The following is a 72,089-nucleotide window of genomic DNA, read 5'->3' as shown; positions in this document are numbered from 1 at the left end:
AGGAAACTGCTGTTTCCTACCTAAACGGTGTTTAATCTTCTACTTCTGTGGAAGCGGTGATCTAAATGACTCACAGTGCAATCAAATATGGTGTTCTGTGAAGAACGATAGTTCTGTCGTTTGTAAACAGCAAGAAGGGTCAGTACTGTGTCTGAAACCATATATGACCGTTCACCTCCCCAAGTGAAAAGCTATTCAAATTGGAAATTAAGGAGGATTAGGTTAAGTGTACTATTGTTGTTGTGGTTTTCAGTCCTGAGACTGGTTTGATGCACCTCTCCATGCTACTCTATCCTGTGCAGACTTCTTCATCTCCCAGTACCTACTGCAACCTACATCCTTCTGAATCTGCTTGGTGTATTCATCTCTTGGTCTCCCTCTACGATTTTTACCCTCCACGCTGCCCTCCAATACTACCCATCTAATCTTCTGCATTCTTCTGTAGCACCACATTTCGAAAGCTTCTATTCTCTTCTTGTCTAAACTATTTATCGTCCATGTTTCACTTTCATACATGGCTACACTCCATACAAATACTTTCAGAAACGACTTCCTGACACTTAAATCTATACTCGATTTAACAAATTTCTCTTCTGCAGAGACGCTTTCCTTCCCATTGCCAGTCTACATTTTATATCCTCTCTACTTCGACCATCATCAGTTATTTTGCTCCCCAAATAGCAAAACACCTTTACTACTTTGAGTGTCTCATTTCCTAATCTAATTCCCTCAGCAGCACCCAACTTAATTCGACTACATTCCATTATCCTCGTTATGCTTTTGTTGACGTTCATCTTATATTCTACCTTCAAGACACCATCCGTTCCGTTCAACTGCTCTTCCAAGTCCTTTGCTGTCTCTGACAGAATTACAATGTCATCGGCGAACCTCAAAGTTTTTATTTCTTCTCCATGGATTTTAATAACTACTTCGAATTTTTCTGTTGTTCCCTTCACTGCCTGCTCAATATACAGGTTGAATAACATCGGGGAGAGGCTACAACCCTGTCTCACTCCCTTCCCAACCACTGCTTCCCTTTCATGCCCCTCAGCTCTTATAACTGCCATTTGGTTTCTATACAAATTGTAAATAGCCTTTCGCTCTCTATATTTTACCCCTGCCACCTTCAGAATTTGAAAGAGAGTATTCCAGTCAACATTGTCAAAAGCTTTTTCTAAGTCTACAAATGCTAGAAACGTAGGTTTGCTTTTCCTTAATCTATCTTCTAAGATAAGTCGTAGGGTCAGTATTGCCTCACGTGTTCCAATATTTCTACGGAATCCAAACTGATCTTCCCCAAGGTCGGCTTCTACTAGTTTTTCCATTCGTCTGTAAAGAATTCGCGTAAACATTTTGCAGCCGTGACTTATTAAACTGATAGTTCGGTAATTTTCACATCTGTCAACACCTGCTTTCTTTGGGATTGGGATTATTACATTCTTCTTGAAGTCTGAGGGTATTTCGCCTGTCTCATACATCTTGCTGACCAAATGGTAGAGTTTTGTCAGGACCGGCTCTCCGAAAGCCGCCAGTAGTTCTAATGGAATGTTGTATACTCCCGGGGCCTTGTTTCGACTCAGGTCTTTCAGTGCTCTGTCGAACTCTTCACGCAGCCACTTTAATTATCCTGTAGGCAGTATCTATCTTACCCCTAGTGGGATAAGCCTCTACATCCTTACATTTATCTTCTAGCCATCCCTGCTTAGCCATTTTGCACTTCCTGTCGATCTCATTTTTGAAACGTTTGTATTCTTTTTGGCTGCTTCATTTACTGCGTATTTATATTTTCTATTTTCATCAATTAAATTCAATATTTCTTCTGTTACCCAAGGATTTCTACTAGCCCTCGTCTTATTACCTACTTGATTCTGTGCTGCCTTCACTACTTCATCCCTCAAAGTTAACCATTCTTCTTCTACTGTATTTCTTTCCCCCGTTCCTGCCATTTGTTTCCTTATGCTCTCCCTGAAACTCTGTACAACCTCTGGTTTAGTCAGTTTATCCAGGTCCCATCTCCTTAAATTCCCACCTTTTTGCAGTTTCTTCAGTTTTAATCTACAGTTCATAACCAATATATTGTGGTCAGAGTCCACATCTGCCCCTGGAAAGTCTTACAATTTAAAACCTGGTTCCTAAATCTCTGGTTTACCATTATATAATCTATCGGATACCTTTTCGTATCTCCGGGGTTCAGCCATGTATATAACCTTCTTTCATGATTCTTGAACCAAGTGTTAGCTGTGATTAAGTCATGCTCTGCACAAAATTCTACCAGGTGGCTTCCTCTTTCATTTCTGACCCCCAATCCATATTCACCTACTACGTTTCCATCTCTCCCTTTCCCCCATGACTATTAAATTTTCGTCTCCCTTCACTATCTGAATAATTTCTTTTATTTGATCACACATTTCTTCAATTTCTTCGTCATATGCAGAGCTAGTTGGCATATAAACTTGTACTACTGTAGTTGGCGTTGGCTTCGTGTCTATCTTGGCCACAATAATGCGTTCACTATGCTGTTCGTAGTAAATTACCCGCATTCCTATTTTTTTATTCATTACTAAACCTACTCCTACATTACCCCTATTTGACTTTGTATTTACAACCCTGTATTCGCCTGACCAAAAGTCTTGTTCCTCCTGCCACCGAACTTCACTAATTCCCACTATATCTAACTTTAACCTATCCATTTCCCTTTTTAAATTTTCTAACCTACCTGCCCGGTTAAGGGATCTGACATTCCACGCTCCGATCCGTAGAACGCCAGTTTCCTTTCTCCTGATAACGGTGTCCTCTTGACTAGTCCCCGCCCGGAGATCTGAATGGGGGACTATTTTTTAAAAAATGGTTCAAATAGCTCTGAGCACTATGGGACTCAACTGCTGAGGTCATTAGTCCCCTAGAACGTAGAACTACTTAAACCTAACTAACCTAAGGACATCACACACATCCATGCCCGAGGCAGGATTCGAACCTGCGACCGTAGCGGTCGCGCGGTTCCAGACTGTAGCGCCTAGAACCGCTCGGCCACTCCGGCCGGTGGGGACTATTTTACCTCCGTAATATTTTACCCAAGAGGACTCCATCCTCATTAACCATACAGTAAAGCTACATGTCCTCGGGAAAAATTACGGCTGTAGTTTCTCCTTGCTTTCAACCGTTCGCAGTACCAGCACAGCAAGGCCGTTTTGGTTAGTGTAATAAGGCCAGATCAGTCAATCATCCAGACTGTTGCCCCTGCAACTACTGAAAAGGCTGCTGCCCCTCTTCAGGAACCATGCGTTTGTCTGGCCTCTCAACAGATACCCCTCCGTTGTGGTTGCACCTACGGTACGGCTATCTGTATCGCTGAGGCACGCAAGCCTCCCCACCAACGGCAAGGTCCATGGTTCATGAGGGGGTAAGTGTAGTACTATGTATGCAATACTACGAGGGTCACTCCAAAAGAAATGCACATTTTTTTTTAAATCCATCTTTTATTCTACATGTTTGAAAGTTTTACAGTGTGTAGATACATCCTTTAGGAGGAATCTTTTCATTTCTCCACATAATTTCCATCCCTCTCAACTGTCCTACGCCATTTTTGAACCAGTGCCTGCATACCCGCACGGTAAAATTCTGGACCAACCTGTTGGAGCCACTGTTTGGCAGCGTGCCCAAGGGAGTCGTCATCTTCAAACCTTGTTCCACGAAGAGAGTCTTTGAGTTTCCAAAAGAGATGATAGTCACATGGAGCCAGGTCAGCACTGTAAGGCGGGTGTTTCAGTGTTGTCCGTTCGAGTTTTGTGATCGCTTCCATGGTTTTTTGACTGTCCTGTGGCAGTGCATTGTCGTGCAAAGGCAAAACATCCTGCTTTTGCCTGTCGAGCTTGAAGTTTCTTCAGTGTCGTCACATATGCATCAGAATTTATAGTGGTTCCACTTGGCATGATGTCCACAAGCAACAGTCCTTCGGAATCGAAAAACACCGTAGCCATAACTTTTCCAACAGAAGGTGTGGTTTTGAATGTTTTTTTCTTGGGTGAATTTGCATGATGCCACTCCATTGATTGCCTCTTCGTCTCTGGTGAAAAATGATGGGGCCATGTTTCATCACCTGTCACTATTATTCCAAGAAATTCATCTCCACCATTCTCGTACTCTTCCAAAAGTTCGCTGCATACCGTTTTCCTTGTTTGTTTGTGAGGCACTGTCAACATCCTGGGAACCCACCTGGCACAAACCTTTTTTATAACGCCAACACTTTCAGTATTCTGCAGACACTCCCTTCCCCTATCCCAACGTAGCATGACAATTCGTTCACTGGGATGATGCGTCTGTCAGCAGTCACCAATTCGTTAACTCTCTGCACATTGTCTGGAGTGTGTGCAGTACGAGGCCTGCTGCTGTGAGGACAATCCTCAATATTTCTGTGCCCGCTTTAATTACGTAACCTGATTACCGGCCGACTACCTGTGCTGCGATCGACAACAGCATCTCCATACAACTTTTTAAACCTCTTGTGGATGTTTCCCACTGTCTCGTTTTCACAGCACAAGAATTCTATGACAGTACGTTGCTTCTGACGAACGTCAAATGTAGCAGCCATCTTGAAGACATGCTGTGGCGACGCCACTCACGGGAACAGGTTGAACTAAGCTTGAAAAAGAAGCGGGAAGGATGTATCTACACACTGTAAACTTTCACACATGCAAAGTGAAAACTGTATTTTTACAAAAATAGTGTGCATTTCTTTTGAAGTGACCCTCGTAATAGAAGTCGTTCAGTTGTGAAAAGCTTGATAACAGCTACAAATGAGGAAATATCTAACTCTCCGTTCCACTTCACAGCGTGCGCAGTGACCTAAACTCGGATTTTTGTCTTTCATCACACGACTTTACGGTTAGTGGTTTGAAACCTTAACACGGCACAGATAGGGGGCGCGCGCGGTCTGCGTGTGTCTACGGTCTACGATGGCCGGAACGAGCTGACGTCACGCGTGTCGGCGCCGTCAGAGCCACCTGGAGGGTCGCGGCGGTACTCGGCGCCGCTAATGAGATGCACGCACCTGCCGCTGCGGACTAATTGCGCCACAGATTCGGGGCGCAGGCCGCACAGTGCCGGAGCACTGCAGCCCCTAATGACCAGGCGGGCGACGACACGGCGCAGCTCGTTACGCGGCGGGCCGCCACCCAGGCCGTGGGGCGCAGCACCCTCCGTGGCTGCACTCTTAGGTCGCGTCGAGGGATTACCGCTCAGCTCGTCTCAGAAGGAATTACGAGTGAGTGAGGGACACCGCCGAGAACTCTCGTCGTAAAGAGTCTTCACAGTGCTTCTTTGTAGCATCAACTTTCTGACAAGGGCCCTCTCGCGGCTGCATTAATTACTCTGGTACTGAACACAGCAACTTCGATGGAGTCCCTCGGGATTTTTGGCTCTATCTCTCTCTCTCTCTCTCTCTCTCTCTGTCTCTCTCTCTCTCTCTCACACACACACACACTTTCACAGACAGACGGACAAAAGAATGCGTACAAGATGGTTCAGGTTTCACATCGTGTCAACAAAATCTCTATATTACAAGCTTCAGATGGACAAGGACTATTCCGATACTTACTGTATGTGTTTTAGGTTGAACATAGAATATCTAAAACTTGATGACATAACAAGAAACTGGTCTACAGTAGTCTGCTCTGAACCACTAACGAACCTGGTTCTGCAGAGTGCAAAGGGAAACTGTAAGATACATAAAGTGTTCATTAGCACATGCATGTCTCCGAATGTGTGGGCTTAGAGATGGATGGACTGGTCAAAAATAAGTTTTGTACTACACCACTGGCCATTAAAATTGCCACACCAAGAGGAAATGCAGATGGTAAACGGGTATTCATTGCACAAATATATCATACTAGAACTGACATGTGATTACATTTTCACACAATTTGGGTACATAGATCCTGAGAAATCAGTACGCAGAACAACCACCTCTGGCCGTAATAACGGCCTTGATACGCCAGGGCATTGAGTCGAACAGAGCTTGGATGGCGTGTACAGGTACAGCTGCCCATGCAGCTTCAACACGATACCACAGTTCATCAAGAGTAGTGACTGGCGTATTGTGAAAAGGCAGTTGCTCGGCCGCCATGGACCAGACGCTTTCAATTGGTGAGAGATCTGGAGAATGTGCTGGCCAGGGCAGCAGCCGAACATTTTCTGTATCCAGAAAGGCCCGTACAGGACCTGCAAGATGCGGTTGTGCATTATCCTACTGAAATGTAGGGTTTCGCAGGGATCGAATGAAGGGTAGAGCCACGGGTCGTAACACATCTGAAATGTAACGTCCACTGTTCAAAGTTCCGTCAGTGCGAACAAGAGGTGACCGAGGCGTGTAATCAATGGCACCCCATACCATCACGCCGGGTGATACGCCAGTATGGCGATGACGAATACACCCTTCCAATGTGCGTTCACCGTGATCTCATCAAACACGGATGCGACCATCATGATACTGTAAACAGAACATGGATTCATCCGAAAAAATAAGGTTTTGCCATTCGTGCACCCAGGTTGGTCGTTGAGTACACCATCGCAGCCGCTCCTGTCGGTGATGCAGCGTCAAGGGTAATAGCAGCTATGGTCTCCGAGCTAATAGTCCATGCTGCTGCAAACGTCGTCGAACTATTCGTGCAGATGGTTGTTGTCTTGCAAACGTCCCTATCTGTTGACTCAGGGATCGAGACGTGGCTGCACGATCCGTTACAGCCATGCGGATGAGATGCCTGTCATCTCGACTGCTAGTGATACGAGGCCGTTGCGATCCTGCACGGCGTTCCGTATTACCCTCCTGAACCCACCGATTCCATATTCTGCTAACAGTCAGTGGATCTCGACCAACGGGAGCAGCAGTGTCGCGATACGATAAACTGCAATCGCAATAGGCTACAATCCGACCTTTATCAAAGTCTGAAACGTGATGGTAGGCATTTCTCCTCTTTAAAAAAAAATGTTTCAAATGGCTCTGAGCACTATGGGACTTAACTTCTGAGGTTATCAGTCCCCTAGAACTTAGAACTACTTAAACCTAACTAACCTAAGGACATCACACACATCCATGCCTGAGGCAGGATTCGAACCTGCGACCGTAGCAGTCGCGCGGTTCCAGACTGTAGCCTCTAGAACCGCTCGGCCACTCCGGCCGGCTCTCCTCCTTACACGAGGCATCACAACAACGTTTCACCAGACAACGCCGGTTAACTGCTGCTTGTGTATGTGGAATAGTTTGCAAACTTACGTCATGTCAGCACGGTGTAGGTGTCACCACCGGCGTCAACCTTGTGTGAATGCTCTGAAAAGGTAATCATTTGCTTATCACAGCATCTTCTTCCTGTCGGTTAAATTTCGCGTCTGTGTCACGTCTTCTTCGTGGTGAAGCAATTTTAATGGCCAGTATTGTATATGCATACCCGGATAAATTTATCGGGCAGGACATTATGACTACATACCTAATAGCCGGTATGTCCATCTTTGACACGTATAACAGTGGCGAAGCATCATGGCATAGAAGCAATGAGGCCTTGGTAAGTCGCTGGAGGGAGTTGGAACCACATCTACACACATAAGTCACCTAATTCCCGTAAATTCCGGGGTAAGGGGCGATGAACTCTGACGCCACGTTAAATCAGGTCCCAGATCTATCTGATCGGGCTCGGATTTGGCTAGTTGGGTGGTCAGCAGATTATCTGTAACTCGGCACTGTGTTCCGCATCCCACTCCATCACATTCCTGGCCTTGTGACATGGAACATTATCTTGTTGAGAAACGCGACTGCCGTCGGGAAACATGGTCATCATGAAGGGGTGCACGTGGTCTGCAACCAGTGTATGATACTCCTTGGCCGTCATGATGCATTGCACGAGCTCCAGTGGACACATGGATGCCCACGTGAATGTTTCGCAGAGCATAATGGAGCTTCCGCCAACTTGTCTCTGTCCTGCGTGTGTCCAGGAGCTGTTCCCCTGGAAGATGACTGATTCGCGCTCTCCAGCATGATTAAGTAGGTATTGGGATTCATCAGACCATGCAAAGCTGTGCCACTGCGCCAACGTCCAGCGCTGATGGACGCCTGCCCATTTCTCTCGTAGTTGCCAATGTCATGACGTTAACATTGGTATATGCATGGGTCGTCGGTTGCGGAGTCCCTTCATTGGAAGTGTTCGGTGCGCTTTGCGATCAGGCACACTTGTACTCTTCCCGGCATTAAAGTCTGATGTTAGTTCTGCCGCAGCGTCGCCTGTCCTGTTTTACCAGTCTGCTCAGCCTATGACTTACGACATCTGTAATGAGGAGTGGTCGCCCAGCCACACAACCGCTGGACATGGTTTCACCTTGGTGTCCGAAATGCATGGGCCATCACAAACTGCCTTCGCTCTTACTCAGGCATATTGAGCGCCTTTCCCATTCTACACACGGACAACAGACTCACTGATATCACATACACTGTGCATGTAACTGAGTAGTAATCATTCCCAACCAGGTGATGTTGCTATCTCCTGGACGGGTTTATATCGATAGTGGGTCGGTAGTCACTGTGTTGTGGCTGATCAGTGTAGGTTAAAGGCCAACAGGGACTGAAATAATAAGGCATATGAAACTGAAGAGGAGCATTACTGTGAAATAAAACAGAATATTATCCAAGCCAAAGCAGCTCGCTCGAAAGTGCACATCTTGCTGCACATGCTAGCACATCAGTGAATTCAAAGTCGCTGGGATACAAAAGTATAACGTAGCATCATGACATGTTCCTGTCCTCCTCTGCGTTCTCTCCCGAAGTTAGTTAAGACGTTTTTTGTCAGGTCATTCCCACTCTCCAAAGGCCTTCTTTTTGTATTGTTGACTGTAGGAGGAGCATTACAGCGATGACGTACAGAAAGTATCAACTAGTTCCAAGCATTCTCTGTCTCGTTCATGTTAGCAAATATCATAGGCAATTCCGTTCATCTGTTTGCTGCCCTGGTTGGGAGGCGTCCACAAGATCGCAGTGCACTCGCGCATTATTATCTTGAAAGGTGAGCCCATCACCAAAATGTTGAATCCACAACTCAACAATAGGTCGGAAGATCTGTCCCAATACTGTACAGCCCTCACACTACCCTTGAAGAGATATGGAAGGCATCCAACACCCATACGTGACAATATATATCAGTTGGACACTCAGTACGCTTATTCTATAAATACACTGCTTGATATACTTAGCCAATGCAGCAGTTCACCACTGCACTCAGTCGATGGCCAATGGTATTACCGAATCCAGAATACTTTGGCAGTGTTGTATCAAGGGATCTACCTGACAGTTTTTGAGCGTGTGCTTAGCAACATTGCCAACCCTGGTGGGTATAAATAGTTCAAATGGACAACCGCTGTGGAGTAGGTTACTGTTGTGTGACGAAGGAGTCAATCATGCACACCCGACACACTCTGGAGCTGCCGTCTCTGTTACTCTATGATACTGCCTCTCTTTGGAGTCTGACCTCAACACCAAAAGGCTGAGGGACCTGAGACCATCCTAGCTCCTAACAGCTGGGCACTGCCGTTGCCAGGTGTCACCAGCATGACATCTAGGGTGAGATATACATCTTCGATGTCTATGCTTTCATCACTCACCACACCTGGGCAGGCTTCCCACTCATATTGCTAGCAGTATAGCAGTGCTTGATCACTGCACAAGCAGCAAAGCAGCTGCACCAGTACCATGGATACCTCACGTCCCAAGGTTACTCTGCTTCTGATACACACTGAGCTTGGAGGCCACATGATAACGATTTGGCTGCCAAGAAATGAGAGCTTGGTCGCCATTCCAGCCTGTGGACATGAGCTCAAGATGGCTGTTGTAACCTGGACCAAAATAAATAAATAAACTGACAGGAAGCTGATCGGGACTTGATTTTGCCCTCGCCTACCCAGTAGAGAAACCAGAATCCTTATACCAACCAAAACTTGACTGATCCATCTCCTTGCACAATGCATCAGAACACATGGCTGATATGTCCAGTGTATACTAACCACCTCCACATATCAATTAGGATTATCAGAATCCTGCACTCTTTGCTGAGTAGAAGATGATGCCACTGATCACGGTACTTTTGCAATTGTTATCCTGTCCAAATTCTTCTTTCACGATGGTGTAGGGAGGGGGGAGGAGGATGCTGGAGTTTGTAATGGACGCCAAGAGAGTATTTTCTCATATGAAGATAGCTGAGTGCTGTATGGATCGACGCAGTACTCCAAACAAGGAATGCCCTGTTCTACACCAATCGTCAGCTAGTTCTGTTCACTGTGGGTCACCACTACAAAGCCAATTTTTAGTAATTTGTATCTCACAGTAACAGTTGAATGTTCTGTGAAAGTCACTGTCGTGGGTATGTGACCATTGTTGCCATAAAGTGACAATATGGCCACAGTCTAAGTTTGAAATGACCCATAGAGGCATGTTTACAGACTAGACTAAGGCATTTGATTATTTTGGTCACAGAATATTATGGTAGACGTTGGACCAGTATGGAATAAGAGGAACAGCTCACAATTGGTCCCTGTCACACTTTCACAACAAACAGGAGAAGATGATTCTCGGAAGTAATGAGAATGAATCTGACATATCGTCTAATTAGGACACAGTTAAGTAGGGGTGCCACAGGGATCAGTGCTGAGGCCACTAATGGATTTCATGTATATAAATGATATGCCCTCTAATATGAGAAGTCATTCTGAAACAATCCTGTTTGCTGATGACAGTAGAACGTAGGCAGTGCATTAAATAGTGTAGTCTGAACCACCAAAACGATCATGTATGACAATGGTGGGCAGTGGGCATACCCATATATGGCGAGAGATTGGAACAGATTATTGCACTAAGGAACATTGTTGAACAATATTGTTTTCATGGTCCAAGTATTAGGTGTGCAGAGGTATAATGCTGCATGGCCATACTGATCATCGAATCTTTGAACACAGTACATTAACCAGCCAATGTTACTCGTACACTGTACTCCTTACCCATCGGGACAATGTACTCCTTTCTCACATACGTGCTTTCCAGGATGCATTCCGCTGTAATTTCATTTTCATGGATGACAATGCGCGACCACATCGAACAGTGCAGTTGTAATAGCTCTTGGACCGACAGGATACTGATGAAATGTAGTGACCTGCATCTCCCCCGACTTAAATCCATCGAGCAGGTGTGGGATGAATTGGGGAGACATATTGAAGCACTTCCACATGAACCAACGACCATCACTCAATTGTCAGCTGTGCAGTGCAGGAAACACAAGAACTGCTATCAGCCTTGTGTCCAACTTTTGAGTGTGGTGCAGTGCATGCATCGCCATCTGTGGTGATCACACACCTTGCTAAGAACTGTGTCCCACCTCGTGTAATCTCGAGAGGATGATCTTAAATCATGGTGACTTCAGTGTAATTATTGCCTTTGAATAAAAGTGTAGCCGGCCGCAGTGGCCGTGCGGTTAAAGGCGCTGCAGTCTGGAACCGCAAGACCGCTACGGTCGCAGGTTCGAATCCTGCCTCGGGCATGGATGTTTGTGATGTCCTTAGGTTAGTTAGGTTTAACTAGTTCTAAGTTCTAGGGGACTAATGACCTCAGCAGTTGAGTCCCATAGTGCTCAGAGCCATTTGAACCAATTTTTTGAATAAAAGTGTAACATCCGTTGGTCTCATTTACGTATTTCTTTTAGTTACCTTTTGTGCTATACTCCAGCAGTTCTCTCATCGAGCTACGTTATTTGGGGCTGTGTAAAAGTTACATTCGTTCTTAAGTTTTGCCCACCTGTATATACACTGCTCTCATTTTTCCTGCATGGGCTCTCTTCCTTTCCTCTGTTCATTTTGTTCCTGCCTTCTTCAGAGCTTTGCTCTCTGACTTAACTTCCCATATCACTCTCTCTCTCTCTCTCTCTCTGTGTCTCTTTCTCTCTCTATCTCTCTCTCTCTCTCTCTCTCTCTCTCTCTCTCTCTCTCTATATATATATATATATATATACATATATATATATATATATATATATGCGTCAACCACTTGATGAGAATAAACACTAGTGATAGCAAGTGGTATGTGTGCAAACTTTGGTAGAAAGTTCTTCAAACATTACAGGGATACAATGAGATGTCTCTGTAGTTGCAACCCACCTCCTTCACGATGGGTGAAACATCATCGAGACTAATTAACTTTTCATAACTGGGATTCACAGTCATGTGAAATTTCTTGAAATACATCATGTTTACGCCAGTAACTGTTAAACTTTTAATTTCCACTATTGCAATTTCGGCCTTAGGCCATTATCAAGTGCACATGTTTTGGCTTTAAGCTTGTATAAATTAAACATGGCTTAAAGCCAAAACATGTGCACTTGATAATGGCCTAAGGCCGAAATTGCTGTAGTGGAAATAAAAAGTTAAATAGTCACTGGCGTAAGTATGATGTCTTTCAAGATCATCGAGACTGTCAGCAGTGAATTTAACCAGAATGAGATTTTCACTCTGCAGCGGAGTGTTTCATATCAGCGCACACTCCGTTGCAGAGAGAAAATCTCATTGCTGTGGCTAAGCCATGTCTCCGCAATATCCTATCTTTCAGGAGTGCTAGTTCTGCAAGGTTCGCAGGAGGGCTTCTATAATGTTTGGAAGGTAGGAGACGAGATACTGACAGAATTAAAGCTGTGAGGACGGGGCGTGAGTCGTGCTTGGGTAGCTCAGATGGTAGAGCACTTGTCAGCGATAGGCGAAGGTCCCGAGTTCGAGTCTCGGTCCGGCACACAGTTTTAATCTGCCAGGAAGTTTCAGTGAATTTAACGGCTGCAAGAATTATACGTTTGACACTAATACTGGTAGTTATCAAATGTCTTTCCGTGCCATAGCTTCTCACCACCACTCCCAACTTCAGGGTGGTAGAGGTACACTACCACCACAGACTTCTTTTTTTTACAAATAATTGTATAAATAATGGTAAAAATGAGTGCTCTATGGATAAAACATGGTTGAAATTATGCAATTTGTTCGTAAATTTTGCTTCTCTCTCATGTCCTTTTCATTCCATCTCCGACATCTTTGAGATAGTCGGTTAGGAGCACTGTGGTGCTTCTTTCCACACAGTAAGTGAAGTATGTACCAAGTATTCATGAAAAGGGTCCAGTGGTTTAGGAGGTGGTGTCTAATGTACAACTATTTTTATAAATATTTAGAAAAATATTACACCCACTAAGGTGCAATACACTCATTATTACGAATAAACTATGTGTATACTGTAATCATAAATACAGGACATGAGAGTTCATTGTAAATTGTAGAACACACCAAGAGAATGGTCTGGATAGTTCAGGATCCAACAATCTCGTCAATAATCAGTAGAATTGCAATCCAAATGGTAGTCCAGTTCAAATCAAATAATCAGACAGGTCAGAAAGTACGGTGTAATTGAGGTGGAGACTCTGGGTACAGCGCGATTCGAAGTGTCTTGCAGTATTGACGTTAGTGGCCAGGTCCATAGGAGGACTGCTAGCGCCTGTAAGTGGCGTGTCGATAGCTGGCACCGCAGGGTGTCGACCTCGCTGTCAGATACCAGATGTATGACAGTAAAAACCTCTTAATTTTGGTTACGGATTACCTAATTTCGAATCATTGATACTCTCAACACAAAATAGTAATAAAAACAATAAATTTAGTTATGAGCAGCTTTAAATAAACAGGCAGTAATAGAGAATAGAAAAGATAAAGGACAAAAAAAATGACATGTGGTGACGTGCTTGCAGTTAGTCGAAATCCGCACATCTTCTTTCTGAAGAGACCTGACTAGCTAGCTGTTATTCAGGTATATGGTAGCCGCAATTAAAGAATTATTATATGTTTCACTTTAAATATCATATGCCGGCTGATCAAAAAGTCAGTATAAATTTGAAAACTGAATAAATCACGGAATAATGTAGATAGAGTGGTACAAATTGACACACATGCTTGGAATGACATGGGGTTTTATTAGAACCAAAAAAATACAAAAGTTCAAAAATGTCCGACAGATGGCGCTTCATCTGATCAGAACTGCAATAATTACCATAACAAAGTAAGACAAAGCAAAGATGATGTTCTTTACAGGAAATTCTCAATATGTCCACCATCTTTCCTCAACAATAGCTGTAGTCGAGGAATAATGTTGTGAACCGCACTGTAAAGCATGTCCGGAGTTATGGCGAGCCATTGGCGTCGGATGTTGTCTTTCAGAATCCCTAGAGATGTCGGTCGATCACGATACACTTGCGACTTCAGGTAACCGCAAAGCCAATAATCGCACGGACTGATGAGGTCTGGGGACCTGGGAGGCCAAGCATGGCGAAAGTGGCGGCTGAGAACACGATCATCACCAAACGACGCGCCCAAGAGATCTTTCACGCGTCTAGCAACATGGGGAGGAGCTCCATCCTGCATAAACATCGTACATTCCAGAAGGTGTTTATCAGCCAGGCTGGGGATGATGCGATTCTGTAACATATCGGCGTACGTCTCACCCGTCACGGTAGCAGTTACAAAACCAGAATCACGCATTTCCTCGAAGAGTAAAGACTCGATAACGGTATATGTGGTAAATCCAACCCATACCGTTACTTTCTCATCGTGCAATGGAGTTTTCACGACAGTTCTAGGATTTTCGGTAGCCCAAATTCTGCAGTTGTGGGCGTTGACGGGTCCTCGGAGCGTGAAATGAGTTTCGTCGATCCACAACACGTTACTCAACCAATCGTCATCTTTCGCTATCTTTAGAAACGCCCACACCGCAAATGCCCTCCGCTTCACTAAATCGCCAGGCAACAGTTCATGATGCCGATGGATTTTGTATGGATAGCATCGGAGGGTACGAATGGCTCTGAGTACTATGGGACTTAACAGCTGTGGTCATCAGTCCTCTAGAACTTAGAACTACTTAAACCTAACTAACCTAAGGACATCACACACATCCATGCCCGAGGCAGGATTCGAGCCTGCGACCGTAGCAGTCGCATGGTTCCGGACTGCGCGCCTAGAACCGCGAGACCACTGTGGCCGGCTCGGAGGGTACGCCTAAGTTCCTACCAAACAGTAGTGTATGGAATGCCAGTGCGACGTGCGACTGCACGAGCGCTGACTTCCCCGTGCATAGACGAACCCGCTACAGTCTCCATTTCTTCCTGAACTGTCTCAGCAGCATTACACCTTGTCCTCGGTCGGCCACTACGGGGTCTATCGTCTAAACAACGCGTGGCTTCGGATTTCGAAATCATTCTCGCCACAGCTGCATTTGTCAACGGACCTTTACCCGTTCGAATCCCCTTCCTATGGCGAAAGGATCGTAAAGCTGAACTACGACATTCCCCATTCTGATAATACAGCTTCACTAAAAGCGCCTTTTCAGGTAATGTCAACATGCTGCGACTGCTGGCGCATCTGATTCTCTCTTTTTTTTCTTTTTTTTTTCTTTATTGATTTTCAATTCCCCCCGAAGGGGGCGGGCTGGCAGCTGCTTAGTACGTTGCTCTACAGCCTACAGACTTTTTTAAAAATGGAAGAAGAAAAGAAACAAGAAAAACAGGCGATAAAACGGGACTTAAAGTGTAAAATGGTGGAAAAATGCGGAAAGTTAAAACAGAAAGCAAAGGGGTTGGCAATGTTAATAAAGTACACAGGAATCAGATAAGTAACATAGTAGACACACAATTAAAAAAAAAACTTGGCGACAGTCTCGTTTCTGTTAGCAAGAGATAAAAAATCACACCCAGCGACAGTATGATGGCCGTTCGCAACACTTCCCAAAAGACACAACACAGAACACTCACTGTAAAACACTGCACGAAAATGGCGGGACAAAGATGACACTCCCGAGCCAAAGGCAGATGGGGGGGGGGGGGGCCCGGAGGAGGGGGGAAAACAAGGAGGGGGGAGAGGAAAAACGAAAGGGGGGGACCAAGGAGGGAGAGGACTCATAAGGGGGGGGGGGAGAGGGGCAGGGCAAACGCAGAGGAGGGAAATGCAAAAGGACTCGGGGGAGAGAAGGAGGCAGAGAGAGGGGAGGTGGGGAAAAAAGAGGATGGAAGAGGGGGAGAGGGAGCCCAGGAAAAGGACAGAGGAAAGGAGGGGGAGTGAGGATCAGAGTTGATAGGAGGGATAAATGGAGGGAGAGAGGGCATCATCCGAGAGGGGGAGTTGATGATTCTCTCTCTCATTACAGCTCCTTTTGTACACGATTGTCATGCACAGTCACTGACGTATTGTTGTCCAGCGCCATCTGTCGGACAGGACATTTTGTGAACTTTGTTTTTTTTCGGTTCTAATGAAACCCCATGTCATTCCAAGCATGTGTGTCTATTTTTACCTCTCTATCTACATTATTCCGTGACTTATTAAGTTTTCAAATTTATACTGACTTTTTGATCACCCGGTAACATAGCTAGTACAGCCCCATTGTTCACATTAACTGATGGTTACAATGCTTCATGCATTTCAAAGCATCAAGTATAGTTCTTGTTATTACTGATGGCTATAATTCGTGTATTAATGTGGTCATCTGAACCTTCCCGTTGTTATAAAGGGAAATGGTATGACTGCGGCGTGGACGGCTGTGGACCTCTCCATTAGTGATTACAACGTCCCAGCAGACACAGGCGGGCCGTTTCCGCTGGCTGTGCCTTTGCGGACGCTGTGACTGACAATTTAATTACGTCACCACCGGACGAAAATACGCTCCGACACAGCGCTTCGGTACACGCATTCTTCTTTTTTGTAGCGACAGTTGTCACTTCCAGGGGACGCCTGGGTGTCCTGACAAAGGGCGGTAATTTCGATGCCAGAGGACCAAATGTGCAGCGCAGTGGGGATCCGCTTCTCTATCAACGGGCTCTCGCTGCGCGCGTGGAACAGCCCATTCGGACAGTGTTAGAGCAAGGCGGAAAGTCGCAGATGTCGTGTTGCCAGCAATAGATGATTTTTATTGCGGTGGTACACATTCGCAATGAAACACGTATAGTGTCTATGATTTACGGAACAGTGGTCTCAATAAAGCCTTATAAATTATTCATATAGTCTTTATTTTATTCGCTTCCGATTTGGTGAAACGTCACAACTTAGTTACTGAATCTGCTCTTTCGCCTTCAACTGTTAATAGGTGTGGGCGTGTAAACGCATTATACGGAGTCGGCCTTCGCAGATTTGTAATTCGCTCGATGAATATTTGAGTAATAGAACCCAATACGTTAGTTTGGACAGAGAATGTCCTACATAAAGTGAAGTAACATCGGATGTGGACTAAAGAAGCGCCGGCCTGGGTGGCCGAGCGGTTCTAGGCACTACAGTCTGGAACCGCGCGATCGCTACGGTCGCAGGTTCGAATCCTGCCTCGGGCATGGATGTGTGTGATTTCATTAAGGTAGTTAGTTTTAAGTAGTTCTAAGTTCTAGGGAACTGTTGACCTCAGACCCATTTGAACCATTTTTGACTAAAGAGGCAAAATAAGACCTGTTATGTTCTCAACAACATAAACAATTTGGAAGATACGATCAGCAATCGCATGATGATGCTACGACCCTTGGACGATCATTAGAAAATACAGACTCAAGAATTTCCTCTTGGTGTAATACGTGTCAATCTTTAGGGTGTCCACAAACTCTGCCACCTCACGTATTTAGAAATAAACAAACTGAAAAATGTAATTGGCCAGGGATTCTTCTATATCGAGCTCGCACAATGGGCAGGAATACATAATCCATAAACGGCAACGAGCACCACTTTCAACACAAAGTTAGGATTTTTGAATAGTACATACATACAAAACTAGAGGTACAGTTAGTAACTGGTTTCACCGCTCTAAACCTAATGTATTCTGAAATATCAGATTTTAAGGGCTGCCAACGGCATCGTGGATTCTGGCATAATGCTCAGGGCAAGCCTTCATTGTCCTGAACCATGCTGCCAGGGGCTCACGCAATGGGCAGGAATGCACAAGCAATAAAAGTAAACATGCGATTTTTTTTTTTACGGGAATGAAATCTAGAGGTACAATTTAGTGATAAAACGTCGTTCTACTGTGTAAACACACTTATTAGTCTCATATAACCCACAGAATCTTCAAGTCTATGCATGGCATTCAGCACGGAAACCGCACTCACAAATAACCGGTAACGTCAAGTCCGATGTACCTACGTCACTTCTACAGATGTTCGAAGTACCCACCGTTTGTGTCAGTACACTTGTGGAGACGGTGAACAAGTGAACGATGCGTTGATTGTAGAGTTTCCACTGATATCGCCGCATACGCAGCGACAATACATTGTTGAATATCCTGTGGCGTACTTGGGGGTTCGTGGTATGCACACCCTTTTACTGCACCTCAGAGAAAGAAGTCTAACTGCGTCATATCGGGGGACCAGGCTAGCCAGCTCACAGAACCTCCCCTTCCTATCCACCTATTTGAAAACACTGCATCCGCAGCTTCTCTGGAAACACGTGCATAGTGCATGGGGCATCCATTATGCTGCAAGCACTTTGATAGACTCTTTTCCAATCCCACGTGCCCGCATCTCGTGGTCGTGCGGTAGCGTTCTCGCTTCCCACGCCCGGGTTCCCGGGTTCGTTTCCCGGCGGGGTCAGAGATTTTCTCTGCCTCGTGATGGCTGGGTGTTGTGTGATGTCCTTAGGTTAGTTAGGTTTAAGTAGTTCTAAGTTCTAGGGGACTTATGACCACAGCAGTTGAGTCCCATAGTGCTCAGAGCCATTTGAACCATTTGAACCAATCCCACGTCCTCCGTGAGAAGGGCTAGTGTGTCTTACGGAAATCCTGCATATCGTCGTCTGATTAACGTTCTCTGATAAAAGTAGAGGCCTGCAGTTCGGGTAGCAATGATGCCACACCAAACGTTCACATCGAACTAGCCGAGTGTATTGGCCGAGCGGTTTGAGGCGCCCTGTCACGGATTGTGCGGTCCCTCCCGCTGGAGATTCGAGTCATCCCTAGGGCATGAGTGTGTGCGCTGTTCTTAGCGTAAGTTAGTTTAAGGCAGTTTAAGTAGTGTGTAAGTCTAGGGACCGATGACCTCAGCAGTTTGGTCCCTTAGGAATTCATACACAGGTTGACAATAAGGGCTGGCCACTGTGGCCGAGCGGTTCTAGGCGCTTCAGTCCGGAACCGCGCTGCTGCTACGCTCGCAGGTTCGAGTCCTGCCTCGGGCATGGATGTGTGTGATATCCTTAGGTTAGTTAGGTTTAAGTAGTTCTAAGTCTAGGGGACTGATGACCTCAGATGTTAAGTCCCATAGTGCTAAGAGCCATTTGAACCATTTGAATTTGAACTCTGGACTCTACAGCCATTGGTGCCCGAAACCGGTGGCAAGAAGGGGTGCTCGACAGCTATTGTCACCGTGTAACACCTGCTAACGTACGTTGTGCCAAATGTGACCGTAACATACAATAAGTGTTACCCCCTTGGAGGAATTTTGAAATGTTTGACCGTGAGTTAACCTAATGGACTACGACAATTAATAGAAAGCTGAAAGACTTCACCTTAGGAACTAATGAAAGTAGTGAAAGTTTTTAGTGAATGAAATAATAAACGGTCACAGGCCTGATTAGGGATAATAATTTGGAACATTAATCTCAAAGAATTTTAATATAATTTAGCAAAAGTGGGTTTCATTCTTGCTCTCTTGGTAGACTGCAATGAGCACACACAAATACCAGACGAACTGACCAGTGGTAAGCAGTAGTCATCGGTCGCATAAACTGGCAATCACAGATAATTAGCACTTTATTCCTGTTGATAACAATCACCACATCAACCATTAACCAATTCAGCACCAAAAGGTTATCAAAGACATCACGAGGCTAAATGAACAAGAGTCCTCGTTTAATTAACACACACACACCACAAACGCAGGTAAATCACACTGTACAAACACTTTTTTACTCTCTTTCATGTAGAGAACTACTTCAGTAACTACTTTAGAAAAACAATCTTTAGTTTAACTTTCTCTAATAGAGAAGAATATAGTGCGGACCCATGAACAGCCACTTCCTCTATAAGCAAACTATGCACACATTTAGCTGGCCGTTGTGGCCGGGCGGTTCTAGGCGCTTCAGTCTGGAACCGCGCGACCGCTACGGTCACAGGTTCGAATCCTGCCTCGGGCATGGATGTGTGTGGTGTCCATAGGTTAGTTAGGTTTAAGTAGTTCTACGTTCTAGGAGACTGATGACCTCAGATGTTAAGTCCCATAGTGCTCAGAGCCATTTGAACCCATTTGCACCCATTTCATAAGCGATTTGTATCACACTAATACTGGTTTCTAACCCCATTTGAAATTCCTCATCTTTCAATGCCATATAGCAATTTACACTAATAATATTCCCGAATGAGGTCCCGAGTTCGAGTCTCGGTCGGGCACACAGTTTTAATCTGCCAGGAAGTTTCAATAATAATATTCTTAATTAACTTCAGAAATAAGTTCAAGGTAAAGTTAAGTTTCAAGTACGTTCAAAATTGTCTGCCTCTTTCATTACTTGTGAAGCAAGTGATTTTAACTAACAACATTTATGCTCTTTAGCACCAAAACTTTGGCGCATACAAAGTAGAAACAATTCAAAGCAAAATAAGGTTTTTTATAAGTTCCAAATTATGTGCCTCTCTCTTAACATGTGAAATAAGTAATTTAACTAGCAACATTTATATGCTTTAACACTAAAACTTAGGCACATTCAAATAGAAACATCGTTATTGGTTCTTCATAAACAGGATACTGGGTTTCTAGCACGTTCAGGATAGGACCCTGCATGGTTTCACGAGCAGGACAGTTTCAAAGTTCAAACACAAGTTTTTATCATTGAAGTTATTATTGAAAAACACTCACACACAAGCATTCTGGTTCGTACTGGTATACGTATCTGATTTCCAAATTTGGTGAAGCTGTGGCGCAATAGTGGTGGCAAGCACGTGTCGGCTATATGGTCTCACCTCTGGCGGTTTAATGCCATATTCATATCATCTTGGTGCCGTATTAGTCATTTTAGAGCCATTTCAAAATGCGAGTGCACCATTACACAGCCGAAATCACATCTGAGGCCAATTTAATATAGATCGACTTCTGTATGCCTCACTTGGCACCCACAGTGTTGACTGTACAACTGCTGGCCATTGACTGCCTAATGTGGTCTCTTTCTTGCCGCCGAGATTGACCGCCAGATCCACCTTTTCCCATGCGCCAAACCCCTTCCGTAGCGGAAGTGATTCAAAAATTATTTTTAAATATCTTTTAATTTTTTTTAATGTTTCATATCTTACACATATCAACTTTCCTTTCACAACTCAATGAACTTAATCGGTAAAGAACAACTACTTCATAGGTACGTACACTTAATTCAATTGTATAAACTACTTACAATCGATACTAGTGTTACAACCTGAGAGTATAAACTTTATATTCATGCTGAGGTTACTGCAAGTTTTGTTAAATTTTTCCACAATGAGAAGTATTAATTTGACTTTTTTGCTGATTAATTCTGTTGCTCTAAACCAGGATTTTATCCATCGATCTGATTGTCTTCCATTTCAGATTTTTTGATTTTAAGTGACAACCTAACATTATTGGAGTACTAATAAAAAATAAAAAATTAAAAAAAAAACAAATGCCGTCCGGTGTGGCTGAGCGGTTCTAGGCGCTTCAGTCCGGAACCGCGCGACCACTACGGTCGCAGGTTCGAATCCTGCCTCGGGCATGGATGTGTGTTATGTCCTTAGGTTAGTTAGGTTTAAGTAGTTCTACGTTCTAGGGGACTGATGACCTCAGATGTTAAGTCCCATAGTGCTCAGAGCCATTTTTGAAAAAATAAATGCAGACACCAGCTTTATGTCAGTTTCAATGGCTTCAATTTTATTTGAGTTTGACATTAACTTCTCAAGAAAGTTTTTTTATGAGACGAGAGCAATTTCTCTTATGGTTCAAATGGCTCTGAGCAATGTGGCACTCAACATCTGAGGTCATCAGTCCCCTAGAATTTAAAACTAGTTAAACCTAACCAACCTAAGAACACCACACACATCCATGCCCGAGGCAGGATTCGAACCAGCGGTCGTAGCGGCCGCGCGGTTCCAGACCGAAGAGCCTAAAACCGCTCGGCCACACCGGCAGGCTTATTTCTCTTAAATTTGTTTCTCAGTTTCTGCACGTAACTGTGGATTTTCTGTTGAAGATACCCTTAGTCGGAATCGAAACTTGATGAAAGTAAAATTTTGTTGTAGCTGGTTGGCTGTTTTACACTTATCACTTTCTTGTACTGTTGCTGCCTCCAAGTCATATTTGAAAGTGTAAGGAATAATATATCTCTCACGATTAACTCGTTGAATAATCTGGAATTAAATCGTAAAACGTCCGCCTGCTTTGCCGGATGGTAACGTGCTTGCCTCCCACGCAGTGGTCTTGGGTTCGATTCCTGACCGTGTTGGCGATTTTCTCGGCTCGTGGGCTGGGTGTTGTGTGGTCTCGAGCATCATTTCATCCTCATCATCGGCACGCGAGTCGCCCAATGTCGCGTCGGCTGAAGTTAAGACTAGCTCTCGGCAGCCGAACTTCCCCGGTAGGGGCCCCCCGGTCAGCAATGCTATACGATCATTTCATTTCAAATCATAAAAATCATTTCATTCCAGAATGTTAAATCAAAATGTTGTCTTTCATTTCATATTAATAAAACAGATGTGTGCGAGTACACTTAGGTTGTAGTGGTGATACATACTTGCTATTTTGTTATCGTTCTTCCTTAAAACACTGAGTGGAGAACATTGAGTCGTTTAAGCTACAATTATTTTTGTATAAATCCAGTCAAATTTAGCTCTCACTGCAAAATGGTTTATCATACTAATTGTATCAACTATATGACAAGTAGCAATTTTGGAACATTGTGTAACGCCCCAAGGACAGAAAACCATAATTAAGAAACTTTGTGGAAACTGAAAGTAGGGAAGTGAGTCATTTGTTAGTGACGGCTACTATTGACGATAAAATCTACACTGGTAATGTTTTGATTCGCACCTGTATTATTCAAATACAGAGAATAGCATACAAAAAGCGGAGATAAAAAGAGAGGATTATCACAGATTCTTTACCAAACATCTATAGATCTATAGAATAAATTCGAAATCATTTGAACGACGATTAAATCCAAGAAGGTAATTCAGTCAAAGATAACATTTATCATGGAAGAGAGTTGTAGCCGCATCGAAAAGGAAATTCCATGCGACTACAATGCAACTCGAATATAGAAATTTTCAGTTAGGTAGTTACTCTTCAGTCTCTCTAGAGTACTTTTGCGATAGTTGTCTGGACGCAAACGCTATTAGATTGTTTCACTTTTGAAAGTTGGATAATTCTTGAGGTAGAGACTGAAGTATTTCTCAGTCATTCGGCTGATTAAAGTTAATCTTTACCGTTCTCAATGCGACGGTATAGTAAGACGAGTATTAGACTACGATTGAGTGATATTGGTTTATCGGACTTAGCCTTCGTACTCATGAACAGTTACAAACCTTGAGAGCAATGGATCAACGACAGGTACCGGCGGAGTTCGAGTCCTCCCTCGGGCATGGGTGTGTGTGTTTGTCCTTAGGATAATTTAGGTTAAGTAGTAGCGTATAAGCTTAGGGACTGGTGACCTTAGCAGTTAAGTCCCTTAAGATTTCACACACATTTGAACATTTTTTTGATCAACGACAGGAAAACAATTTGTAGTCTTGAGTAGGACACAATAAAACGAAGACACGAAGAAAGACAAGTACGCCCATTAGTCAAAAGTTGTCGTCAGCGTCACGATTAATGAATTGAACAGAAGTTAATATTGAATGACATATCGGTGTGCGTGTGTTGTAGGGACAAACAATTAATTACAGAAATAACAATAAAATTTGAGTCAAAGGTAAATGTTATGTGTCGCCTAACTCTTTAAACATTTTAAGTGACTAAGTGAGTACATGAATAATGGACAATGAAGAGTGATTAGTTTAAACCAGTATTACGGCGTATTAAAAAAAATTACTCCAACATAAGTTATCTCTGGAGTTACGTCGGACCGTTGTTAATAACTTGACGCAGTAACGGCATAGCAACGGAATAGCAGACAGCAAATTTTCATCCTCGCTATGTATGATGTGAAAAACGACCGTAATGATGAAATCAAGAATCATGATTTTATTTCATCACGGAACTAACCGGGCATAAAAATAAACGATTGCAGTTTACCAGTTCGCACAAGCTGAGAGTACTGTTGCGGTCATATAACAGAATATTTCTAAGCCACGCGAGGAGTTATGTTCTTACGAGAGTTACAGGTGCTCAAAAATAGTTCAAATGGCTCTGAGCACTATGGGACTTAACATCTATGGTCATCAGTCCCCTAGAACTTAGAACTACTTAAACCTAACGACATTACACAACACCCAGCCATCACGAGGCAGAGAAAATCCCTGACCCCGCTGGGAATCGAACCCGGGAACCCGGGCGTGGGAAGCGAGAATGCTACCGCACGACCACGAGATGCGGGCAGTTGCAGGTGCTGTTCCACGTCACGCCGACGGCGAAGAACATCGCTACGAGTCGCGTCCCTTCCCTGCGGGTGAAGGACGGAACGGGACGTCACAATTCCCCCTCTTGGGAAAATTTCTGCACATGCTCACGTCTTCAGCCTAAGACCCATTCGTGTTCCCATGATAAACAAGTGACATCGATAATTACAAATGTTGTGAATATGGAGGAGCATCGAGATTTGACCGCGGAGCAATCGAACATATCGCCTGGTCGGGTGAATAACGTTTATTGTCACACCTGGTCAAAGACCGTGTCCGAATAATCTATACCGAGGCCAACGGATGCTATGAACGGCTGCCTCGGACGTAGGCCGTTGGGGCATTATATTCCTATGGGATCTGTGGCAGTAATAGAAGGTACGTGTTTGCTGTGGACCTAGTGGACACTTTTGTTCACCGCCTGCTTCGCTTCACGCTCGATATCTTTCCCGAGGACGATCACATTTGCCAGCAGGATAACACTCTTAGAGATCACCGTGACACTCAACGCACTTTGATGCGTTCGAGTCCCGGCTGCGGCACAAATTTTAGTTCACTTCTTCTGCTTCCATCATTACCGCAGATAAAGATGAGATTTAAATGTCTGCCGGCCGGGGTGGCCGAGCGGTTCTAGGCGCTACAGTCTGGAACCACGCGACCGCTAGGGTCGGAGTTTCGATTCCTGCCTCGGGCATGGATGTGTGTGATGTCCTTAGGTTAGTTAGGCATAAGTAGTTCTAAGTTCTAGGGGACTGATGACCTCAGACGTTAAGTGCCCTAGTGCTCAGAGCCACTTGAACCATTTTTTTAAATGTCTCAGGGGAAACTTTAATTATAAAAGTTTTTATTGTAATTTAATCATTAGCTTTCCAAAATGCGAGGTGGCGCAGTGGTTTGCACACTGGACTCACATTCGTGAGGACGACGGTTGAAACCCGCGTTTGCCATCTTGCTTTAGGTTTTCCGTGATTTCCCTAAATCGCTTCAGCCGAATGCCGGGACGGTTACTTTGAAAGGGCACGACCGACTTCCTTCCCCATTGGTCCTTGATCCGATGCGTCCGATGACCTTGCTGTTTTGACCCCTCCTCCAAATCAACCACTAACCTAGTAAAAGTCGCCCACATTATAGGCTGACTGAAGAGAATGGAACTTTAATGTTTTGGATACTCATTGTACAATATTAAGGTAACAGAATTTTTCTTGAATATTTGACTGAGAACGTCGAATGACGGTAACATTATTTTACATTGCAGCGTTTTTTTCTTGATTATTAAGGTCTATAGACAGAGATAGGCCCTGTATATTCACTGTATGTGTAGTTTCTTTAGGGGAATACTATTGGATATAGAATCAAAAACTTTTTTCATACTTCTACATCTACATCTCATCCATACTCCGGAAGCCACCTGCCGGTGTGTGGCGGAGGGTACTTTGAGTACCTCTATCGGTTCTCCCCTCTATTCCAGTCTCGTATTGTTCGCGGAAATAAGCATTGTCGGTATGCCTCTGTGTGGGCTCTAATTTCTCTGATGTTATCCTCATGGTCTCTTCGCGAGATATACGTAGGAGGGAGTAATATACTGCTTGACTCCTCGGTGAAGGTATGTTCTCAAAACTTCAACAACAGCCCGTACCGAGCTACTGAGCGTCTCTCCTGCAGAGTCTTAACACTGGAGTTTATCCATCATCTCCATAACGCTTTCGCGATTACTAAATGATCCTGTAACGAAGCGCGCTGCTCTCCGTTGGATCTTCTCTATCTCTTCCATCAACCCTATCTGGTACGGATCCCACATTGCTGAGCAGTATTCAAGCAGTGGGCGAACAAGCGTACTGTATCCTACTTCCTTTGTTTTCGGATTGCATTTCCTTACGATTCTTCCAATGAATCTCATTCTGACATCTGCTTTACCGACGATCAACTTTATATGATCATTCCATTTTAAATCACTCCTAATGCGTACTCCCAGATAATTTATGGAATTAACTGCTTCCAGTTGCTGACCTGCTATATTGTAGATAAATGATAAGGGATCTTTCTTTCTATGTATTCGCAGCACATTACACTTGTCTACATTGAGATTCAATTGCCATTTCCTGCACCATGCGTCAATTCGCTGCAGATCCTCCTGCATTTCAGTACAATTTTCCATTGTTACAACCTCTCGATATACCACAGCATCATCCGCAAAAAGCCTCAGTGTACTTCCGATGTCTCCCACAAGGTCATTTATGTATATTGTGAATAGCAACGGTCCTACAACATTCCCCTGCGGCACACCTGAAATCACTCTCACTTCGGAAGACTTCTCTCCATTGAGAATGACATGCTGCGTTCTGTTACCTAGGAACTCTTCAATCCAATCATACAATTGGTCTGATAGTCCATATGCTCTTACTTTGTTCATTAAACGATTGTGGGGAACTGTATCGAACGCCTTGCGGAAGTCAAGAAACACGGCATCTACATGGGAACCCGTGTCTATGTCCCTCTGAGTCTCGTTGACGAATAGCGCGAACTGGGTTTCACACAATCGTCTTTTTCAAAATCCATGCTGGTTCCTACAGTGTAGATTTCTAGTCTTCAGAAAAGTCATTATACTCGAACATGATACGTGTTCCAAAATTCTACAACTGATCGACGTTAGAGATATATGTTTATAGTTCTGCACATCTGTTCCACGTCCCTTCTTGAAAACGGGGATGACCTGTGCCCTTTTCCAATCCTTTGGAACGCTACGCTCTTCTAGAGACCTACGGTACACCGCTGCAAGAAGGGGGGCAAGTTCCTTCGCGTACTCTGTGTAAAATCGAACTGGTATCCCATCAGGTCCAGCGGCCTTTCCTCTTTTGAGTGATTATAATTGTTTTTCTATCCCTCTGTCGTCTATTTCGATATCTACCATTCTGTCATCTGTGCGACAATTTAGAGAAGGAACTACTTCTTCAGTAACAATTGCAAACGGCCTAAGGCGGCGACATTAGCGCTGTCGGAGTCGGTGATTTACCGTCGCTGCCCTGTGTGTGCCGCAGATCGCGGTACGATGTGTGTCAACCCCCCCCCCACCCCCCCCGCACCCCACCGCCTGCTTGCTGTGGGATCCCCGTGCGGCAGATAACGTGACGTCTCCCGCTGCCGGGCAGTTCGAAACAATTGCAAACGGCCTAAGGCGGCGACATTAGCGCTGTCGGAGTCGGTGATTTACCGTCGCTGCCCTGTGTGTGCCGCAGATCGCGGTACGATGTGTGTCAACCCCCCCCCCCCCCCACCCCCCCCGCACCCCACCGCCTGCTTGCTGTGGGATCCCCGTGCGGCAGATAACGTGACGTCTCCCGCTGCCGGGCAGTTCGACCTGATGATGATTAATGGCCAGTCGCGAGTAATGGACGAAACATCAGCTAATATCGGCAAAAACACCGCCTGTCCTGTCACGTTGTCACCCGCGCATGCTGGCGTTAACGGCGCGACATCGACACGCAAATGCCGTGTTTCTGGGTATGCGTGAGGGCCGTTTGGCCCGCATTTACAAACTTTTTTCCTTCGCGTCAGTTTTGTGTCTTTGGTAATTTACGAGCTTTTGCCGCCTTACCACATAACTACGTAACTTGTTTCCTTTTATAGCAAGTTTCGGCTGTTTGCTTCTTTCACGTTCCCAGAACTCTGAACTGCTGTCTTGATAAATTTAAACGTAAATTCATTGATAACTCCTAATGATGTTCATATCTTATAATTAAAGTAAAAAGATAAATAAAAATTGTGAATTTTGATGCATTAATTAAATAAAACTTATCGTGATTGCAGTGGATCGTCCAATTGAACTCACGTTATACATAAAACCAATGACGTCTCACACAAAAGATGCGATGGTTAAAACGATACGGATTTGATCAGTTGATCATCTAAAGGTACCGGCTGGAATCGGTACTCGCATCTTGTCGTAGGTATTGTATTCTCCAATTCAATACCAGTAACCATTAATGCTGAAAATACTCTTTAGTGTTAAAATAAAACTTTTGGGAAAGTGGAACGCTTTTCACGATGTTTGCTAACTGATTAATTTCTTTATGTCTGGAAAAGTCGAATTAACCTTTATCCGTGTCTCTGAGGATATTACGGATGAAGAGTGGAAGTTTCGCGTGATCGAGTTCTATGGAGAAGGATGTTTCTTTCCACGTAGATCATAATATTTGAATACAGAATTTGTTCTACACTTCTACTATGAATAAAAGTGAGTGTTACACAATACATACAGGATATAATTAAAGTACGGCTACTCACAGCAAAGGACCTAGAAGAGCAGTTGAACGGAATGGACAGTGTCTTGAAAGGGGGATGTAAGATGAACGTCAACAAAGCAAAACGAGGATAATGGAATGTAGTCAAATTAAATCGGGTGATGCTGCGGGAATTAGATTAAGAAATGAGACGTTTAAAGTAGTAAATGAGTTTTGGTATTTAGGGAGCAAAGTAACTGATGATAGTCAAAGTAGAGAGGGTATAAAATGTAGACTGGCAATGAGCAGGAAAGCGTTCCTGAAGAAGAGAAATTTGTTAACATCGAGTAGAGATTTAAGCATCAGGAAGTCGTTTCTGAAAGTATTTGTATGGAGTGTAGCCATGTATGAAAGTGAAACGTGGACGATAAATAGTTTGGACAAGAAGGGAACAGAACCTTTAGAAATGTAGTGCTACAGAAAATACTGAAGATTAAATGGGTAGATCACATAACTAATGAGGAGCTATTGAATAGAATTGGAGAGAACAGAAATTTGTGGCACAACTTGACTACAAGAAGGGATCGGTTGGTATCGCATATTCTGAGGCATCAAGGGATCACCAATTTGGTATTGTAAGGCAGACTAAGAGATGAATACACTAAACAGATTCAGAAGGATGTAGGTTGCAGTAGATACTCGGGGATGAAGAAGCCTGCACAGGATAGAGTAGCATGGAGAGCTGCAGCAAACCAGTCTCTGGACTGAAGACACCAACAACTCACAGGGGCCCAGTGTGGGTTATAATTGTTGTATGGCAGCGAAACGTGGTAGATGTGGTAATGCGTTAATGCGGAACCGATTTATGCTAGAAAAAAAAAAATTAGTTCCCATTTTGGCCACCAGGTGCTAATCTGGCGCTGTACAGCACCTTGTCGGCCTCTCCGAGGCTCATAATTAACAAATTGTGTAAGTTACGGTTAATAATAAAATCAACGTCATGCCTTTTTACTTGTTTCACCTTTACTGCCCAAGATCCTAATCCATTTCGTATGGAAACATTTCACTACATGTTTCTTGCATCTTCGCTTCAGATGTGCACCTAGTGGCCAAAATTGTAACTAATACTTTTTCTAGCGTAAATGGGGTCCGTATTAATGCATTAGAATATCTACCAAGTTTCGCTGCCATAAAATAATTAGAGCCCACGCTTTGGTCCCTTGTGAATAGCTGCATTTTAATAATAACCACCCAGCATCATTACCCACTGACGTTCAGTGGATTCGAAACTAGCTTAACTTATGGGCATGAATTTCGGAAAAGTTTATGTTAACATTCTGGAGTGTTACGGACAGACTATGGAAAGAATATTTTCTTAGAATATATGCAGTTGTGGTACTCTCGTGACGAAATAGTGTAAGTAGGCTGTTTAGGTTTTTATGTTGGTAACGCCACTTGAGGACAATATTATGGAAATGGAAGAGGATGTAGATGAAGATGAAATGGGAGATATGATACTGCGTGAAGAGTTTGACAGAGCACTGAAAGACCTGAGTCGAAACAAGGCCCCCGGAGTAGACAATATTCCATTGGAACTACTGACGGCCGTGGGAGAGCCAGTCCTGACAAAACTCTACCATCTGGTGAGCAAGATGTATGAAACAGGCGAAATACCCTCAGACTTCAAGAAGAATATAATAATTCCAATCCCAAAGAAAGCAGGTGTTGACAGATGTGAAAATTACCGAACTATCAGCTTAATAAGTCACAGCTGCAAAATACTAACACGAATTCTTTACAGACGAATGGAAAAACTAGTAGAAGCCAACCTCGGGGAAGATCAGTTTGGATTCCGTAGAAACACTGGAACACGTGAGGCAATACTGACCTTACGACTTATCTTAGAAGAAAGATTAAGGAAAGGCAAACCTACGTTTCTAGCATTTGTAGACTTAGAGAAAGCTTTTGACAATGTTGACTGGAATACTCTCTTTCAAATTCTAAAGGTGGCAGGGGTAAAACACAGGGAGCGAAAGACTATTTACAATTTGTACAGAAACCAGATGGCAGTTATAAGAGTCGAGGGACATGAAAGGGAAGCAGTGGTTGGGAAGGGAGTAAGACAGGGTTGTAGCCTCTCCCCGATGTTGTTCAATCTGTATATTGAGCAAGCAGTAAAGGAAACAAAAAAAAAAATTTGGAGTAGGTATTAAAGTCCATGGAGAAGAAATAAAAACTTTGAGGTTCGCCGATGACATTGTAATTCTGTCAGAGACAGCAAAGGACTTGGAAGAGCAGTTGAACGGAATGGATGGTGTCTTGAAGGGAGGATATAAGATGAACATCAACAAAAACAAAACGAAGATAATGGAATGTAGTCGAATTAAGTCGGGTGATGTTGAGGGTATTAGATTAGGAAATGAGACACTTAAAGTAGTAAAGGAGTTTTGCTATTTGGGGAGCAAAATAACTGATGATGGTAGAAGTAGAGAGGATATAAAATGTAGGCTGGCAATGGCAAGGAAAGCGTTTCTGAAGAAGAGAAATTTGTTAACATCCAGTATAGATTTAAGTGTCAGGAAGTCATTTCTGAAAGTATTCGTATGGAGTGTAGCCATGTATGGAAGTGAAACATGGACGATAAATAGTTTGGACAAGAAGAGAATAGAAGCTTTCGAAATGTGGTGCTACAGAAGAATGCTGAAGATTAGATGGGTAGATCACATAACTAATGGGGAAGTATTGAATAGGATTGGGGAGAAGAGAAGTTTGTGGCACAACTTGACCAGAAGAAGGGATCGGTTGGTAGGACATGTTCTGAGGCATCAAGGGATCACCAATTTAGTATTGGAGGGCAGCGTGGAGGGTAAAAATCGTAGAGGGAGACCAAGAGATGAATACACTAAGCAGATTCAGAAGGATGTAGGTTGCAGTAGGTACTGGGAGATGAAAAAGCTTGCACAGGATAGAGTAGCATGGAGAGCTGCATCAAACCAGTCTCAGGACTGAAGACCACAACAACAACAACAACGCCACGTAGGGCTCTGTATGAAAATCACTGGCTCTGCTGTGTGTAGTCTGCGGTTGGTTTGCATTGTTGTTGGCTATTGTAGTGTTGGGCAGTTGGCTGTTAACAGCACGTAGCTTTGCGCAGTTGGAGGTGAGCCGCCAGCAGTGAAGGATGTGGGGAGAGAGATGGCGGAGTTTTGAGAGCGGATGACCTGGACGTGTGTCCATCAGTGACAGTAAATTTGTAAGACTGGATGTCATGAACTGATATATATTATGACTTTTGAACACTGTAAAGGTAAATACATTGTTTGTTGTCTATCAAAATCTTTCATTTGCTAACTATGCCTATCAGTAGTTAGTGCCTTCAGTAGTTAGAATCTTTTATTTAGCTGGCAGTATTGGCGCTCGCTGTATTGCAGTAGTTTGAGTAACGAAGATTTTTGTCAGGTAAGTGATTCATGAAAGGTATAGGTTATTGTTAGTCAGGGCCATTCGTTGGTAGGGATTATTAAAAGTTAGACTGCGTTGCGCTAAAAATAAAAAACAATACCTTAAGCCGGCGGAGTGCGTGAAGTGTTTGACAGAGCAGTGAAAGACCTAAGTCGAGCCGGCCTGAGTGCCGAGCGGCTCTAGGCGCTACAGTCTGGAACCGCGCGACCGCTAAGGTAGCAGGTTCAAATCCTGCCTCGGGCATGGATGTGTGTGATGTCCTTAGGTTAGTTAGGTTTAAGTAGTTCTTAGTTCTAGGGGACTGATGACCACAGCAGTAAAGTCCCATAGTGCTCAGAGCCATTTGAACCATTTTTTGAAATAACTTACTTTACCATTATGGATATGACTTTCACTTAAAACACTGTTAGCCTCACGTAACTGGAAATTACCCAGCTGTCTTGTTCAGCTGTGGCCGGTTACCCTCTTGGAACTGCGGCAAGAAGCTCTGAGTTAGCGAGAGCGCGGCATTTCCCTAATGACTCTCCACCGCCGCGCGAAACAAAAACTGACCTGGGGATGTTCGCCCTGTGTCCGCACCCTTACTGCCGACAAAACAAGCAGGGCGTGGTCTCCGTGTATGCACAGCGTTCAGGCACAGTAACAAGAAGTGCCAAGGTAACAAGCAGATTACATATTCCTATATTCCGGAAAGCGGTTGACACAAAGCCCCACTGCAGACAGTTAACGGAGGTCCGAGCATAAGGATTAGGTTTCCAGATATGTGAATGGCTCCAGGACTTTTTAATTAATAGAGCCCCACATTGACCTGGACGGCGAGTGTTCGTCGGGAACAAAGGTAGCGTCAGGATGCTATGGGAAATGCGTAAGAACCGGTCGTGTTCTCTGTATACTGAAACGATCTGACGGAGGAGCAGCAATGTGGACTGTTAGCTGATGACGGTGCATTGTACGGGAAAAGTGGCAACTTTGTGGTAGCTTGTAGGGTGTTACAGGGTAACTCATAAGGGGGAGGGGAAGATGAGGAGGGGGCCGGGGGGGGGGGCTGGCATGCGGGTCACCGGATCTGATCAAGGTTCGCAAGGACGTGGTGTTTCAGCTTTCTCAAGACACTCCCAAATTAAAGAAACACGCTGTTGAAGGTGATGACGGAAAATCGTATTTTCAATGCTTTACGTCGAAAAATCGCCTAAAAACAAATATTTTTATTAATATAATATGAGGATCAAAGATAATAATGAATTATTAAAGTTTTTGGCAACGGTCTTGCCGCAGTGGAAATACCGGTTCCAGTCACATCACCGAAATTAAGTACTGTCGGGCGTGACCGGCACTTGGATGGGTGACAGTCCGGGCCGCCATGCGCTTTTGCCATTTTTCGGGGTGCCAATTGAGGAGCAACTCGACCGAATAGTAGCGGCTCAGGTCAAAGAAAACCATCATAACGACCGGGAGAGTGGTGTGCTGACCACACGCGCGTCCCGTCCGCATCCTCAGCTGAGGATGACATGGCTGTCGGGTGGTCCCAATGGGCCACTTGCGGCCTGAAGACGGTGTGCTTATCAGTGTTTTTGTGTTTTCGTGGTGTAGTTCTGGTACCCGTCATTCTGTACGAGTACGTCTAGCAAAGCGAGGTTGACGGTCGAGGGGTCAAGAAATTAAGCTAACAGACCACCGGTTCTTGTTCGATTCTTGGTTGTAGCGTTTCTTAATTTGACTTTTTTCGGTGTAGCTGATGCTGTTGTTGCATTTATTTGAAGTAAAACATCGTGAGGTGTTATTAATACTCAAATAAAAATTTGTAATCTGTTGGCAGTTATTGTCATCGTGATAGGTATTAAAAAGTAAACCTAAAGTGTATTACTGTGTAATCCTAACTGACACTCTGTTCGTGCGTGCTCTCGCTGTCAGTGGGATGAAAATACTCGTAGAAACAGCCAAAACATAAAATTTCTCACACCGTGCGGAACTCACGAACGAAATCTCCCCGCATTGACATGTTTTCCGGTACATTGTTCGTGGAAAACATACCTCATTCAAGTCGCTAAAAACAGATGTATCAGATGTCAATTTAGAAGGGTCCCAAGCGTATAAAAGCATATCACGAATGACAGGCGCGGACAACTGGTTATGGACCAAACGCGTGAGTTTTGATAGTATGGCATCTGCCCTGTATCGTAATTCTCTGTTTTTCTGTGATGTCGAATGGCTCTGAAGTCCCGAGATGAAATTCTCTACCTGTCGGAAAAGGTAAACGTCACACGCATGAAAAAGAGAGATAGATTTCTGGGGTATCGCTTTCACGGTCCAGGTCGGCTGAGCACCGTCATCTACAAAAGTTCTATCGTAGCGCGTCATGTATCAGAAAGAAAATGTCGGTACGTTATGCATATTTGTTGCAATATTAATCACTCCTCCAGGTTTTTATATGAAAAAGCCAAGGAAAAGTATTCTGGTTATCAGAGTATTGTCAGATTCACCTGAAAAAGCGACGACCAAGAATCGAACACGAATCAGCGGTTACGTGGTTTAATGCCTTGACGGCTTGACCGCTGACCTCGCTCCGCTAGACGTGCAGAACGACGGATACTCAAGCTACACCATGAAAACACAAAAACGTTGGCAATTCGAACATTATTAACTTTGAACCACATGTAATATCAATAAAAAATTTTGTTTTAGACCATCTTTCGATGTATAACATTGAATATACGATTTTCCGTCATCACCTTTGACATCGATTGTTTCAAAAACTAGGGTGAGTCTAGGAAAAAGTCGTCACACATGTCTCTTTATTTTCAGTATGAAATGTCCTTGCGAAGCTTGCTCAAAATCGGTGACCAAAATGTCAGACCCTTTCCTCCTTACAAGGAACTTCTGTTCGATGTAATGAATAGTAGCTTGCTCTAAATGTGGAAAAATATCAGTTAATGTAGATGAGCAGGGAAAATAAACAAATAACGTTAAAATACAGTATCAGTGGTCTACTGCTTGACAGAGTTTTATTAAAAATCTTGGCATAATGTCGCAAATCGAGATGAACTGGAAGAGCACGTAAGTTCGGTTGTAGTGAAGGTGCATGGCAGACTTTGATTTTTGTTGTGAGAAATCTATGAAAGTATGAATAAAGGAAACTGTGTAAAACAATTATATGATTCATTCTTGAGCGGCGCTCGAGTGTTTGGAATCTCTTACCAGACCAAATTAATGGAAGACATCGAAGCAATTTAGAGACGTGCTGTCATGTTTGTTTGCGGTATGTTTGATCAACAAGTGAGTGTTATGGAAGTGCTCCATGAACGCAACTGGGACTCCTTGGAGATAAGACTTTCATTTGTCGGAAAACTGTTTAGGAATTTTAGAGAAATTGTATTTCCGACAGACTGCAGAACGATCTTACTGGTACCAATATATATCTCACGTAATGACCGCGACGATGAGACGAATGGGGCTCGTACAGAGGCATGTAGAAAATCGATGCATTTATGAGTCAGACAGGTAAAGGAATAAGAGCGAACCAGGAAAATGAATATCAGTGGTAGAATGTACCTTCTAGCATCCACTGAATGGTGGCTTGGAGAGTACACATTGAAAGGTCTCTGTTGGATTCCTTTCATGTTAATTTCTTAAATCTGTTGTCATTCATGGCATACATTCCACTTCTAAATTTACTGTGGTGTTTCTGACTCTATCTAGGAGGAGACTGAGCAGAGGAACGTGTTACGTTTACGCATAAACAAGAACGATCTGTTACACTACTACACTTTGAAACACAGTTTATATGTAATTCATGTCACACAGTCGCAAATGGAACCTACATCTGCTTTCTTTTATATAGTGTATATGATAAAATACTGTCATCCCCCTTTTCCTTCTGTGTGAAAGGATGAATGATCAAATGTGTTTCTAGTTGCAAGTTTGATGGTAGCAGACAAGCCTGCTTTCTAAAAGCAAAGAGGTTTCTATTCTTGGTATGGTCCTGTCTGTCCCTTGTCATGTTGGTACAGGAAGCTGCCTCTTTGGTCACTTTCGATTGTATCTGTGAGGCACCCATGGTAGGGGCCCATGCCAGTTGGTCCAAGGCGAGTGTCTGAAGTGGTAAGATCTCTGGCTAAGCGCGTCTCTGCTAAGTCCATAGGACAAAGGATTTCTTAAGTTCAGCCTAACTGAAAATTTAATCACCTTTGTTTCAGGCTTAGATCTAAAATATCTTATCTTAAATTGCAACACAGTGTAATTCAAGTGTGAAGCTCAGAATATCTTCCAGTAGTTGCTTTGTCACTACTTTGTGAGCAAAGTGGAACCACGTGTTGATGATCCGTATCTCTAACTAGGATCATCAATCTTAAATGCGAATGTGTGTGAGATTATAGTGTCTCGTCTTGACAATATTTTTCAATATAGGAACTTTTCTTTATGTTCAACCCAGGTGGGGTGTACTTTGTAAGACCAGTACCACGTGCTTACATAATTGTTAGACCCATCAGATTAACTATCAAAATTATTGTGGAGTTGCACTCTTTGTGTAAACCAAGTTGACCACGTGAAGCATGTGGTGTAATCATCAAAGTACCCCCCAGCTATTCTTTTCGAGAAGATTTCACAGACAATTAGTTTGCATTTAGTATACCAGTGTGTGGTAATTTCATGACGGACAGGATTGTGCTACGACCGTAACTTACTTTTGTGAAAATTGAATCGGTTGGTTGTGGTTGATTTGCTCTTGCATATGTTTCAACGTTCTTCGTGTGTTATTTTATGAATGCAGTGTTGTATGCAGTCTCCCAATCTTGGCTCAATATTTGATGTGTTCCGTAAGATTGAAATTTTAACGGAACAATGATCAATGTTAAAATAAATGTCCAAATATAAATGGATTTATTTCTTTTTATATATGTATGTGTATATATATATATATATATATATATATATATATATATATATATATATATATATATATATATATATCACCGGTTGTCGTAAGATGACTATTAAAAGATTATAATTAATGTTTGCTTGATTGGCAATTTGGTAAACTAGACTGGATACCTGGTGAAACAGTTGCTCAATAATGCAAGGATAACTTCCCCAGATAGCTCACAGCTTTTTACCCGCTTTTATTATCTTGAATGTCAGCACCGCTTTCAGAACAACTTAATGCATCAACTTTACCACATGTAGATGTAGATGTGGAAGTGGTATTGTTACTTTTATTGTTCGACAGAGAATGTCGAGACCATGACATTCACGTAGAACAGCCGTGAGTGAAATTTGGAAGATTACGATAAAATTTCCAATCGATTTCGTGATCACTGAAAATGGTGCAGGACCTCGCATTGATGAGGATGCAGCAGGTCAGACATTTTCCAGAATTAATACTGGGAAACATCGTAAAACCTATATAAAGATGTTGACATGAAACTCTCTTAAATGCATTGTGCAGTTATTTTGGAAGACCTGTTTTTCATATGATTACCGCGTGTTGTTATGTGATAAGTAACAGTAAGTGACAGTCAATTTCAAAACCAGTCCTAGTTACAGTTAACCGTAAAATATAAGAAGATTACTGGAGTAGATTACGGTTTAATGTGTGTTTACGTTTTGCAATATATTACGATTTTGATATACAATGGGTATCATGAGCTCTCGATATTCCTTATAAGAACAGTTTAGCTCGGCATTAACACGTTCATTAAGCTTCGCTCCACCAGCTACAAACGAAACGCACATTTGGCAAGAACAGCAGAAAACGTTATATCTTGTACCTTAAATCCAGATAAAACCTGTTATGCTGCTCTGATATTAATCGCTCCAGAGGACTGGAATGTTTATCATTCGTCACGTTTCGCGCCGAAGACTCAGCCTGCGTTACATGGCGAGAAATGTCAGCTGACAGCCATTATCCACAGCGCAGTAGGTGATCAGGAGCTTCGTGTTCATTAATAACGAAAATTAATTTGGCGCCGCATTTTAAATTACACGAGCAGATCATAATTACGTTTTGCGTTCATTTTACTCTAATTTAGATGAAAACTGTGTCACGTCGGTAATTATTTGCGCTAACGCGATTAGCTTGCGATATTAAAATATTAAAACAATCTGACTGACGGCAGCCGGAGTTAACATTTTGCCTGGTGGACGGAACCGCTGAGCGAGTACCTCGTTATTTGACGTGGTTGATGCAAAAATCGCGAATCAGTTCAGAAACCAATGTGCATGGGCAGTGCTGTAATTTCTATCGACTACGCTCGTTATCTGCTTGTATCATCTGAGCGATTACAGGTACATGAGTAGATTTCAGCCATTTCAATAAATGTTATTGCTCTTTAACATTTCACGTGTCTTGCAGTCGTAAGTTTTGTCGTAACTCAATCCTATCCTTAGGAAGTGAGCGTACGTGCAGACGTGCAATGTTCTGTGGGAACTGGCTTGCCGTGGTCTTCTTGTGGCCTGTTATGAGGTATCAAGTCTCTGCCTGTGTCATGTGGGTGACTGTGCCTCTACAGTTGATACCTGTAAATTGGCAGATTTCCAGAACGATTTCAGGAGAGGTTTGAAGCGAGCCTGGCGTATAGGAGAGCAATATACTTTGAGGGCCGCATCCCACACAGCTACTACTGGAGAAGACTCTCCCAGATTGACTAAATACAGGGATAGGCGCAAATGCATGGTGTTACGACGCCACTTACCTCTCTCCCAAAACATGAGTCTCTCCCATTCACCCCTTCCAAACCATGCCCCTCCTCCAGACTTCCCCTGTCCACCAATGACAGCCCAGAATTTTACCAGCCGTTAAAACGAAATAACCAATAAGTATGTACCCCAGAGTCGACCGACTTGTTCTCTTCACTCGGGAACGAGTGAAGTTCGATAATCGTATCCCATTTATTGCAACACTTAGTGACTGTCAAATTAAATATCACTATATTATTTCTCCATCTACATTGTCTGTATTGTTTACCAAAAAACACACTAGTTCTTTAACTGTAAAAATCACATGTGGCTAAAATAATATAGTAAGCAGATATGGGACTGATAAGTGACTGTTACAATCACAACAAATAATCATTCAGAACTCAAATAATATCCTGATGCAAGAATCTGACAGGGTTTGTGCCATGACCTGACAAAATGGTTCAAATTGCTCTGAGCACTATGGGACTTAACTTCTGAGGTCATCAGTTGCCTAGAACTAAGAACTACTTAAACCTAACTAACCTAAGGACATCACACACATCCATGTCCGAGGCAGGATTCGAACCTGCGACCGTAGCGGCCGCGCGGTTCCAGACTGTAGCGCCTAGAACCGCTCGGCCACCCCGGCCGGCCATGACCTGACAGTGGGTGCCTGGAAGAGAGCAGTTATTGTGTAACTTACGGGCTAAAACATACTTTGCGCCTGAACAACACTGCATAGTTCCAAATGAATGGCCACAATTCTGTTTTTACAGCTAAAGTATATGTAATATTGTTATATAACAGTACAACACATAATATACTACGCCGGCAAGTCAGTAATTATTGACAGTTTCACTTTGGCGTAAATGAGACTGTAGAAGTGTTGATACAAAAACGAACTTTCATCGTGTGACCAAATACAATTTTAGAACGAAAAAAGTTAATGCGTCATCTTCTATAAGACGAAAATGTAACATAGTTTTTTTTATTACTTTTAGTCTTATGTTCCACTGAGCTACAAAAACAAACTTTTCAGGAAAGCTGTAACATTTACTAGTCGAAATTACGGCGGCTAAGCTGTTGAATAGAGCTTAGAAAATGAATCTCATTTCGTTTCCATAATCCGCCTCTATATAATACCAGGAACTATGATACTTTTAGCTGCAGATATCACATTTTCAGACATTTGAGCACAATCAGCTGTGCTAAAAATTATGCGTTTTGGAGAGCCTTTTAATGCGGCACTGTATCACTTAAACTGCTAATTGTCATAAAACGCAAGTATAGCGTCGAAAAGCGCCAAATTCGACATGTTAGCGTTGTAAACACTAACGTAAACATGGCAGCGGCACGGTATGCCTCTATCAAAGAGAATGACGGACGAAGTTCCACACAGGGACAAGACTGATCTTCGATCACGAACAACGATCTTTGGTTCAAAATGAAACAGCACTTTAAAGAAACCAAAAATTTTCATCATTATTTAACAAAAGACGTAAATACTTCTTCTAGAACAATACAAAACACTAATGGCTCACTTACTGGCTCTACTGATCTAACTTACAGATTAAGGTGTGTTCGTCAATAGTTCGATCTTTCTACCACACTTGGTGCTAGGCACAATGGACGCTAAAATTAAATACCACTATGATATATCCGTGTTCAAATTGTCAGTATTATTTTTGTGTAACAGTATAAAACACACGCCAATCACTTATTGGCACACTGATCTAATTGACAGGTTAAGGTGTACCTTGTAATGACAGACTGTCTTTTGCCGTTGCACGTGGATTACATGGCAGTTCGATGAAATAAGATACTGAACAGTAGTCTGAATTCAATACACACACGTATAGATAAGAAACGAGGGTTCCTTTGATTGCAGCTACCCAATTTCAACTACGTCAGACAAACGCTATAGTGTCCCCATGCTAAGATATTAACTTTAACTTGCAATACGAAACGCTTGCAGTCTTCTGCTGATAATGCTAACTTGCGATGTTGCAGAGAGAAAGCCATAATTTAATACATTATTCCTCAATGTCAAATACACAATTTGTTTTTTTTTTGTTGTAAATCAAAGCTTTCAGTGTGGTATCAACATATTCCTTAAGCAAGATGGGCCTGAAAGTTTCTTATAAATGCATTTTAGAGACACTTTATAAAATCGAGACGATGGTACCTGATACCATTGTTGACTCCTGGACTTGTGATTTGAAATATAAATTTGATGTATATCTTTATTGTGTATCGGAAGCTCTTCCACATTAAACTATGTAGCCCAATTGTCTATCCCTCCTTACAGCCACACTGCTGCTTCCTTGGTAGTCTTCTTGCATATAGAAGTCTGGGTAATTTGCACACCACGAGCTATACTACCTCGAGACATATACAAAGTTTGTAACTTTAATACCTGACTGTCTGTCTTAAAGTTTAAAACAAGATCGTATTTTTCATGAGTAGACTGAGTAGATTGCGACAGCATTTTAAATTTTTAAATTCGATCAATAATTATGTGAGATATAGAAAATCAATTTTATTACCACTGGAAGGTGTTGGATAGGCAGTCTGCATCTGGACTGGGTGACCGTTTCAGCCATGTAGCAACATGGATAGAAAACCTGAGATGACATAACGGAAAATGGGCAGATGAGAGCAGAAAACTTCTAGGAGCAACATTGACACATATGCATAGCTGGAGACCTTATTGTACATAAAAGCCTAGAAGAGGACTTGACCCAGCAGTAGACATCAGATGGTTGCAAAAGATGATATATGTAGTAGAGAACATCAGTAGACTCTTGTAGTTTGTGCCTCTCCTTGCTTGCAGTCTCTCGAATAGGTCTACTGATTTTTATTATGAAAGCAAAAGGAAAGAAATGCCATTTACCTTTCCTTATAATACGTTTGCACCTTCAGACCGTTTGTTATAGACGTCTCTTAATTTTCTTGTTCCATTTCGTGGAAACATGTAACAACATTACTGTATTGTCTTAAACTAGATCCAGCCAAATTTGCGCTAGTGAAATGAATGTTATTTTTTTTCCTTCTGACCGTAGTGCCTGCCTAATTTCAAGTTCATAAAACTGAGTGCGCACTATTCTGTTGGATTAAACACATAAATTTATTGAACTTACAAATAATTATTATAAGATGAAATAGATAACTGTTATATACATATTAAAACTGCAACACAAGGAAGGGAAGTAAATATAGAAATTGTACCTTTGTGCGTATTTAGTGTAATAGGAAGAAGATGTGATTGAAAATGGTAGGTCATATAGCTATATACACAACATGCGAAATTTAGGACACACAGCCGCCTCCTCTGGCTCTCACCCGGCTGGGCATCAAGTCGCACTCGGATTGAATGACAGATATGGGAGGTTCATTCTATATTGCTTCAACTCTGTCACAGTACAACAATCATAGTAGCTGGCAATCTGTGGCGCGCTAGACTCTCTTCAATCCATGACCAAACTTTTGCAGTGAGTGTGAGATCTGGAGAACTATAGACCTATATCTCTGACGTCGATCTGTTGTAGAATTTTAGAACATGTTTTTTGCTCGAGTATCATGTCGTTTTTGGAAACCCAGAATCTACTATGTAGGAATCAACATGGATTCCGGAAACAGCGATCGTGTGAGCCCCAACTCGCTTTATTTGTTCATGAGACCCAGAAAATATTAGATACAGGCTCCCAGGTAGATGCTATTTTTCTTGACTTCCGGAAGGCGTTCGATACAGTTCCGCACTGTCGCCTGATAAACAAAGTAAGAGCGTACGGAATATCAGACCAGCTGTGTGGCTGGATTGAAGAGTTTTTAGCAAACAGAACACAGCATGTTGTTATCAATGGAGAGACGTCTACAGACGTTAAAGTAACCTCTGGCGTGCCACAGGGGAGTGTTATGGGACCATTGCTTTTCACAATATATATAAATGACCTAGTAGATAGTGTCGGAAGTTCCATGCGGCTTTTCGCGGATGATGCTGTAGTATACAGAGAAGTTGCAGCATTAGAAAATTGTAGCGAAATGCAGGAAGATCTGCAGCGGATAGGCACTTGGTGCAGGGAGTGGCAACTGACCCTTAACATAGACAAATGTAATGTATTGCGAATGCATAGAAAGAAGGATCCTTTATTGTATGATTATATGATAGCGGAACAAACACTGGTAGCAGTTTCTTCTGTAAAATATCTGGGAGTATGCGTGCGGAACGATTTGAAGTGGAATGATCATATAAAATTAATTGTTGGTAAGGCGGGTACCAGGTTGATATTCATTGGGAGAGTGCTTAGAAAATGTAGTCCATCAACAAAGGAGGTGGCTTACAAAACACTCGTTCGACCTATACTTGAGTATTGCTCATCAGTGTGGGATCCGTACCAGATTGGTTTGACGGAGGAGATAGAGAAGATCCAAAGAAGAGCGGCGCGTTTCGTCACAGAGTTATTTGGTAACCGTGATAGCGTTACGGAGATGTTTAATAAACTCAGGTGGCAGACTCTGCAAGAGAGGCGCTCTGCATCGCGGTGTAGCTTGCTCGCCAGGTTTCGAGAGGATGCGTTTCTGGATGAGGTATCGAATATATTGCTTCCCCCTACTTATACCTCCCGAGGAGATCACGAATGTAAAATTAGAGAGATTAGAGCGCGCACGGAGGCTTTCAGACAGTCGTTCTTCCCGCGAACCATACGCGACTGGAACAGGAAAGGGAGGTAATGACAGTGTCACGTAAAGTGCCCTCCGCCACACACCGTTGGGTGGCTTGCGGAGTATAAATGTAGATGTAGATGTAGATGTAGATGTGTTGGCCAAGGCAACAGTCGAACACACTCCGTATAGAGCAGGGCCAGCGAATGTGTGCTAAACTGCACGCGAGCACCATGTGCTGCATGTGTGGGAGTCGAGACGGGCTATCTTGGCTTTGCTCGGTACTGCTCTGACGTACTCGGTACAGAGCGACATTTTACTTAGTATTGCGGTGTGGCATGTTTCAGTCAGCACGACATTTTTAAGTTCGGCAGATTCGTGGAGTCAGCGCTATTTACCCTTCAATTTTTATTCGTGGTATAAAGGAAGTTGAGTGGTTCGGTGGCGGTTTGCACAAAAAGTCGCAGTCTAATGGTGAGATCTAGAGAGACGTACTAGCACTCGCCCCAGTTGTACGGACGACTTGCTAGCGACTACACTGACGAAGCCTTTCTCATTTGCAGAGAATATAGTTAGAATAGCCTTCAGCTAAGTCAATGGCTACGACCTAGCAAGGCGCCATTAACAGTTTATAGTCTTGAACGTACCGTCCAGAACGATGTATTCAAATGATGGATTAAAGTTAAGTATTCCAGCAGCTACGAACTTTTCTTTGTAGCATTCATTACGTATCCTGTTTCAGACCTCACGCCAGCCTGCTTGAGTTTAACGCGTGCATTTCGGCCTTCTCTAGCTATACAACAATGACACCATGCAGAAAGACTTTAATATATAGTTGACGATGAAAGAGAAACAAATAACATCCGTCGACGGATGGGATTCATTGTCCTGTACATCAAATTTGCAGATACAGAGCACCTCGTGAAACTGGCAGTACGAATAGTAAATTTTCTGTAGTCGCAAGCATTATTCCACTGTCAGCTGCAACAGTATTCGATGGAACTGAATGAAGAGTATGGAGACTTAATATATTACTGCAAAGTACGAGCCCGCATCTCGTGGTCGTGCGGTAGCGTTCTCGCTTCCCACGCCCGGGCTCCCGGGTTCGATTCCCGGCGGGGTCAGGGATTTTCTCTGCCTCGTGATGGCTGGGTGTTCTGTGCTGTCCTTAGGTTAGTTAGGTTTAATTAGTTCTAAGTTCTAGGCGACTGATGACCTCAGCAGTTGAGTCGCATAGTGCTCAGAGCCATTTGAACCATTTTTTTTTTTGCAAAGTACGAGGATTAAGTGTAGGGGCATACCCGGAACGTTTTTTCGACATAAAACCTGCTATTGTTAAATTAATGAAGGAAAAAAGAAGAGCAAAACGAAAATCAGAACATCACGAATAGACTGAAGACCACGCACTTAATTGTACTTGAGTGCACACAGCCTACAACATTGCAAGGTGAGAAACGACTTATTTCTGATTTGACAGGGATGCATTTAACAAAGAAAATGGCATTGACCAAGGAATAAATTCTGAAAAAGAGAACACTGTCTATTTCCGTGAGCTCACTGGCGTTAAAGGAAAAACAAGAGTTGAGGAATTCATTGTATCCTTGAAAGAATTGCGAGGATAGTTTTCTAAACGTTTTGAGGACACTGACAATGTTGCGTCTGGTTTCGACTTATTTTCGAGACCGTCTGACATTTCAGCTGAAAGCGCCCTTGTCTGTGTCTAGATACAACGATTTATCTGCAATGTAATTCCGTTTAAAAGACAAATACTTTTACGTTATAACTGTCCACGACATGTACACTGTTTTCCTCAGGAACAGTTACCGCATCCCGATAATGAGTTTGCAGATGTGATAAAATATTTGTAACAACATATGAATGCGAAAGATATTTTCCTATTGTGAAACTAAATGAGTAACGATTTCATAGCAACCTGAGAGTGGAAACTATGGAACTGTCTGCGTACGTCCATGTGCCGACAGTCTGTGCCAGAAAATTGTATAAAGTGTTCATCGCGCCGAAAATAATTAAATGATACTCTAAATTTGTTTTGTTTGTGGTCTGTGTTGTTGGGAAATATGAAATATGAAACCAAGTCGCTTGCTGTGCAACTTAATTGCCATTTAAATGTGGGAGGCTCGCTGTTTCCCCTCCCTCCGCCTCCTTATGCTCAGAAAATGCGTCGTGGTGGCGGGGGGAGTGTGCAGACAGAGGAGTTAGCTAGGGAACACAGGCAAGAACGCTGCTTGCGTGCCGAATTCTTAGCCGATATTGGTAAGGAGTTAGGTCAGGACCAACGAGTTAAAATTTCTTAGAGTGGCTATAGGTCCGCCATGTTTGAAACAAATTGAAGTTCTGGCCGCCATGTTTTCTTTAGTCAAAGCATTCGTCTGCTGTGTCCCGCCCCCTTGTAACTGCGTTTGACTTACTTGAAATAGCCCGTACTAGCTTTATTTTTTCTAAAACAAGCAATAGACAGCAGTGATTTCAATGTACACTGACAGCAGAAAGGGATGTTTTTGTCGAAATATGGCTAAACTTTTCGATGTAGATAACACTACAAGACAACTCAAATAAGTCTGTCCATCCACTATAACGTTACTTGTTGCCCATAAATTAATGCAATTAGAGCAGGTACCACCAGAATATTACGGTGAAACTTCTAAAAATGCTGTGGTTAACTATTAGAAACAGTAACGGGCGCAGAAATGCGATATTTTTGTCGCTATTTCAAAGTAAACAGTCAAAGCCTCAAAAACCAGTACACTGTGAACGAGAATTTATTTGAAATATGTGTTACAAGCAGTTAACACAAGCATAGTAAGTCAATAACAAAGTCGAAGCGTTCTTGGGTGGGGTAATTTCACAAATTTTCGTAAGTAGCTGTACGCCTTGGCAGAATAAAAGTGTAGGGTCAGGGCAAATTTCCTTATTTGCTGAGAATAATTGCATACTTTAGCACTGTACTGAAGTTCCAATAGCTCCTTCAACAAACCAACTACATGTTCACTGTTTAACATATCAGAAACTGAACTACATAGCCTTCTTCTCAAACCATCAACTAAAGTCTGTAACTGCACTATTCTTCTTTTGTATCGTACACTATGTTGCTTCATTTGCTTTATCCGCTTCTTTAGTCGCACATTCTCTGCTTGTACTCTGTTATATTGTGTTTTCAACTTCTTAGGGCTTGGTAGACAGTAATTGTGGTCAGCAGAAACAGATGTGGGTCCGACAGGCACTGAAAGAATGTAGTTACATCATAAGTTTATAACAGAGTTACACCATTAAGATTATAATAGAAAGTATGTAATTCAAAGTAATAAGAACACGGAGTAAAATTAAATTATTGACTTACTTTGTGCTAATGATGTCACTGAAATAGCACTATCTTGCAAATTGTCGAAAGATCGCTTTCTGGGTTGTGGTCGTAATACTTTATATAGCTTTTGTAAATGTGGTGGAAAGTTAAAGATCGTAGGTACTGCTTTTGACAAAAGGCGCCTCTGGACATTTGTGTGGTACATATATTTCTCTTCAAAATGAGCTGAACAGAGGTAACTGGCTGTAGTGGGAAACCAGTTTTCTCGCTTCATATTTATAACCCATCTTTTTGTAATTTCCTTATCTTTTAAAGGAAATCTGTAATAACGATAAATAAATTACTTCCTGCATTTGTCTTAAGCATAATTACAGTTCCAATGCAAATGACTCTTTAATAAACATTAAAAAACGTGTGTCGTATTTCGGTACTAATATACTTACTTATAATATGAAATATTTGTTGTTTTATCGCTGCGATTTGTGCAGTTGAACGCTGAACACACTGGAGGCATGTTGACTTTATATTTTGTAACAAAAAAGTCAACTAGAAAAGTTAAATATTGCAGTAATATCACAACAGCTGACACACTTCCAACACAAACAACAGTAACGCTTTCCTAATGTTTTGACTAAGGAGAACATGGCGGCCGAGTTAGCGTTGGTTGCCGCTAGGAGCGCTGTAACTAGTATCTCAACCACTCTATGAAATTTTAACTCGTTGGTCAGGACATTACGAAAACAAGCGATCTTGCGTCATCATGCTGTGAGTTAACGTCAGTCGTGGGGACCTCAGAGATATGGCACCGACACTGTGCTTAACGCGTCTTACGAGTAACGACTGCTGTGCAATCTACTGCTTACACAAACCAGCGCTTATCGTGCTGCGTGGTGACAGGCTCCATAGTCCAGTAATGGCGTCACAAAAAAGGCTCTTTGCTTGCAAAAATTGAGGTAGAAGATCTTATTATTTTGTGTAAATAGTTGACGGTATGTTGAATCCAAGATTTCGAGTTCCAAAACCCTCAGGACAACTATTTGTGACCAAAAACCCAAGAAATTTTGTGCATTTTTTTTAGGTTTTCGCATATTACTTAAAATGAAAGAGCATTAAATTATGAGTCGAATGATCTATTTAAATGTCAAAATCGGTGCAGCCGTTTGGCCATAATCAGTTTTTAAGTTCGTCCATTTTTACCAGCTTAGCTAAAAAGCTGTCTCCAACGCCTGTAACTCAAAAATGGCAACTCCAACTGAAAAATGTCCAGTTATCAGAATTGTAAAACATGAAATTTCACGTTAAAAATAATCTAGTTTTTCTCTTGTAGGCACTATTAATCCTTCATACACTTGAATGTCAAAGTAATTCCATTTTGTCGTTTTTCGTAAGTCAAAATTATTCAATGAAATTGAATTTCCAGTGGGAAGACATAAATTTGGCCCACCTTCGGGCACAGAGATATCTATAGATCTCCGTCGACTGACATGCCGTTAACAACCGAGGCTGCCATCCCCCCCGTGTCCTTATTATTGTTCAATTGTTAGCCGCGCCCAGTCCTCCGGCGTTGTGCGAGGGACGCGTTCAAGACTCCTTGTGTGTTGCAAAATTCTAGTTCCTTGATTGAGTTTACTTTCGATGTGCTATCAGTGCATTTAAAATGAGTGCTCGAGATTGTATGGAGGTATATTTTATATGTGACAGAAATTCGGCAGATGGTGATATGGTTAAAGAGAAATAGAAAGGGCTGGAAACGCTACTACAATCCAGTAAGGATAAAAAAAATTGCAGGACATTGTAAGTTATTGAGTGGTCTGGCTGAAGCTGAAGTGCCCAGTGCTTGAAACTTCCTGGCAGATTAAAGCTGTGTGCCGGACCGAGACTCGAACTCGGGAGCTTTGCCTTTCGCGGGCAACTGCTCTACCAACTGAGCTACCGAAGCACGACTCACGCCCGGTCCTCACAGCTTTACTTCTGCCAGTATCTCGTCTCCTACCTTCCAAACTTTACAGAAGCTCTCCTGCAAACCTACAGAACTAGCACTCCTGAAAGAAAGGATACTGCGGAGACATGGCTTAGCCACAGCCTGGGGGATGTTTCCAGAATGAGATTTTTGGAAGGTAGGAGACGAGATGTTGGCAGAAGTGAAGCTCTGAGGATGGGGCGTGAGTCGTGCTTGGGTAGCTCAATTGGCAGAGAACTTGCCCGTGAAAGGCAAAACATCCCTAGTTCAAGTCTCGGCCCGGCACACAGTTTTAATCTGCCAGGAAGTTTCATATCAGCGCACACTCCGTTGCAGAGTGACAATCTTATTCTACCCAGTGCTTGTCAGAAGCAGTACTGTAACCCAAAATTGATTAGATCGTTTTTGGAAAAGCATTTTTCTTTAATAAATAGAGCTTTTATTGTGGTTAGGAAATTGATGCTAATTGGGAGATACTTAGAAAACTTTTCTATGCAAGGCAAAATGTTGTTCTTAAAGTGATAAAACTTGAATCCGCAGATAGTGTTATTGGGGTTGCTGATATGTGAGATAATGACTGGCCTTGCGAGGTGTTGGAACGTAACTGTGACGAGAACATTTGTGCTGAAAATGCTCAGTATCATAGTTTTTCTCAGATGGAATTTCACCGGCCATCAGGGATGTAGGATAACAAGGAAGTCCTGGATCTACACAGATAGATGAAGCAACCGAAATGAATCCTTCCTACATCGAACAATCAGAAGAGTGCTAGTTTACTTTGTACTGGAGGCAAATGTAAGGACCATAAAAACTCGACGCTTCGGAAGTATGGTGAAGAAATTATGATTGTTGACAGACATAAAAATAGCACAGTAGTTTTTTTTTTGAAAAGTATAAGACACTGTTTGATAGTTTCTATCACAGCAAGCTATCGGATCCACGAGAAGAGCGTCTGAGAACCGTACGCGCTGCTGCAGATATACTTCTTGAGGACATCTGCACACTAGCCTATGACACATGGGAAAACCCCCATCTGATTATTTCTTGCCGGATGTCCAGTCAGTGATCCCTGAATCATTGCTTCATTTCTTTGAGTTGCTAAGTTTGAAAAACAAACGATGAGCTCTAGATGATTTGAAAAAAGTGTGATGCTTTGTCACATGCAGTGATTTCTGCAGTAAGACCACTGTCGTTTCTATCTTCAGTGTTGACTGGGCTCAATACATTCATGTACAAAAGATTCAGATCAAGACTTATTGTCGGGCTCTTAGTGCAACTAGATTCGCTGCTCCTTATGTGGAAGCTTCCTTATTTGTGACATCCTCGACAGCACGACCTGAGCAACCTAACATGACCAGTGAAGGATTCATCCAGCTCATCTCCTGATAACGCTGATTTTAACATCTGCACCACTGACGGGGTGAATAATTTCATTTCATGGGAAGAATTATGGCAGTCTCTCCTTGCAAAGCTATGGAGGAGTCTGACAAAAACGTTGGTCGGGATAGAAAACGTTCAACTTATGAATTTTTGTCTACCCAAGTGATGCTTCGCCGTTTAAAGACACCAGGCTCTTCATCAGATATCATTTTCGATGAAGATACAAACACTGCAGTCGCGCAGGAGAAGTTCCCCGCAAGAACCACTTTGTTTTTATGCTCATGAGGAAATTTGAGAATGGAGGTATTCAAGTGCTACAGGCAGAAAAAGATAGGGGTTCAATAATTGTGGAAATAGCTGTTTCCCAAGTTGATGAATATAACAATATGACAATCGTTAGTGTGTACATTGGCGTGCTTGTTCTCCTAACGGGTCAAGGAAACAACAACAACTTTTACTTTCATAAACCGGGAGGAGGGAAATCCGTAGGAGTGTGGTATTCCCGTAATCCTTTCAATTTCGATCCTGCATTTGCCCTTTTCAGCCATGCCTTCACAGGATGTGAAACCACATCCTCCTTTTCTTTTGTCCGAGGAAAAGGGAAATTACTAAACCTTACGGTCCAACCGGTACACCTCAAAGTGCAAGCTGCTGAATCTGTTAAAGCCTCAATGTCTCAAGACTTAATTGCACATGCGGCAGAACAGCTGATGTTAGCACGGCCTATAAATTCCAACTTCCTGTAGAAAATCTTTAAAATATGACTGGCTACGGCCAACATCGGATGCAGCAAGGTGGCACTCATTGCGATCCTGCCATCAAGTGCAATCTTGGCGAAGGAAGAAAACTGACAGTGGGGCTGGAAGAAAAACTTATCATGCTTGGTTCCTGTGGCGATAACGAAAGATGCGACGCCACACACGCTGCTGAAGATGGTTTCCTTCGCATGCAAAACAGAATGTGTATCAGTATGTGGATGTTGCAAATCTGGACTGAACTGTTCCTCGACGTGCAAACACTGTTGTGGCTTATCTTAGCAGAACGCCTTAGAAATGGGGCTCGACAAAGATCAGGAAGAGATGGAAGATATGTTCCAGGACGAGGAAGTGTGAAGGTGCCTCAGTGGATGCTGAAGATCTGATGCTGGACCGGGACATGCCGCAGTCTCCGAAACGACCCCGACAGAAGTGAAATTTGATGAAATGTTAATCTCTGATAATTAAATTTTTTTATGTTGTCGTGCTCTTTTATTTGTTCGTTTGCTCAAACTATTTATATTCCCCATAGGCGTTTTGACCATTACTATGTACTTGGTTTTCATTTTAGCAAGCCACTATTACCAGTTAAGGCATCCATAAAAACGAATAAAAATAGACACGAATAAAAAAAACTTAAAAGATAAACATACAAAACGCATATGTGCTTATTAGAGACAAGCATTTCCACTAGAAATTACATTTCATTGAATAACTTTGACTTAAAAACAACAAAGTGGAATTACTTTAGCTTTCGGAGTAGCTGCTTTTGAGTTGCAGGCATTGGAGACGACTTTTTAGCCTGGTTGATAAAAGTGAACGAACTTTGAAAACTGACTATTGCCAAACTGCTACACCGATTTCGACACTTAAGTAGATCATTCGACGCAAAATGTAATGCTTTTTCATTTTGGGTAACAGGATATCAATGATACGACTCGCTGATGACATTGCTATCCTGAGTAAAAGTGAGGAAGAATTACATGATATGCTGAATGGAATGAACAGTCTTATGAGTACAGAGTATGGATTGAGAGTAAACAGAAGAAAGAAAAAGGTAATGAGTAGTAGCAGCAATGAGAACAGCGAGAAACTTAATATCAGGATCGATGATCACGAAGTACTGTAGATGAAGTTAAGGAATTCCGCTACCTAGGCAGAAAAATAACCAGTGACGGACGGAGCAAGTAGGACATCAAAAGCACACTAGCAATGGCGAGAAGGGGATTTCTGGCCAAGAGAAGTCTACTAATATCAAGTATCGGCCTTAATTTGAGGAAGAAATTTCTGAGGATGTACGTCTGGAGTACAGCATAGTGAAACATGGACTGTGGGAAAACCGGAACAGAAGAAAATCGAAGCATTTGAAATGTGGTGCAACAGAAGAATGTTGAAAATTAGGTGGACTGGTAAGGTAAGGAGGGGGGAAGTTCTGTGCAGAATCGGTGAGGAAAGCAATGTGTAGAAAACACTGATAAGGAGATGGGGCCGGATGTTAGGACATCTGCGAAGACATGAGGGAATGACTTCTTTGGTACTAGAGGGAGCTGTAGAAGGCAGAAACTGTGGAGGAAATCAGAGATTGGAATACATCCAGCAAATAATAGAGGACGTACGTTGCAAGTGCTACGCTGAAATGAGGAGGTTGGCACAGGAGAGGAATTCGTGGCGGGCCGCATCAAACCAGCCAGAAGACTGACGACGCCCCCCCCCCCCCCCCCCCCCACAAAAAAGGGGGTAACATTTTCAGTAGCATGCATAGTTCCGAGTAAAGTTTGAAAAGCAGAAAACAGTGCACAAAATTTCTTGGTTTTTTGGTCACAAAAAGTTGTCCAGAGGGTTTTAGAGATCGAAAACTTGGATTCAACGTACTGTCAACTATATACACAAGATAAAAAAAAATCTTCTACCTCGCACTTTGCAACAAACAGGTACTCCGTGACTGGACTACCGTATACTATCACCGCAGGAGCTGGGCGCGTATGACTATGGCGTTCCCCTCGGAACGTCCGCACACGGCCGCATCCACCGCGATTCTGAATACCGAACCGGGATGATGTGGTGTCGTCGCTGGATGCAGTATTGTCGGCGCGCCTTTCCCTGCTGCCGCTTTTATTGAACGCGCAGCAATGGTCGTAGTACTGACGCCTGTGGTGCCGCAAAAATCGCCACGCTGTCAGTGCGCACACCGATCTGGCTGCAAAGAAGCCGATTTCCTGACTCAAAGACCGTGACGAGACGTTCCGTACCTGCACCGCCGAGTGAGCAGTATGTTTGTGCCCGTAGTCTTGATGGTCCACGATACTGCTGAAGTCGAATTCGGACACATGCTGATAGTCCTTATCCTACTTCGTAGTGAATAGTGCGATATTTTCGCAAACAACCGACTTATGAACGAGAAACACACTGCATAATCTGCGCAGTCTATCTTTATATATGAAATGTTGAATGTCCTACATACCTGTATGGCTGCCCTGAAATACGACGGTTGCCCAGAAAGTAATTGTAGGGAAGCAGCCTACTCACGCCGTAGTAAATTCACAGCAGTCTTTCCATTGTGTGCCAGCCAGTCCGCGATAACTAGCTCTGACGTCATAAAGGTTGTGCAGTACTTTAAAAATCAAATAAATAACCTAAAATGTTTCTAGCATGTCAGGAGTAATACTAAATTAATATGTGTTGAATATCAGTTCGATAACTTTAACCACTTTCGAAATTTGGACGTTTTTCTGTAAAAATCATTGGCGCAACAGAAAAGAGCTAGAGATTTAAAAATTTATATTTAAATTCGTTTTTCATAATTATTTAATAGAAACAGTCTTATGGATCTCACAAATTAAGATTTTAGGTGAAATTCATAATTTTCTGGTTTTTGTCTTAAAAATTAAGGAAGCAAGATAGATTAAGTAGGCTACTAAATAAGGCTAGGATGTTTATATTTAAGTAGAATGGAGATCCGCTATAACCATAAAGATGTGAGAAGTTTCATTTGAATAACTATAAAACTATAGTGATAGCGTATCTCCAAAGGGCAGTTCAGAGCCTGTCTACTGCATGCAGTGTAATTAAATTAATTCTCTCGCCCAAAAGATTTAACTTAGCCACGTCAAACTTTTATTATGATTACTTACCTGTGTGCTGAATGCACATTTAAATTGAGAGCTTCATCGGCCATCAGCAAAAGAAGCTATGATTTGTTCAATAACTTAAAGTGGCGCAATACTAGCCCAGCGGCTAGTTGGGAGAGCCGATTTGATCAGGCGTTCCCTTAGCCGTCCACACCGCAGCTTTATATATAAGAACGCTGCGCGAGGAAGGAAGGCCCCAGTTCTCTCCAGACGCTGAATAGCACGCCATCTGTGTCGGGAGTCGCGTCGGTATCATTGCTATAAACAGCCTCGGATGCCGTATTAAGTTACTCGGGATACGCGTAACCATGAAATCATTTCGAGTCAAGTGTTACTTCTGGGTTGACTTTAATTGTCTATCTTCAGTTTGCATATGTCGTATTTTCACGTGCCGTCGCGGGACAGACATTCTACCATTATTTAGCGTGGCGTTTGATGAACCTAATCATCAAATTATGGCGAGCATTCATTTAAATATTTAATTTGGACAGATAGTTGCATCAGCGCATTAGACTCTGAACTGCTCTGTTAGTTAGATTGTGTCGATTCCTTTTTTTTTTCTCATCTGTGACTTTCAGAATATACTCAACTATGTTAGAAAATCGTTTTTGATTATGAATCGCAGACAATCTCCTAATTCCTCAGAGCTATAAGCTGCAGCTATAAGTGTGTTTGTCAGATGAAGTGGGCACTAGGAATTCTAATTACAGGCTTCACGTTTTGCTAATCACTTTCTGGTTCCCAATATTGTAGTTAGAGAGCCAGTGTAGAGAACGGCAAACAACAGCATAAATAATAGGAACTGGTCTTACAGTCTACAAACGAAACACTTATATAAACAACATAAAATTGATTAAATCCCACCCGCTGCCCCACATAATGCACGGTATTTTTTTCTTGAACAATTATTTATTGAACGTAATGAGAATTGCACACACGAAAGAATGGTGTTTTATCTACACATCATATTTTTTCATGTAATTTCTGTGTCGTTATATTGGTTTCCTCCAACGCGAAACAAGGGCGTGTATGCATTGTCGGTAACAATCCTTGTCCTAGTGGTGGAGCCAGTGCTTCACAGCGTGAATCACCTTCTCATCCTGCTCAAAATGTCTTCCACGAATGGCACCCTTTAACGGACCAAACAAGTGGAAGTCCGAGGGGGCTAGGTCAGGGCTGGGGAAACGACGTCCAACCCTGTTTGGCGATGTGTTTAGTAGGCCTCACACTTGTGCGGGACCGAGTGCTATCGTGTTGCAGCAGACCATCTGGGTTGCTGTGGCGCCGAAGTCGCCGGAAGCGCTCTTTGAGTTTTGTTAATGTGTTCACACATGCTTCTGAATTACTGGTTCCGCCTCCTGGCATCACATCAATGAGAATCAAACTTCCACAGTCCCAGTACACAGTGATCATGACCTTACCGGCGGAAGCAGTTGTTTTGAATTTTTTCTGCTTTGAGGAATGGGAATGGCGCCATTCCATCGACTGTCGTTTGTTTCGGGCTCAAAATGGTGAACTCAGGTTTCATCACCTGTCACAATGCGGGACAAGAAGGCCTCCCCCTCATCTTCAAAACGTTGCAACAAATAGAGACAAATGTTTCTGTGCGATTTGTGATCCACCGTTACACACCGTGGGACCCATCTTGCACACACTTTTGAACATCCAAGAGTGTTGATAATTACATCCACACTTCCTTTGCTGATTGACAGATGCAGCGCGAACTGCCCAGTCGTAATGCGGCTGTCCTCACGAATGACAACATCAGCTCGCTGCAACATGTCAGGTGTGACAGCCGTGGATGGTCCCCCAGACCGCTGAAAATCGTGGAGATCTGCCAAACCACCCCCTGAACTCACCTATCCATGCCCAGTTACTACCTACACCCCTGTCGACAGCAGATGCTCCATAGACTTTGCACAAGCGTTTTGAATATTCCTCGCAGTTTCCTTCTCTGCAGTGAGAAATACAATGAGGACACTTTGCTCGTAACGTACATCACCTACAGACGCCATTTTGAAAGTGTCCTGCAGCTACGCTATCTGTCGGAAGTGACGGAAACTTGCCGCGCAGACTCAGGTGATTTAAAATAATACATACGTAAGGTATCATATTTGTAGCGTTGTTTCCGGCTGAGAAAAAAATGTGTTGCGTTATTTTTTGGGCAACCTCGTACTAGTCATTTGCAAATCCACGTATGCAGTACGTTTCACGTCAGTTAAGTTTGTTGCGGTTACCTTTGTTGAATTTCGCTTTTGTGGTGCATGTAGACATCGTAAATTGTAAGTACCGCATCGATTGGCGTAGCACATCTACACCTTTACTCCGCGAGCTACTTTGCAGTGTGTGGCGGAGGGTAATTTGTGTACGAGTGCCACTACTTCATTTTCCTGTTTAGGTCGCGTATGGTTCGCGTGAAGAACAACCGTTACTGGTAAGCCTCCGTCTGGGTTACAATCTCCATGGACTTTTCTCGAGATATACGTAAGAGGAAGCAATATATGTAGGAATATACTATCTGGGAACATTAACAATTGACAACAGTAGACTGTAAATTGATGCAGAAAGCCTCTCTTGCAGCTGCTGCCACTGCAGTAGGCTGAGCATCACCATGACGCTTTCTGGATTAGCAAATGAACCTGTAACGAAACGTACTGCTCTTCTTTGGACCGCCTATGTTTCCTCTATCAATCCGATCCGGTACGGCTCCCATACTGACGAGTAGTATTCAGATATAAATCGATAGAATATTTTGTAAGTTTCCGGTTACTAATTTATTGATGGACTACATTTTATCAGGATTCTTCCAATAAATCTTCCTCTGGCCTCTGCCTTATTCGCGATTAATTTTATGCGATCGTCCCGGTTCAAATCGCTCCGTATGCAGACTCCTGGATATCTTTTATGAAAGAAACTCCTTCCAGAGATTGTTCTACAATTTTTTAATCGCACAATAAAAGGTCTTTTAGTCTAAGTATTCGAAATCCGCCACATTCATTTATGTTGATGATGAACTGCCACTTCCTGCACCAAGGGCCAATTCCTCTGCTGGTCTTCCTGCATTTCGCTACTGTTTTCTGGAGTCGCCGCTCCCCTGCATACAGAGTGCACCATCAGGGAAAAGCCTCATGCAGTTTACCGTGCTACTATGCCATTTACACATATATTGTGATAAACAATGGTCTATAACACTCCCCTGCGGCATCTACGGAGTTACTTTTACGCCTGAAGACTTCTATCCGTTCACAAGACATTCTCTGTTCTGTTTGCTACAAACTCTTCAATCCAGTTACACTTTAGGTCTGATATTCCATAAGCTCGTATTTTGTTCAACAGGCGGCAGTGCGGAACTTTATCGAATGGCTTTCTGAGGTTAAGGAACGCCCGCATCTCGTGGTCGTGCGGTAGCGTTCTCGCTTCCCACGCCCGGGTTCCCGGGTTCGATTCCCGGAGGGGTCAGGGATTTTCTCTACCTCGTGATGGCTGGGTGTTGTGTGCTGTCCTTAGGTTAGTTAGGTTTAAGTAGTTCTAAGTTCTAGGGGACTTATGACCACAGCAGTTGAGTCCCATAGTGCTCAGAGCCATTTGAACCATTTTTTGGTTAAGGAACACGACGTCTACCTGGGCGCCCGTATCCAGTGCCTTCTGGGACTCGTGGACGAAGAGAGCGAGCTGGGTTGCACACGACCGTTGCTTTGGGAACCCATGTTGGTCCCTACAACGCAAATTTTCGGCCTCTAGAAATGCCATAATGTGCAAGCTTAGCATGCTCCAAAATTCTACAATTGACCGACATCAGGGACAGAGGCCTATAATTCTGTGCGTTTGTTCGATGACCCTCCTTGAAAACGGGAATGACCTATAGGTTTTCCAACCATCAGTAACCCTTCGCTCCTTCAGAGACCTACGGCACATTGCTGCTAGAAGAGGGACCAGCTCATTCGCATGCTCACGGTAGAATCGGATTGGTATCCCGTCAGGTTCTGAGTCCTTTCCTTCGTTGAGAAATTTCAGTTACCTTTCTACCCCTTGGTTGCTTATTTCGATATGTAGCATTCTGTCTTTAGTGCGAAGGTTTGAAGGCGGAACTATAATGTGATATTCCTCTGTGAAACTGATTTGTAAAACGACTTCGGACTTTTTTTTGTCATTCTCTGTTTTACTGTCACGATGTCTGAATAGATTACTTCGTTGTGTTTACTGATTTAACATAAGACCAGAACATTTAGGACCTTCTGTGAAGTAGCTAGAGTTTTACATTCGCATTCGTTGAACGCTTCACGCAAAGCTCTTTTTACCCTAATTCTGGCTTCGTTTAATTTTTGTTTCTCTGTTTTTGTTTAAACTTGCAGTGGTGGTCTCTTTGCTTTCGTAGCGGCTTCCTTACACGGTGGGTCTTTTCTGTTACTCACAGCTATGCTCGGGACATACTTGTAAAGGGTGCGGCATTGTTCATAGTAGGATATTAAAAGCACACCATCAGGCAGTAACTGTAATTTATTTTTACCTCTTATGTCAATTAATAGTTAAGGTATGCCATTTACTAATATTTGAATATGACTCCTGTCAAATGATTTCCCCCTCTGCACAACACATTCATCTAGGTGGCGTTAGAAGCTTTCCGTGACTCGGCGTAACGTATTCGCTATAATATTGCCGACGGCAGTTCTGATGCGATCCTTCAACTACGGAATGGTGGCACAACGTGTTCTGAACACTTCTTGCTTCAGGCAGCCCCAAAGGAAAAGGTGTGCACGTGAAAGGTCAGATGAACGAAGCGGCCAAGAAATGTCACCAAAACGGGAAATTACTCTACCAGGAAATGTTTGTCGCAAGAAATCCATGCAAATTAGTAAATGGCATACCTTTAACTATTAATTGACATAAGAGGTAATAAATAAACTACAGTTACTGCCTGATGGTGTGTTTTTAATATTCTACAATGAACACTGCCGCACACTGTATAAAGCGTATTGTAAGGTACTCCTGAACTTTGTCCATGGATGCTCACCATCGTCAATGCTAGAGATGAAATTTCCGTGATGACCTGTCGCATAATCTGACATGTGTCTCTTGTCGCTGTTGCTAAACAGAAAGAACTTCCTACCTTTCTTAGTATTGCTATTTACAGCCGCATTCAGTGATGCTACAGTGATGCTGATCCACTATTCTACGCTTAGTCGAATATTTTGGGTCCGTTACCAGCAAGTCTAGGATGTTATCTTCACAAGTATGTTCTCTAACTCCTCAAGGTACTTTTGGGATAAGGCACCTCGACCAATTACACATGATTCTCTGTCCCTACTACCCGTCTGAATCACTTGAGCCTCCAAGTCGATAGCTGCTAAGTTAAAATCTGTACCTAAACTATAATATGACCAGGAAATTTACGCGAAATATTCTTCAAGTTCCCCCTCAGCTTTTTCGCCACTGAGGCACGTAGTCTATAGAAGCATCTGATGACCATGTTTGATCCATCTTTAACATTTATCTTCACCCAAATTATTTCGCGTTCAGAGTCTGTACTAATCTTGCAAGATATTACTACTTCTTTTTTATTGCTGTAAACACGCGTCCACCACTAGCTTTCACCTACTCGCAATAAACATTCCTGTCAAAGAATTTCACTGCAGGGTGTATACGTGGATAACGAAAAAAAATTCCCGGATTTCTCCCGGATTTCCCAGTTAAAAACACACTTTCTCCCGGATGAAAATAAACTTTTTCCGTGTTAAGTGACAGTATACTTTTCCTCGGAACTGTAAAACTTATCAATTTATAGAGATTGCAACGCGCTTTTGTAAGCCAGTCGTAGTTCAAGTCACGTGATCTCGCCAGCCGATACAGCGGATATTCGAAGCAAAGGACACGTCATGTCGTCAGCCAATAGCATTATCACTGTTAAGTAGCGCGTACACACAAATAGGAAAAGTTAATGGTATAAATTAATATACATAGTGCTGCTACAAGAAGAGCAAAGCTTTCACATACAATATTGGTATCAACGATTGGCTCTGGCTCTGAGCACTATGGGACTTAACAGCTGTGGTCATCAATCCCCTAGAACTTAGAACCACTTAAACCTAACTAACCTAAGGACATCACACACATCCATGCCCGAGGCAGGATTCGAACCTGCGACCGTAGCAGCCGCGCGGTTCCGGACTGCGCGCCTAGAACCGCGAGACCACCGCGGCCGGCGGTATCAACGATTAATAAGCTGCAAGAGAAGCTCAACTTTCACATATAACGTTGATCTTCTTTGCGCGTGTTACACTTTAAGATACATCACACAAATGTGCCAGTAAAATTTTTAATAACGACATAAATGTAGGATTTTCAGGGCTCGAAATTTTTCTAAATGGTCATCCTCAAAGAGTTGATTTTTAAATGAGAGTCAAACGCTCTCTGATTAAAGAAATTCATCGCACATAGTTCATATTGAGTAAAAGGAAATTTACTTTGGAAGTAACGCTTTTCTCAATCATTCGCAATATTTTCTGGTGACCTGTTAGAAAGAGGTTCGTCTCAGCAGTTGCCAGAGAGCGCCAATTACAGGCGTCACACCGCTTGCGCAGTTGCGATGACGCAAGAAGCCCGTATGTTCGTACGTGTAAAACATTAAAAGATCTTACGTTACGTCATAAAAGAAAGACATCAGAGAATATTCCAAGAGCATCGGAATTTCGTGAACCATAATAACGTGCATAATTCGGTTTAAAGTGCACATTCGTACGTCCAGATTCGGTTGTAAATTTTCTTGGCATAGCAGTACTGTAGTATTTCATTTTTGGTTCTTTATTATGGCATATTGCCATACTTGCAACTTCTTGCTCTTTTGAAATGCAGAGAAGAGTTGAAACTAGCGAATAGTGTGGAATTAAGCATTTCGTTACAAATAAATTGACTGCCTCAGCGGAAAATATTAATAAAAACCACTTTTCTTTAGCAAACAGACAAAAATAACTTCATTGTACTGCAAGGCGATTAATGCTTGACTGAAATTGCCGCCCGGGGCAGATCCCCGGTTAGCTCCTACTGAATATGGCAGCTTGCGCGCGACAGTAAAATTTTTCCGAATAGCATCTTGCTGCTATTCATATATAGGTAACAGACACACTTTAGTACCCGGAAGCGGGAGAAGGTACTACACACCGCGACGCAACTGCGCATGCGCATGGGCCCGCACGCAACTGCTCACACGAATCTAATATAAACAGTTGCGGCGTCACGCTCATAGGGGGCAATTTGTTGTTATGAAGCATTGCATAGTCTTCCTAAAGCGTCTGACACATTTTGCTGATGGCAGATGCTTGTATGAGCACTGTGTTTTGTTGTTGTACATGACACATTTCCTTTGCAACTTAAGTTTTATTTTAGTTTTTTTCTCTCGTACATGTTTTATTGCTGCAGTATTATTCTCCAATAGCGGGATACAGTAATATCCTTTGTTTGAATATTATTTCTTACCAGTCAAAATGACAAAAATTTAACTGAAAACTAAAACAAAAAATCCCGGAATTCTAAAAAATTCCCGGGTATTTCCCGGTTTTCTCCCGGATGAAAAAATTCCCGGGTTTTTCCCGGATCTCCCGGTTGTCCCGGGTCTATACACCCTGTGTCATTAACCTATAGTTTCAGCCCGCTTTCTGTCCCAAGTACTATGCAGGTTTTAGTTCCGGGACTTTTATGTACACCCCTGCATATAGTAGACAATATTTTCTTTAAGACAGACTTTCCTCACTGTCTACCGTTAACACGCCTATGTATGTGCGCCTTCTGAACGTGTTAGCGCCGACTGGCTGGAACAGTTGGGAACTGACTGCTATCTCGCTGCATTCCCAGGAAATTGAAGTCGGCGGAGCAGCTACGGGAGAGAGAAAATTGGAGAAGACGTTTCCAAAGCCGCGAGGTAAAGGCATGCAGATGACACCATTACTCGGCGGAGCGCGGCCCGTGAATTCGGATGTAATACTGCGCGGATGTGTTTGGCTTGGCGTCGCGTCGGAATGAGAAGCAAATATTTGCAGGCGAAAATCTATCAGAATTCTGAACGCGCTATGTAAGTCCGAGGACAGACACATTTCTTTGAATAAATATCCCACTTAATCAGGCGACGCCGAATACTGGGGAAACATTTTGCCAAGACGTAGTGTTTACTGGCGTCAAGTTTATTGTATAATTCTACGACACGGACGCGGGAGGGGGGAATAGAGACGGAATAAATGAGTACTACGGCGTACAATATAGCACCGAGCCTCAGAAAGTGGCTAATGACTGGCACTAATTATGAAAGAGAGTTATATTGTATTTCATCCCTTTAATTTTATTATCTGCTTTCATTCTGAATCATAATGCAATTAAATGAAAGGATTTTTTTCTACTTCCATTTTTCAGTATTTCTTCTGGAATGATGCCGTACTGTATCTTAAACCGGGTGTTCGGGAAGTAAGGACGAATTTGAATTTTGCACCATTTTGTCATATGACGGTTGGCAGCTGTGGTTTTTCGTGTTTGTTATCTGCGATCCTTTCCATTAGGAGCCTGATGACTTTTGTATGGTGAGCATTGATGTTTATTTTCGACATGGAGCAGATGAGAACTGAGCAACGTATCCAAGTGAAAAAAAGTTATTGCAAAAACGTGAATGTCGCATGGCAGCCGTTCGTGAATTGCGTGTGACACACGGACGTAATCTGTTCCAACCGAATCGTCAGTTCTGAAGTTGATTCGGAAGTCTGTTTCAAACGTTAAGAAAACAGGATGATCGCGTTTTCTAACACAAAAAAAGCATTGCTGTCGTGCGTGACAATGTGACCGTAGGCCCCAGAAAATCGGTTCGCCGACGAGCTCAACAACTGAATTTATAGCCAAGTTCACTCCATGAAATCCTTTCAATAGATCTGAAAATGCATGGATACAAAATTCAGCGTACACAAGAATTGAAGCCTGCAGATCATTGGAATAGATATCGATTTGCTCAGTGGGGTCTTGGTTCGACAAGCGGAGAACGAGAAATTAACAAAAAGAATAATTTTCTCAGATGAGGCGCACTTCCACATCAGTGGGTACGTCAATAAGCAGAACTGCAGAACCTGGTGTAACGAAAATCCGCGAGTGAAGATGAGATGCGTTCACAATCCACGATTGTGTGGTGTGGCTTCTTGGCGTTAGGAGTGATCGGCCGGTACTTTTTTGAAAATTGTGAGGGAGCTGCCATCACTGTGAACGGCTACTGTTACCGACACATGCCTTCTGATTAGTTTTTCCTCTTGTTGATGAAAATAATGAATGTAAATATCGTGTGACTAGGGCCTCCCGTCGGGTAGACCGTTCGCCGACTTCGGCGACTTGCGCGTCGATGGGGATGAAATTGATGATGATTAGGACAACAGAACAGCCAGTCCCTGAGCGTAGAAAGTCTCCGACAAAGCAGGGAATCTAATCCGGGCCCTTAGGATTGACAGGCTGTCGCGCTGACCACTTTTTTTGTTTTTGTTTTTAAATCTCATTTTGTTCGTTTTCGTTCGTTGTATCTGCTCGGGGCGGACGTCGCAAGACATCCGTTTCAGTTCGTCGTTGATCCATTAACTCAGTTTTTTTTATTACAGAGGGCAGCAACCGAACACGCTGAGTTACCGTGCCGGCACCACTCAGCTGCCGGGGGCGGATATGAAAATAATGATTTTTGGTTTCAACATGATGATGTGACATGTCACACATCCCGAGAAACGATTGCTGTGCTGAATGGAAAGTTTTCTCAAAAGATTATCTCTTTGCGTGGCAACCAGGAATGGCTTGTCAGATCATGCGATCTTACGCATTGTGACTTTTTTTGCGGTGGTTGTGAGTTCAAAAGTGTACGTGAACAAACAACAAACAATACACCAACTGGAGGATGAAATTAAAATGGATATTAACGGCATCCACCAGATGTTTGTGAATGCGCCGTCAAGAACTTGAACGAATGCATTGACCGTTGCCGCGCGGTCCTGTGTGGTCATCTGGACGATGTAATTTTTCATACGTAAATAAGAGAAGTTACTTAAGGTGGATGAAAAAATTGCATTTTCAATCAATTTTGTATGTTCCGTGGCACTTTAATATTCGCCCTTACTTCCCGGACACCCTATATAGTGTCCTAATTATTTCCTCTCAACGTACAACTCTTAAAATTCTCAACAAACTGTTTTAAATATTCCGATAATATACGAGGGCAGTTCAATAAGTAATGCAACACATTTTTTTTCTGAAACAGGGGTTGTTTTATTCAGCATTGAAATACACCAGGTTATTCCCCAATCCTTTAGCTACACAACACTATTTTTCAACGTAATCTCCATTCAATGCTACGTCCTTACACCACCTTGAAATGAGGGCCTGTATACCTGCACGGTACCATTCCACTGGTCGATGTCGGAGCCAACGTCGTACTGCATCAATAACTTCTTCATCATCCGCGTAGTGCCTCCCACGGATTGCGTCCTTCATTGGGCCAAACATATGGAAATCCGACGGTGCGAGATCGGGCCTGTACGGTGCCTGTAACATGACGAGCAAGCAATTCCGCACGGATGGTTCTCCTTTGCTCTTTATGGTGTTCGGTTAGACAACGAGGGACCCAGCGGGAACAAACCTTTGAATATCCCAACTGGTGAACAATTGTGACAGCACTACCAACAGAGATGTCAAGTTGAGCACTGAGTTGTTTGTTGGTGATCCGTCGATCATCTCGAACGAGTGTGTTCGCACGCTCCGCCATTGCAGGAGTCACAACTGTGCACGGCCGGCCCGCACGCGGGAGATCAGACAGTCTTGCTTGACCTTGCGGCGATGATGACACACGCTTTGCCCAACGACTCACCGTGCTTTTGTCCACTGCCAGATCACCGTAGACATTCTGGAAGCGCCTATGAATATCTGAGATGCCCTGGTTTTCCGCCAAAAGAAACTCGATCACTGCCCGTTGTTTGCAACGCACATCCGTTACAGACGCCATTTTAACAGCTCCGTACAGCGCTGCCACCTGTCGAAAGTCAATGAAACTACACGAGACGAAGCGGGAATGTTTGAAAATATTCCACAAGAAATTTCCGGTTTTTTCAACCAAAATTGGCCGAGAAAAAAAATGTGTTGCATTACTTATTGAACTGCCCTCGTATAATCATTTAAAAACTGTCTTATCGCAGCCAGTGTTAACTTCTGACCAGTTCCGCCTTTTAATTACGGGCCATCATCAGAGTATGCACCATCTGGAGAACAAGAAGGTTCCAGGAGGGCCGTGTCCTGTTATCACATTTCTTCTTCATCTTACCGATCGTTTTTGCAAAAACTGGCATCTACTTACGTATATATCTACGATCTTGTTTATAGGATAAGTCACATTGCAAGAAATGAAGCAAGACATCTGCATAGTGAATATTTATGGGAGTATGGCAGTTCCCACTATAGAAGTCGCACAGACACCAACTGTAAAATTAATGTGGTGTTGCTGGAAGATGTAAGGTGTGGATTTTCCCTAAACGCACCTTACAGTTGTTGTCCGCAAATGCTTTATTCACAACCCCCAGGATTTCTATAGAGCGTACCCTGCAGGAAACAGGAATAATATGGTTTAGGTGTGATCGAATTCAACGGAATTCAGTCATAGCGTTCGAAGTGTCCTGGATATATTTACTTTAACAGATGGAAAGGTAGCGTAGAACCATTTCCATGCCTTGCACATTCAGTCTTTTCATTATTATCAGTTGGGCTACATAAATCTGTTGCTGATGTAGTAGACATAGCTAATGCAAAGGGATTGATTAAAGTATCGTGGAAGTCTGCGAAATCATTCGACATTGGTTGAAATAGTTTGAAATGTTGGGAAAGTCAAAGTTCTTACAATTGCATTTCCGAGTAGAAGCGAATAGGCGACATTTTAAAAATTTGTTATCAGAAACTGATTTCAGGTCTTAGGAAATTACCTTTCATTAATAACACTAGAATGAAAGATTCTAGGACGATAATTTTTTTTGTTAGTTTTCTGTGAGCACCCTGTTCCCCAAATTTGTTAAATTATTACTGAGGCAACTACTGACGTAACTTAATGCACGCGGCATGGGGTGCAGGCTCTGGATGCCGTTTTCGTGGGCGCCGTTTCGTGGCAGGCAGGAACAAAGAGGAGAAGGCGATGGATTGAACGGGATGGAGATGTGGTGAGGAGGATCACGAGGTGATTCGGACTGAAGCTGCCTGCTGTGGATACGACTCATGCTTCCGCTTACCTACCACTCTCAATAAGCCAGGTGAGCTTAAGGGGGGACGTTCATGGAAACACTATTTAAAAGACGCACTAAATCCAGAATTTTGAAGTTACAGCAATGGAATTTTGTACCTTGATTTACACAAAATTAACAAATTTAGTGCTGAATTCCTTGAATTTTGTATATTTAACTTTCACATGGATTTAAAAATTTTATTGTCAAAAATAATGTTTGTACTTTTTCCCAGAAACTATTACAGAGATTCATACAAAACTTCCTCTGTTTAATCTGTTTGCATACTGTAAGCTTCTCTCATAAAGCTTTTTGAATATACCGAATACGATAATTTTAATAACATTATAATAATAATTCTGTAACTATAATACGAAATTCATGCAAAATTCTAAACAGTTTGCCCCATATCTCACTTTACACTCTTAATTTCAAAATTTACTCTTCAGACAATATTTATTGCATTTATAGAATAAGTGTACAAGATTTCATAAATTTCACAGCTTCTGCGAAAAATGTACATAAACTTTGAAAAATATAATTTTGAGGAGATGAATGTCAAGTTCAAGACGAAGTTTTTCTTACGTCACATCTTCAGAAGGCTCAAAATTTGAACTCAGGGACCTCTTTCTCTTCAAGGCTTTCTTTTGGTTTCTCGTTCTTTTCTCTTCTTTCATTTACCGGGTCTTCAGCTGACCTTTCAGCTGCAGAGAGGTACCTTAAATCTATTTTTCTTGAGTGAAATTTCCTATCTTAGGGCCCATTTTCACTAATACCTTTATCTTCCCACGTTCCCATCATTAAATACAAGAACCCCAATGTTGACAAGTGTAGCAGATGAAAAATGGGGTACCAGGACACCGTTTCCGTAAGAGTGAATTTAGATTCTTTCTATTTCTGGGTTTTGCCATGAACACACTTTTAGAACTTAAAAGACATCATAGTCGCCGTTGACTGGATGATATATTTATTATTACGATTGCAATGTCGACCCTAGTGCCATTTTCACGTAACACTGCAAAAGTTACGTTTTGTCAGAATATAAGAGTATCTGGCATGAGTACATGTTGTTGTCATAATGCAGCCTTTTGCCTGCGAGGGTCCAACAAGGTCCTATGAGTACGACACTTATTACATCGTAAATTGTTGTTAAATATGTGTTGTAACACATAACAACATTTTACTATGTAATAAGTGTCGTATTCATCGGACCTTGTGGGGCTCTCGCAGTCAAAAGGCTGCATTTTGATGACGACTTGTTTTGATGTCAGATAGTCTTATAAGGGCGAAATTGCAGTCGTAATAATACATATTCGATGCAGTCAACGGCGAATATATGTCTTTTAAGACATATTGTATGACTGTGAATCCCAACCAAGAGAACTTAATCACACTTTTAGAAGTTCAGGGTCGGCTAGAAACCTTGTGTTTGTTGGGTACGGACGCCCGAATCTCCATAGTATTCGAAGGATAATGAGATTGCGAGGTGCTTGTGGACCTTTAGCCAGTGTAAAGCGCCATTTTCCAGACGAAAGCATGTTTGGAAGGTTGGTGGTGCGCTTTAGTGTATGCGTTACATGTTCTTTTCCGTCTCCCAATAATTCTTGTGATTTTTAAAGTAAATACTGGTCATGTAGTTTTCAATTTCAGGCGCAGTGAAACATTTAGTATTACCATTTGCTACACGGATGTTTAGTTGTTCATGTCAGAATGTGAGTCGGTTTTGCTATTTTACTGGCCTATTTATAATTGGCTTTTGTGGTTCTGGTTTCCTTGAAGTTAATGCTAAGCTAAATTTTAGTCTGTTCCGGGACGCATTTGTTCTCTCCGAACCGCTGTGGACTAACGTGTGTACGAATCAGCTTTGAAGCGCATGCTAGTGTTTTTATGGCTGCTTTAGCTGTTCGCTAAAAAAAAGTCAGATGTTAATATTTTATTGCTGAAATTATTTTTTTAAAGTATTTGTAGCTAGTTTCTTCAGGGTTTTGGTTGTCATGGTTTTTGGAAATAGCTCAGATTAATTAATTTTACCCTAAGAGTTATTTATTTGATGCATGGCTCTGTGTTGGAATTCTAATTAAAATTATTTTTCCTGGAGCTAACTGTCGTTAATAATCTTTTGTACCCAATTGCTGATACGTTATCCAGAATCATGCCCCAGTTACGTCCAGTCGGCTTGCTTAGCCGAGTGTTAACGTCATTTGGAGTGCATAGACTCGGCAGCTCTCGCCGCTATCTGTCTTTAGCGTTATTTCCTTTATCCGCACTACTCAATGTTCCTTGTTCAAGTTAAGATTATACTTCGATTAATTCTTAATTTTGTATCCGTTAGCTTGTGGCCATTACCTTAAGCAAATTTTTATGTACGTTCGGATCCCAACATGTACCTTAATCTGTTGTAACTTAATTGTTGTTGTGTTATTGGAAAGTGTGTTAAATCTTTAACTGATGTGAGTTTCTGAGCCCACAATTGTATTTCCTAGATGTTGGGGTTAAATTGTTTTCCATTGTTTTACGTCAAGCCTAAAACCATGTTTTATTTTCACCATTTTGTAATTAAGGCCGTTCTGATCTGTTCTATTGTTGTTTAGATTTACGTCTGCCTTATTACAACTTACCCATATACACTATGTGATCAAAAATATCCTGACACCTCCAAAAATATACGTTTTTCATATTAATTGCATTGTGCTGCCAGGTACTCCATGTCAGCGACCTCAGTAGTCATTAAAAATCGTGAGAGAGCAGAATGGGGCCCTTCGCGGGACTGACTGACTTCGAACGTGGTCAGGTGATTGGATATCACTTGTGTCATTTCCACACTCCTGAACATCCCTAGGTCCACAGTTTCCGATGTAATAGTGAAGTGGAAAGGTGAAGGGACGGGACACGTACAGCACAAAAGCGTACAGGCCGACCTCGTCTCTTGACTGACAGAGACTGCCGACAGTTGAAGAGCGTCGTAATGAGTAATAGACAGACATCTATCCTGACCATCACACAGGAATACCAGACTGCATGAGGATCCACTACAAGTACTACGACAGTTAGGCGGTAGATGAGAAAACTTGGATTTCACGGTGGGGCGGCTGCCCATAAGCCACACATCACGCCGGTAAATGCCAAACGACACCTTGCTTTAAGGAGCGTCAACATTGGACGATTGAACAGTGGAAAAGCGTTGTGTGGAGTGACGAATCACGGTACTCAATATGGCGATCCGATGGCAGGGTCTGGGTGTGGTGAACGCCCCGTGAACGTCACCTGCCAGCGTGTGTAGAGCCAACAGTGAAATTCGGAGCTGGTGGTGTTATGGTGTGGTCGTGCTTCTCATGGAGGGGGCTTGCATCCCTTGTTGCTTTACGTGGCGGTATCACAGCACAGGCCTACACTGATGTTATAAGCACCTTCCTGCCTCCCACTGTTGAAGGGAAATTCAGGGATGGCAATTAAATCCTTCAACACGATGGGGCATCTGTTCACAGTGCACGGCCTGTGGCGGAGTGGTTATACGACAGTAACATTCCTGTACTGTACAGGCCTGCACAGAGTCCTGACCTGAATCCTATGGAACACCTTTGGGATGTTTTGGAACGCCGACTCCGTGCCAGGCCTCACAGACAGATGTCGATGACTCAGTAGAGCACTCCGTGAAGAACGGGCTGCCATTCTCAAAGAAACACTCCAGCACCTGAATGAACGTATGTCTCTGAGAGTGGAAGCTGTTATCAAGGCTAAGGGTGGGCCAACATCATACTGAATTTCAGCATTACAGATGGAAAGCGCCACGAACTTGTAAGTCATTTTCAGACAGGTGTCAGGATACTTTTGATCACATAGTGTATCATTCTGTGACTTATATAGGGCGTTTCTTGCCTTAAAGAATATTAAGTCATCTCGGATTAAAGTTAACTTCAGATTTTCTGTAAAATGAGTCTCACTGCTTGGGCTTTTAATTTTTTCTAAAAAGGGCTTAATTGTCTGCTATGCGATTGTGTAAAATAAACTCTTGTTCTGCCAGTGAATGAAGTATGTAAAATCCCCACTGGCCCGGCCCCTCGCAGTTTTCCTACTAGGCTGAATTAAGAGGCCGTAATTATCACATTCCATTATGGTTCTGTCTCCAGTGCCGTCTTCGTCCGGCAGGATCTGGCAGCACAGCCTCGACCCTCAGTCACAGCCTACAGTCCACCGGGCAAAAATACGGGAACACCAAAAATGTGTCAACTTAAAATGCATGTTACGGCGAAGGAAACCCCTGGCATTCAAAACAGCGTCCAGTCGTCTCGAAATGGGTAAATACGGGTCGTGCATTTTATTCTTCCCACCAAAGTAGAGAACAAAAGCTCAGTAACATTGAGATCTTTCGACTGTGGTGCTTAAAAAAAGCAATCCTGGGTAGTGCGAGCTCTATTTACAGGGGTCTGTCGTCTTAGAACGCAGCCTCACCAATGGGGATAAACGTAGCACCATGGGATCGACCTGATAAGCCAGATACTCATATAATTCTAGGCAGCAATGTGACCACGCAGAGTATCAGTGGGGTCCTTGTAAGACCACGATACGGCTGCCCAAATCATTACTCAACCCTCACTTCGTTTCACTCTTGAGGCGTAAACTCGGTAAGAAGTTGGAAACAGCGTAAAAAAAGACTCATCCCCAAATAACGTTCTTCCATTACTTCATAGTCCAGGATTTATAGCTTCGGAACCACGTTTTCTTGTTATGGTAATCTGCAGCAGTGGTTTCCGAATTACAGTTCGCCCTGGAGCTCTCTCCTTATAGGGCTCCCTTTGTGTTGGTTTGCTGCTGACTGCGCTCTCGAGTGCGACGTTCTGATATGGAGCTATTTTTGCAACTGACGTCCTCTTTCACTACTGGCCATTAAAATTGCTACACCAAGAAGAAATGAACATGATAAACGGGTATTCATTGGATAAATATATAATAGTAGAACTGACACGTGATTAAATTTTCACGCAATTTGGGTGCATAGATCCTGAGAAATCAGTACCCAGAACAACCACCTCTGGCCGTAATAACGGCCTTCATACGCCTGGGCATTGAGTCAAACAGAGCTTGGATGCCGTGTACAGGTACAGCTGCCCATGCACCTTCAACATGATACCACAGGTCATCAAGAGTAGTGACTGGTGTATTGTGACGAGTCAGTTGCTCGGCCATCATTGACCAGACGTTTTCAATTGGTGAGAGATCTGGAGAATGTGCTGACCAGGGCAGCAGTCGAACATTTTCTGTATCCAGAAAGGCCCGTGCAGGACCTGCAACATGCGGTCGTCCATTATCCTGCTGAAATGTAGGGTTTCGCAGGGATCGAATGAAGGGTAGAGCCACTGGTCGAAACACATCTGAAATGTAACGTCCAATGTTCAAAGTGCCGTCAATGCGAACAAGAGGTGACCGAGACGTGTAGCCAATGACACCCCATACCATCACGCCGGGTGATACGCCAGTATGGCGATGACGAATACACGTTTCCAATGTGCGTTCACGGCGATGTCGCCAAACATGGATGCGACCATCGTGATGCTGTAAATAGAACCTGGATTCATCCGAAAAAATGACGTTTTGCCATTCGTGGTCTCCAAGCTGATAGTCCATGCTGCTGGAAACGTCTTCGAACTCTTCGTGCAGATGGTTGTTGTC

Source organism: Schistocerca serialis, chromosome 1 (genome assembly GCF_023864345.2).
Source record: "Schistocerca serialis cubense isolate TAMUIC-IGC-003099 chromosome 1, iqSchSeri2.2, whole genome shotgun sequence".
Classification (NCBI taxonomy): Eukaryota; Metazoa; Arthropoda; class Insecta; order Orthoptera; family Acrididae; genus Schistocerca; species Schistocerca serialis.
Note: the sequence above shows the minus strand (reverse complement) of the source record.